This window comes from Neomonachus schauinslandi, chromosome 3, assembly GCF_002201575.2.
Source record: "Neomonachus schauinslandi chromosome 3, ASM220157v2, whole genome shotgun sequence".
Lineage (NCBI taxonomy): Eukaryota > Metazoa > Chordata > Mammalia > Carnivora > Phocidae > Neomonachus > Neomonachus schauinslandi.
In genome coordinates, this window is record NC_058405.1 from 65,148,007 (window position 1) to 65,220,095 (window position 72,089).

Below are 72,089 nucleotides of genomic sequence, written 5' to 3' on the forward strand. Positions count from 1 at the left end.
CATCAATTTGTGTGTAACCCGGCTGACATCCTCCTCCCCTGGGGGTGCCTGGCACCTATCATGACAGCAGGGGTTTATGTAGCACTTTTGTTGGGAGAAGTTTATATAAGATTTTTTATTTACTTATTTGACACAGCGAGAGAGAGAGGGCACAAGCCGGGGGAACAGCAGAGGGAGAGGGAGAAGCAGTCTCTCTACTGAGGAGGGAGCCTGATGCAGGGCTCCGTCCCAGGACCCTGAGATCGTGGCCTGAGCCAAAGGCAGACACTCAACTGACTGAGCCACCCAGGTGCCCTGGGAGAAGATTAGATAATTGTACTCAGGTACAAATTTCTGTCCAGGGAAGCAGAAGAGAAAATGATACTTACTGCATACTAAACAAGCCATCGTTAGAGATTTCGAGCTAGATTGATTCTAAAATACTAAAATGAGTTTGCTTGCTCTAAAATGTTACAAACAGGTACTTTAAACGCTAATAAGGTAGCTCGGTTTCCAAAATCTGGAAAGAGAGGGTTTTGTTTCAGCCAACTATTTCACAGAAGAAGAAGTTTAGAAGAATATATATAAGTGGTGAGATTATTAGTGTCCTAATTTTTTTTCTATTCCATTTATATATATTTGCCAACAGTGAAGATGGATTACTTGTACGGTTCTACCTCAGGAAATTTAAATGGGACTGTTGAATAACTGGGAAAGAATGTCTCCTTTGGATGACAGGGCGAAGAAGCATTCAACTGATTTTCAGGCAGAATAACAAGTGTGACAGCAATACTTTTTTGTGTACATGTTTATGTACCATGACTGTACACACAGAGAACTTCTAAAAAATACAGTTCTCAAACTTTTTGGTCTTATGACGCCTTTCTACTCTTAAGAATTACTGAGAACTTCAAAGAACCTTTGTTTATGCAGCTTAAATCTATCAATCTTTACCATTTTGGGAATTAAGACTGAGAAACTTAAAAATATTTATTGATTCATTAAAAGAGAATGATAAACCCATTGTATATTAACAAAACATTTTTATTTAAAAAACAGTATTTAAAAAGAATTATTGAAAAGACTGTTACAGTTTTATATCTCTGCAAATCTCTTTAATGCCTGGTTAAGAGATGACACTTGGATTCTCATATCTGTTTTTGCATATCATCTGTTGTGATAAATTTTTTTAAGTTGAAGAAAAGACAGGACCTTGGAGCCCCCAATGAGAACTCTCTGGTCCTTTGAAAACCACTGTCCTATAAAGTAGTTCAGAAGAATATATATAAGTGGTGAGATTATTAGTGTCCTCATTTTTTTTCTATTCCATTTATATATATTTGCCAACAGTGAAGATGGATTACTTGTACAAACTCTAATTGAGAAAGGAAGAAGCCTGAGCATGTTGAGGAAAGATTATAGAGACCCTCAAAATCCAGGCAGAGAAGTTTATACTCGGGAAATGAAGGAGCCTCTGTAATTTCTTAAATAGGAAGATGACTCGGTAAAAATTGTATTGGGGAGTAAATTGATTAGAATGGGAAGAGAAGAGCTACTTCAGAGGTTGTTGCAGTAATCCAGGAGCATGGTGAGGTGGGCTAGGCCTCACATATTGGTGGAAATGGAGAGGAAATTTCAAAACCTGAAAGACATTTTGAAAGCAGAATTACCAAGACTTGGTAAGGGGATGTAGAAAGGGAAGAGTCAAAGATGACTAAGAGTTTTTAAGTCTAAAACATTTGAAGAGTACTTTCTCCCTTATATCCAACCTTTAATTTTTTCTGAAAATTATCCCAATAAAGCTAATTAGGGTTTTGTCTTGCTTTTTTTTTTTTTTTTTTCCAGAGTTGGCCAGCCCCTTGTAGAGCCTAAGAGAAAGTCAACCCAGTTCCCAACTGCAATTGGTCAGTTACTTCCAGAAGAAAAGAAAGACCTATGACATCCCTGGAGAGTTCTTACCTATGACATCCCTGGAGTGTTACTTGCTGCAATCATCCCTCAGGCCCTGCATACAATAACGGGCTGTCTATCCAGTTCCTGTTTGCCCTGGACACCTGCAGTTCACCTCTTATGCACTCCAGCACCCCCATCAGCTCCCTCTTCTCCTTCACTAGCCCAGCAGTGAAGAGACTGCTAGGCTGGAAGCAAGGAGATGAAGAGGAAAAGTGGGCAGAGAAGGCGGTAGACTCATTAGTGAAGAAATTAAAGAAGAAGAAAGGAGCCATGGATGAGCTGGAGAGGGCCCTCAGCTGTCCAGGGCAGCCCAGCAAATGTGTGACAATTCCCCGGTCCCTGGACGGGCGGCTGCAGGTGTCCCACCGCAAGGGTTTGCCCCATGTCATTTATTGCCGAGTGTGGCGCTGGCCTGACCTCCAGTCTCACCACGAGTTGAAGCCGCTGGAGTGCTGTGAGTTCCCATTTGGCTCCAAGCAGAAAGAGGTGTGCATTAACCCCTATCACTACCGCCGGGTGGAGACTCCAGGTGAGTTTTCTTCCTGATAATCACGGTTTATTTTAAAAGTTGAGGAACTGTATCCCAGTTGATGAGGAGTGATGGGGCATCAGCAAGACAAAGACCCCCCCCACCACCACCACCAAAAGAAAAGGAAGAGGGGAAGGTTCAGTTTTGAGGAAGTAATCCAGACTTTTATAGTCAGAAAAATCTAGAAAGAAGATACTTTCAGTATACATGTAAGTTTTGTGTGATTTTGAAAAATGAAGTTTGGATGTATTTCAGAGTTATCATCGTCATGTTTTTCTAGTTCTTGGGGTCTTTGAAGGTCTTAATACGGCCTTGATATGATTAACTGTAAAAAATAAACATCCTCCTTCCCATCCTCTCTCCCTCAATGAAACCGGACTAAGCTAAAGAAGGGTTTTCGCTGCCACTCTCCGCGAGCTCAGGTACACGGAAGTATTTCTCCCTGGGTCTGCAAACAGCCGGTGCAAGAACTGCTGGAAATCCTCCTAGGAAGGAAAGCACCAGGGGCTAGGAGGGATTGGCAATCGTTCTTAAATGTGGCTTTAAATGTAAGAAGGTATCGTTCTGAAACTCTTCACACACCCGTGTGTGTGCGTGGGCACATATTTCCCCCCCTTTTTGAAGTCTGGTGTTACCTTTGTCCTTCACACTGGCTGTAAGAGTTTGACTCCATTTCTATTTGGATTGAGTGTTCTTGTGGCTACAGGGATGCAGTTTTTTTTTTTTTTCCTAAAGATTTTATTTATTTATTTGAGAGAGAGAGAATGAGAGACAGAGAGCGTGAGAGGGAGGAGGGTCAGAGGGAGAAGCAGGCTCCCCGCCGAGCAGGGAGCCCAATGCGGGACTCGATCCAGGGACTCCAGGATCATGACCTGAGCCGAAGGCAGTCGCTTAACCAACTGAGCCACCCAGGCGCCCCAGGGATGCAGTTTTAATAGGAGCTTCCTCTCCCTGATTGGCCACTTGCCTTGTTCCAGGAGACCAGAGGGCTGGCACACGAGCTCTGGGAAATGGCCCATGTCCATTGAAGATGGTTCTGTCTAGGCAGGCAGGCCGTGGTGGGAGTCCAGCCTGCCGCCTGGCTCCAGGGTTCAGTTAACCTTACAGCAATAATGGAGAAGTTGTGCCCAGCCGCCAGTGGTCTTAGCGAGGCGACCTTTCAGGCTCCCAGATCTTGCCGTCATGTTGTAAAACTGCCTTGGTGTGGATGCTTCTCACGGTCACTTCATCCCGGGATTGAGTCCCAGTATGAGACTGTTGAGAAAGTCCTGGTGAATCTGATGAGTTTTCACCAGATCATATGGGTCTTAGCCTTCTTCCTTTCTTTCCGCTTCTCTCTGGGCTCTCGGCATACTAAAAAAAGTCTTTCAGGTCCGAGTTAATGACAATGACTTGATACCTTTTTTGTTTCAAAGATTTGAGTTATATTAAACATTCAGAATATACCCAATGAAAAAAATGTTCATTAAGAAATCATTTCTGGGGCGCCTGGATGGCTCAGTCGGTTAAGTGTCTGCCTTCGGCTCAGGTCATGATCCCGGGGTCCTGGGATCCAGTCCTACATCGGGCTCCTTGCTCAGAGGAGAGCCTGCTTCTTCCTCTGCCTGCCGCTCCCCCTGCTTGTGCTCCCTCTCTCTCTCTCTCTCTCTGACAAATAAATAAATAAAAATCTTAAAAAAAAAAAAAAAAAGAAATCATTTCTCTCTTCCTGAGGAATGTAGTTGTAAAAGGTACATTGTGAGAAGTATCTTGTTAAAAGTCTCTGGTTTTCTTTTTGAATACTAGAAAATCTAATTTTATCTTAAATTTTTTTTAAAGATTTATTTATTTGAGAGAGAACATGAGAACAAGCGGGGAGGGGCAGAGGGAGAGAGAATCCCGAGCAGATTCCAAGCTGAGTGCAGGGCCCAACATGGGGCTTGATCTCATGACCCTGAGATCATGACCTGAGCTGAAAGCAAGAGTCTGACGCTTAACCAGCTGTGCCACCCAGGCACCCCTAGAACACCTAATTTTAAAGGCTTATTTGGTATTTTAGTTTATGTAAGTTTCTTTTAGAAATGATAATGTGAATATTTTTACATATGGCAGATAGATTTCATATCATTGTATTTTAGGTTTGAGGTTCCAAAATGAAAGATGGGTGGAGATTATATTAATTTTAAGGTAATATTTAAGCCATCCAGGATTTTTTTATTCCTAACTTTGACTTTTTTATTAGAAAAAGCAAATTTATATTTAACTTTCTGGCCGTGTTTAAAGTAAATATTTTGAGAATAGTGAGGATGCTAATGTTAAGTGAGTTTACTGGGTTCCTAGTTACCATAAAACTTAATTAAGTTTTCCATTTGAAATCCAAATATTTTGACACCCCCACCCCTCATTTTAGGAACATTGAAGGCTGCACTCTGATTTTCTTTTTACTCACACAACCATTTATATCATTTATTTAAGTTCTTTTCTAACTATCTGTAGTGAAGGACAAATTTTAATTTTTAAATTTTCAATCCTTTAAATATCAATACTTTTGTAATACAAACGAATTACTAGACAAATGAAATTTTAAGAAGACTTACAAATGCAAGTCTAGGTTTGTTTTGTTTTTTTACTATAACAATATATTTTATATCTGCATTTTAACAGATATAAAATTACTCTGTCAAGTTGCTATTAAAGTTTCTAAACGTTCACTCTCAATTTCAATACTGTATCTTCCTTGACTGGTACCTAGCATCTGGTTAAGTGTTACCAGTCCCCAAATCTCACTTTGCATGGCTTGTGTCTTGTAGCTTCTATGCAAAAAGTGTTTTTGTAGTGTGTGATGATTTTACTCTATGTAACTGGAGCTTATTTCAGGAGTATAATTTCTTCTTTACATAAAATACCCATATATAAAAACCACATGACTTTTGAAAGAGATACAAAAGCTTTTTCAGCTCTGCTTTGCACCCCATATGCGGAGTTAATTCCTGCCACTGTTCTCCCCCATGTAATGCTTAGTTGTTAAGATAGTGTTGTATTTAAAAGGTGGCATAAAATTGAAACCAATGTCTGTAATCTCACTATGTCATATTTGTAAGCAGCAGTTATGATCTAGAAATAGAATTTAATAATTAAGAATAGCTATTGCTATGGATTGAACGTTTATGCCCTCCCCTCCAAATTCATATGTTGAAAACCAAAAATGCTTAAGGTGATGGTACTAGGAAGTGGGGGGGCTTTAGGAGGTGATTCAGTCATGAGGACAGATCCTTACGAATGGGGTTAGTGCCTTTCTTAAAGAGGCCCCAGAGAGATCCCTCATCCCTTTCCACCATGTGAGGGCACAAAAGATCACAGTCTGCAGCCTGAAAGGGAGCTTTCCCCAGAACTCCAGCCTCTGGAACTGTGAGAAATACATTTCTATTGTTTATAAGCCACCCACTCTATGGTATTTCTATTATAACAGCCCAGATGGACTAAGACAGCTATGTTTGGAGTGGAAGTATTTAAAAATATGATCAGGACAGATCTAAGGTAAACTAGCCAGTCAAGCCAAATAACAACCAGGATGATACCATCGGTTTTCTTTACAGAAATCACTGCCTTTGGTTTTACGTGGATGGTAAAAATACGTTATGAAGACATTTGTTTCAAACAAAGAAAACTAACCCCCCTTTCTTTTTTCTTTTAATGTCTCAGATCTCCGGCCCATGAAGAAATAGAAGTCTCTGCATTCAGAGGGTGTGAGGCATTATGTTTAACAATGTTAGGAATACACTATAGATATTTTACGGTACAACTGAAGTCACAGAGATTATTCCAGTTCTTCTTCATCCAAAAAAGAAAAATGAGTGTTTGTTTGAATCATGTTAGCATTGTGATGAAGAAGTGTCATTGCAGAAGAAGCCATATACCATTTACTCTGTCGGGCCCTCCTTTTCAGACTATTCATGAAGCAGGTCGTCTTTTTACTCCTCCATATTCATGGAACACATAAAAGGAAATGTGATGGCTTATCATCCAGCTCATTTTTGGATGATGATGTTGAGTGTTCTGTAATGTCATATATTACACACGTAGATGCACATACTGGCTTTTAAAGGGGGAAGAAATCATTTGCTTCTCTGCCACCCTCAACTGTGGTCGTTAGTTTTAAAACTTGTCATTTACCTGTTTGAGTTTATTTTCTACCTGTAGAACGGAAAACTGTTGCTTGTTAAGAAAGAGGTAAATGTATGATAGCGGGGAAGTGGTAGGCTTTGTGACCGATGTTATTGTGATTTTGTCGCTGTCGTTGTCATCTGTTTATTCCAAAACATTTATTTTTTATGAAAGTTTTTACCAATACTTGCATGTGGTAACAAATCAGTAGTGTTGTTAAAAACAAGAGCTAGCCCATCCATCTCCAGAAACAACCTCTTTTAATCATTCTTGGCTAGTTCTTTTACATGTCCCCTCCATTATCACTAAAAATTACGGAGATAACTCTAGATAACATATTTATACACCTAGACAATATGTTTATACATTAATTACTAGAAATTATGGAGGTAATCCTTCATAATATGCTTATATATCTGTTTCTAAACTTTTCACCTTGAGATAATTTCACTGACTAATATAAAAGATTTAGCTAACTTATATTAACTTCTTCACTGTTTTTAAATCTCTGATATCTATATTTTAGTTTATGGTTTATGTTATTTTTTGGCTATTGTATTGGTTTCCATCATAGGAGCTGGGGTAAGAATTATTTTCCCTTAGAAGAGCTTTGCAATTGCCTTTGACCACTTCCTCCCTGTTTTCTCTGCTTCTCTTTCTGGAACTTACGTTGGTCACAGGTTGCACCACAAAATTTATTGATTATCTTCTTTCTGCCAGGCACTGTGACACTTTAAAAGTCAATAGGAACTAGGAATGCCTGGATAATACTTGCCATTGAGAATTGCATCCATTCCTAACTTTTTGTATATAGATTCAGGATCAAAAACACTTTTTTTTTTTTAAAGTATGGAACCCAGAAGAAACATACATAGGGCTTTATTTACAAGTTTTCTTATTGATGCTTATCTTTTATTTATTCATTTTTATTACGCTCTGTTTATATTTTACTTAATAATTTTTAGGTACCTTTAGATCTTTCTGGTAAAGACAAGTAGATGATTTTTTTTTTTTTTTTTTTTACTTTAGCAGCACTACTGAGCCTGAAATTTAGGCTGGCCGTCTGAATAATTCAACGTGTCTCTGAAAGAAAAATATTCTGGGCATCACTTAGAAACCAATTTTGCCTTAGAAAAAGAACAAACCACTTTATTGGCAGAATCAAAGGAGGACACAAACAATTAGGCCTGCAGAAGGCCAGATAATAGGGCAGCTCTGGTAATTTCTGTGGTAGGAATGAATAGGCAGTCCATTTAGAGTGCTGACATCAGAATGATTCTCCTCTAAACTTTTTACTGTGATACTCTGTTTAATATTCAGTTTGCAAGAAGAGTGTTTAAGAGCTAAACACTGGTGTTTAGCTTGCTTCACCAGCTCACTTTCTGGGAAATGATGGGACCTTAATTGGCAGTTTTACCGTAAGCACAAAGAATAGTGGATGGGCAGTTCCCAGAAAACAGAGTTTCATCATGAAAAAATGGACAGACACGAAGAGCAGGCACCCACTGGACTTTGTGCCAGCCGGCCCATGCGCAGTTCTAATCGCCTGGGTCCTTTCTCCTCCTAGTGCTGCCGCCTGTCCTCGTGCCAAGGCACAGTGAATATAACCCCCAGCTCAGCCTCCTGGCCAAGTTCCGCAGCGCCTCCCTCCACAGTGAGCCTCTCATGCCGCACAACGCCATCTATCCGGACTCTTTCCAGCAGCCTCCGTGCTCTGCCTTCCCTCCCTCGCCCGGGCCTGGGCACGTGTTCTCACAGTCCCCGTGCACCGCCGGCTGCCCTCACTCCCCAGGAAGCCCCTCGGAGCCAGAGAGCCCCTATCAGCACTCAGGTCAGTAAAAGCCATTGTCCGTCCACATGGGGTATGAGCCAACACGACCAATTACGGCGGGACCATCATAATTACAGTCACTCTTACATTCATACGGAGCTTTGCCGTTTACATGGCCGTGTCCTGTGGGCCTTCAGACCCTGCCCTCCTCTAAGATCAGGGCCATCTGGGAGCAGTTATTCTGGAGCTGCAACATATCTTTGCTCTGGTTTCTGGTTCTCATCCTCTGGAAGAAGCTTATTGGATTTGAACAGCATCTCTGGGAATTTCCAGGGATTTTTTTTTTTTTTTTTTTTTTTAAGGTAGCAGAAATAAGATTATAAAATACTTCTCTAACCCAAGCAAGAAGACTTGGCCTGAGGGCAAGCAAGGTGAGGGGTCTTTGCTTGGCCTTTTTTCTGGCTGTCTCTTTGAATAAACACAGGACGTCCCTACCTCCAAAAGAAGTATGCCTAACTTCACTGGGGCAGAGTCAGGGCTCCCCTAGCCAGTGCAGTCTCCTTTTGTGCTGTGTGAAGTCAGCACAGCATCCTGAAGACGGAGCTGTTCTGTAAACGCTTGCTGAGCTGAAAAAACCTATGGAAGGGAAATCCTGTGCCAAAGGGAGAACCAAGCACATTGTCACAGTTCCATGTGCTGCGACGCCTGTAAAGTGGGTCTAAGTTAGATCATGAAGAAGAGATTTATATGCACCTCAGGAATGTGAGCTAAATCGTATCCTGAGTGACAAATTCTCCGAGGCATGCATAAGCTCATTTGGTGCTAGATGTTACAATGTGCCTCCTCATTCATGTGTGCATATATTCCTTTATTTAACAGCTATTTATGGAACGTTTATTATATACAAGCATTTCCTTAGGGAGCTGAAAGGAGGATTAAAAGATTGGTAAAAATTGTTCCTGTCCTCACAGAACTTATAAAATGTGGGAAGACAGAAAAGGAGTTGCTGCCTCCTTTCTGAGTTAGTCAGTTCTTCCTTTTGCCCTCTCAGCGATACAGCTACTATATTCATACACATCTACTCTTGCATTTATCACACTACATTATATAATTCCTCATTGTATATCTCCCCCATTCGACTGCCAGTCATCTTCTCTTTTATATGTGTTGCACAGACCCTAAAACACAGTAGTTGCTCATCAGTTGATTGCCGAGTAAATGAATCCCCACACAGGCATTTGGAACTGGGCTAGAGCTCAGGCTTATAGCTGTTGATGTTACTGAGTCAGTGAGTAATGACTGAGCACCTGCTAAGTGTCAGGCACTGTGCTACTGCAAGGGGTACAATAATGATTGATTCTGACAATAGTCTCTGACCTTCAAGAGGTAATAACTGTTGAGAACAGTCATGTAAGTAAGCAACGAGGCTGTTGCGGTCCGGGCAGGTAACGATAAGGACGTGAGCTAAGGAAGGGATGTGGGGATGGAGAGAAGACAATGAATTTGAGGAGGTGGACTCAGCTTGATGCAGGGGTGAAGGCTGAGACTCTGGGAGGAAGCTCAGGAGTCATTCCACACGGGGAGAGGGGGAGATGGTTGCTGTCTTACAAGGGGCCGGATTCACCGAGAAAGGGACACAACAGGGAGAGAAGTCATTTGAAGACAGAGCCATGGCTAAGGGACAGGAGGATAATTATGTCACAGAATACATATTTACTTGAAACCTATCTGTGCTATAAAGATCACCTGTACTGAGCTTGTCTTCCTGCACTGGTGAAACTAACAGGTTGATATTGTTCCCTCTTCCCACCCATGAAGGATGGACCCTAACACCCCTGCAGAAGCTGGTTAGTTTTCATGGAGGGAATGGCTCTTTTAATTTCAAAGAAAATAATTCTTTTCTGAACGATTAACAGCAAAATGCAACCTAAATAACAGACCCTTAGATGAGTGAGACTAAAAGGAGATTCTGAAATTAATTGGTTCAGCCCCTTAATTTTTTTTTTTTACCAGCTTTATTGAGATATAATTCATACATCATACAGTCCACACACTTAAAGTGTGCAATGTAGTGGTTTTCATACATTAATTTTTAAAGTTGCAGTAAGATATATATCATATAAAATTTGCCGTTTTAACCGTTTTAAGTGTACAATCCAGTGGCATTAAGGACATTCACAGTTCTGTGCAACCATCCCCACCATCTATTTGCAAAATTTTTTCATCCACCTAAACAGAAACTCTGTACCCATTAGCAGTAGCTCCCAATTCTCCCTCTCCCCCCTCCTCCAGCCCCTGGCAACCTCCAGTCCGCTTATTGTCTCTATGAATTTGCTTATTCTAGGTACCTCAAAGTGGAATCATACAATATATGTCTTTTTGTGTCTGGCTCATTTCAGTTAGCATAGTGTTTTCATAGTTCAACTATGTTGTTAGCCTGTGTTATTTACTTCATTTTTGTGATTGAACAATATTCCATTATATAGATATACCACATTTAAAAAAAATCCATTCATTGGTTGATGGATATTTGGGTTATTTCCACCTTTTGGCTAGTGTGGATAATGCTGCTCTAAACACTGGCATGCAAGCATCTGCTTGAGTCCCTGCTTTCAGCTCCTTTGGGCATATGCCTAGGAGCAGATATGGTGATATGGTAACTCTGTGTTCAAACTCTGAGTTTTATAGATAGACGTACTCAAGGACCTGCAGAAGAGCCACCTTGCTCTATACCTGTTCCACTAGGCTCGTAGTTTATTTTCTCACAAGGAAATGCCTATCCATGGTCACACAATGTGATCTGTTTTAGAATTGCCAGCAGTGCCTGGCAAATGTACATGGCTACACCCAACAATTGATCTCCAGACTCAGAATTTCTGAGGGTGGGACCAGGAATTTGCATCTTTAACAAGTTTCACTGGTGATTTTTATGCACACTTAAGTGTGGGAACTACTTGGATGGACAAAATTCAGTTCAACAAAAGCAGACTGATTCAGCTTTTCATGTCACTGAACTCCACCCACTGCTAATGTAACAAGTCGATTCTGAACTGACATTAGGAATGTATACAGGAGGGCTCAGTTATTCTGAGGTTCTCACTAAAGAGTTTTCCCTCTCCTGCAGGAGTTTTTATTGTGTTGCGAATTACTTTCTGATATGAAATTATCTACTGAATGCACAGCATTTGCCTAACCATGATCACTGTCCAATTACAGGAACTGATATTTGGGGAGGGGAGCCCTTCTCCGCATGCTTTGGGCACAAGGTTATAATCAGGTTTCAGCTGTTGTGCATTTTGGCGGTGTATTTGGAACAATCTCAGAGACAGTACATCCCTGTGGCCATTGTACAATCCATGACAACAGAGGAATTTAAAAAACTAAGCTCAAAGAAGGTTTGGCTTTCTGTTTTGAAAGCCAGACAACAGACCCCTGCACTATTGAGAAAGCTAGGAGAATACCTCCTTGATTTGAAAATCTTATCATGCAGTCACTGGAACTTAAAACTCTTAGATAACTCCTAAGTCAGAGGGAAAACTAATCAACCGTTTAGTGAGGGTGTCAGGACAACCGATAGCTTCTGTGTGACACAATGTCACTGCGGAATAGCCTTATGACATGACTGGCCTCTCTCGAGCAATAACCCTATGCACCAAGCCCAGGAGTTTCACAGCAAGAAAGGTTGGATCTGACTGTCTTTGTGTAGTGTATCAGTTTGACATGCTTCTGTTTTACTGCTTTCTTTTAGTTGACACACCACCCCCGCCTTATCATGCCACAGGAGCCCCAGGGACCCAGAATGGCCGACCCGTAGATGCCACAGCTGATAGTCATTTAGTGCTGTCAGTGCCTAATGGAGGTAAATTTGTAGATGAACAGCTCAATGTAGCTGTTTTCCAAGAGCGCATTTCCTATTACCCCAAAACAAAACAAATTAAAAAAAAAAAATGTGCTAGCCTGCTATTTCACATGTCTTTGAAGGGGCAGATAGCATGGCTTTGCATTTTAACTTTGGCGTTCCTCAGCACCATAGAGTGAATGTTTGTTTATCATCCTGGTTTCTAGAATAAGTTAATTTTTTATTCTAACCTAACATTTAGACGTTTGTAGTTCTTGATGTTTAGTACAGAAATGGGTATTTGAGTTAGCAATTTTGTCCCAATTGTGTTTCTACTATAGTTTTGTAGTGGTGTCTTTGATTTAGCTTAGAGGGGTGCTCTTAGAAATATACATAAATATATAAATAGGGTTTTTACAGAATTGTATCTGTTTTTTAAAATAGGCTAGGTAAATAAATGTTGCTCAGTCTTAATGTTCATATAAACCACAGGGTGATCTTAGGCAAATGTAGATTTGGAGTCCTTAGATCTGGGGTGGGATCCAAGAATCTGCATTCCTCACAAGCTCCCAGGTGAGGCAGAGCCGTTCAGGAACCACACTGAGTAGAGAGGGTCTAACGGAGCTTACGATTTCAAGTCTGCCGGGGGTGAAGTCTTTTATAAGTAAAGATCCTTTTGTAAATCAAATAATAACCCCTAAATTTTTCATAAATTTATGTTTTAGTGCACATAGGAACACACTGTAGATACAAAAATTACTAGAATATTCAAAGAAAAGAGAGCTAATATAATCAGTCAAAAGACAGAGAAAGAATGTGGGTGGCAAAGAAAGAACTCTGAACTTTGGTTGGTTACTGGCAATTTACTTAGCGTTGAAAAATTTGACGTGAAAACATAACGTTCATGGATTTCCTAATGAAACGTAAAGCTGTCTTTAAAATATTTTATGACATAGAAGTACTCCATATGTATACAATGGAGAATGTGACTCTATGTGGAAGTTTTTTTTTCTTTCTTAAATAATTTAAAGTCCTGTCCAGTGTTTTTGATTTGGCTTTCATCATATCCAAACTATCGTTTTTCATCCTTTGTTAGAAAATGATACTCTTGTCACCGGGACTCCGTTTGGTCCAGTGACAGTAATACCCTCTCTTTCACATGTAGAGAGGAGGTGACCTGCCCCCTTCCTTGGAGCTGTCTCCTCTCGGGGTGATGGGATTTACATTGATCTGTTCATAGCGTTGTTTGTCACACCCTCCCGATACTAATACATATGAGTACAGATGCTCTAGCCATGGGAGAGTCACAGGGATCGGGGCCTCTGTGCCTCACGTGTGGTGACCAGATGAGCTCACCACACAGATCTTTCATCAAGTGACAGGTTTGGAAAGATCACGAAGAGCATCGTCGTCTGGCAGCCACCTCTCCTGGTTGACAGCACGAATGTAAGTGTCCAGGTGGGATCGTGAGATGGGAAGCCGGGCATGATGGGAGTGATGTGCTCTCTGGTTCTTTTTCTTCCAGACTTTCGGCCAGTTTGCTATGAGGAACCACAACACTGGTGCTCAGTCGCCTACTATGAACTCAACAACCGGGTTGGGGAGACGTTCCAGGCCTCCTCCCGAAGCGTGCTTATTGATGGATTCACAGACCCTTCAAATAACAGGAATCGATTCTGTCTTGGACTTCTTTCTAATGTAAACAGAAACTCAACAATAGAAAACACCAGGAGACACATAGGAAAGGGTAAAGGCAAATATGTCATTCCTTATGTGTTCTTCGGAGCTAAAACGTGGGGAGAGAAACAAGCCCCGTATTGCCCGCGTAACCTGGCAGGCTGGTGGCAGGGGGTGAGCTGGCAGAAGGTACAGAGGCTTGCAGCCTCGTGGTCTCTCTGCTTCTAGGGTCAGCGTAGCATCTTTTGGCGGGTGGCGTAGGATAAGTATTATGAAGACAAACAAGAGGATAAATATGAAAGCAGGATGAAATTATTAAATAGAAGTATCATGAATTAATGTTTGAATTGCCTTAAAGATGCTTAAATAAGAAAACTTCAGAAGAGGAATTCTGGCGGGGTGATTGTATATATCAGGTAAAGTACCTTTGGAGATTAGAAGCTAGGTAGTGAAAATCATGACTATTTATGTAGGGAAACCTTTGGTAGCGATTGGGGTTCTCCTGTGGTCAGGCATTGTTAGGAAGCCAGATGGACACAGGCCTCCCTGAGGTCTGGCCAATGAAGTTTTGAAGTCTGTCTCATCGGTGTGATCACGGTAGCAAATCCCAGCTGAGTGTGAGGTCTCCTTGTGTATCTTTAAATCATCTTCTTTGTATTAGAGTAACTGGTAGTGTTCGATACCTGGTTGTCCACTATTCTGTCAGACTACCGTGCAATCATAGTTATACAGAACGTTTAGCGTCATTCTATCTTTTCTCTCTCCATCCAGCCCTCAGGCCACCTCAGGAAGGTAGACACAAATCTTTTCTTTTAGATTTCCAGGGCAGATTCATTATTGTACTTGGTGATACATTCTAATATTCTTCCTAACATACCTCCTAAATGTCCCCTGTTGTAGAAAACCTATAAGCCATTGATTAGAAACAGGCTGAATTTATTCATTGATGTTCTAATGGTGATATTTATGTTTATTTATACCCTGTATTTTTCCATAGTGGCTTTGAGGTGGCTTATGGGAAACCTTTGCACTGAAATGATCAATGAAAAATAGAAAATCAGAAACTGGGGGCTGGGGGCAGCAGGGAAGGAGAACACAACTAAAGGTTAGCATTGTGGTTGTGATTAAAATTGTGCCCTAGGTTTCCTGACAGGGAGGACAAAAAGTGGAAACACAACTGTAGTGTAATTTTTATCCCAAAGAAGGAAACATAGCCATTCTTCAAAGGAAATACTTTCCCTTTGACTGAATTCTTAAATAAATTTCTCAGTTCCTACAGGTTTACTTTCAAATGATTTTTATAAGAATCTTCAGGTGAAATCTAAAGGCAGAACATTAAAACATAATATTGTGGGGCTGTGTGCTGAGGGGTTTTCCAGGTTGGTCTGTGTATGAGACTTTGGCTAATGCCACTTGGTCCAAAGATAGAATTCAAACGCGAAAGGAGTGTTGAGTGCCTTCTGCGAATCTTTCTGCAAGTATCTCGTTAAAGGTTCTGCTGATGCGGACATGGGAGTTGAGGTTCTGTGTGTTACTGGCTGAGAGCTAATCCCCGAGTTAAGAAACCATAGGAACAAGAGCTAGGACTGACGGCCTCTTATGAAAACCAGGACATCCACCTAAGTGCTCACTGGATGAAAGGGCACTCCACCCTCTTGTGGTCCCCACTGCGAAGTCCGTATTCTCAGAATGCTGTTTTAGAAGTGCTTTACTGAGAAAAAAATAAAGTTAGAGGAGCTCTAAGCCATGCCATAAAGCATGGGGAAAAATCAGCTTAGAATATTTTTAAAGGAAGAGCTATCAGTCTTTATGAGGTCAGGGGACTGTTTCTAGGGTGCTCCCTTGGATTATTTGGTTCTGAGCAGCATGGCTTCCTGAATAAGTTTGCAGCAAAATGCCTCCTAGATTAGTGAATAAGTTAACTTGTTCTTTGGAGTTAATTAATCAAGACGCTTAGATTTTGGAGATAGGCATTCATCTCACAAATCTTTGTTGAGCATCTATTCTTAGCCAGACTGTCCCACCATTAGGGATGAAACATTAGGGATGTTTCCTTGGAATCAAAGAAACAAAACAAAAACAAAAACAAAAAAATCTGGCTTTCATGGGTTACACATAAGTAAGGAAAGACAGAGAAGGAAAAATGTTATATATGTCTAAGGATTCGTCTAGAGGAAAACACAGGAGAGGAAGAGATTGGGGAGAGCTTGTTATAAAGTAGAATGGGATAGCCAGGGAAGGCTTTCCTAACAAGGTGACATTTGAGCAGAAAGAGAAAGAGGGAATTAGCCACATGGAGGGGGAGCTTTCGAAGCAGAGGGAGCAGCAGGTGCAAAGGCCCTGAAGCCTGCCTGGTATATACCTTGTAAGAAGAGCAGGGAAGCCAGGGTGAGTGGAATACAATGGGTAAGGAATTGGGGAAGTCGTAGAAGAGGGGATAGGACCAGGTCACAAGAGTTTACAGATCTGGATTTTCACTTTAAAAGGATTCCCTTTTAAAGCTAGTACAGTAAAATTAAACTGTTTAGTGGGGGAAGGGTGAGAGGTTTAAAAACACGCACGAAAGAGAAAACTGAAAGGTTCTATAACAAATGTTAGCTTTGATTATTTCTGGGCTGTGCCTTTGTGGCTGAGTTTTATTCTCTGCATCTCTGTATTTTCTCAGTCGTCTCTCGTGGGCTTTCTTGCTCATGAGAGGATGGGCGGGGTGTGGGCCGTGACCTGTCAGGGCAGGCCTGGATAGCTGCAGCAGTGCTGAGAAGCATCTCCGTGCAGCCCAGCCTAGCAGAGCAGCTGAGTGTGAGTACTGAGGTGGGCCATTCCGTGGAGTTCAGTTGGGCCCCAGTCTGTTTGCTCATCATATTGTACAAAGAGATTTAAAGTTTTCAGGTTCAGATTTGGGGGACTGACCTTGCCTCCAGCCTAGCGATGGCTTTGTATGGCTTTGTACGAGGAGCCTCTTTCTCTAGAGAAGCTACTGCCATCTTCTGGAGAAGCTTTATAATGATGACATAAATCCTGGAAGGCTATGAGGCACACCCTTGGAGTTGTGCAGTGCACAACAACGGGCATCGTTCTCCTGAGGGCCTGTCCTCTGAACCAAAGCCCTGGCATGGATCTGGAAATCTGTGCTTTTATATTATTACTTTTCTCATCATACATTAAAACATTATTTATTTTGGAAAATGTCAAACATATACAGAAGTGGACAGAATCGTGTAATGAATATTCGTATCACCCTCTCCAGCTTCAGTAATGATTCACAGTCTGTGCATTCTTATCCTCTATCTCTCCACAGTATTTTTGTGAGAGTATTTTAAAGTAAATCTCAGACTTCATATCCTTTCTTCATAGATTTGAGTATTTATATATTTATATAAGGGATTTCTAAATAAAAGTACCATTATTACACCAAGAAATGGGCACTTCCTTAAAGCTCTGAATGATCCTGATATTCAGCCGTGTTTTTAAAATGGTATGCAGAAGACAGGGCAACAAAGGCAAGGGGGAGATCGATTACAAACTCATGATAAGGTGTTGAGTTTGTGCCAGGAAGTTTGGGATTATTCTAAGGGGAATGATGAGGCACCAGAGTCTGAGCAGGGCGATGGGGTAATGAGACTTACATTCTGTGCTGGTATTTGTCCCTTCCTCCCAGTCAGCATTCCTTCCACTCTGGGACTCTGACTTTATCTTTCTTCTGTTAGAGTCCAGAGCCTCAGAACCGTCTCACCAACCGAAGCAACCCACCTTCCTCCCAGTCTTTCCTGTCATTTCTCTGTCTCATTCAAGACTATGGAAGAGGACCCAAAGGGAACACACTTGCAGTCTGACTTAGCAGACCCAAATGAAAACCACAGTGTCTCTGGCCCTAAGTAACCACAATACAGGACTCCACACTCCCTCATCTTATAGAACGCAGGCGGCAGTCACACACAAATGGGAAGCCTGGGTAGAGAGGGATGCAGCCCAAGAGATGTTGGAAGAGCTTGCCTGAGGACCACACTGCCCAGGTCCTCTTTGGCATCTCAGGAAGGGCATTATCCTGTTGCTCCCTGTTCTCTATGGAGATTTTGAATCTAAAATACAAGTCGTTTAAAGCCACTGTTTTGGCTTATCAAGTGGATGCAAATAAAATATCTGCCTACTTGACTTTTTTATTTTAAGATTTTATTTATTTATTTGAGAGAGAGAGCACAAGAGGGGGTAGGGTCAGGGGGAGGAGGAGACTCCCTGCTGATCAGGGAGCCCAACATGAGACTCGATCTTGGGACTCCAGGATCGTGACCTGAGCTGAAGGCAGTCGCTTAACCGACTGAGCCAGCCAGGCACCCTTGACTTTTATTTAGATGCCACTGTCTCTAGCCAAAGCCCAGCCTCCTTCACAATGGGGTTGAATTCCACCTTTGTCCTGCCCTTCAGAGCCGACTCAGGCCTCCATGTGCTCATCCCATTGACTCTGCCCACTCTTTTTGCTCAGGGCACTAAATTCCTGCCTGTCTGCCCAGGCTCTTCTCTGCTTTCCTTATTCTGCCTGTGGTTGCAGATAATACTTTCACAGGGTTGAAAATCATCCCCTAAATAAAGACCAGAGTCAGATAACAAAAATCCTATCGATTCAACTTAGGTTCTGGGAGGATTATAAATTTGAAGGTCCTTCAATTCAAATACATCCTGAACACTGGGTCATCTCATTCTCTGGCTCTTTCCACCCTGGCTCACCCTCTTTTTGAACAACCATAACCACCGCAGGGGCAGACCTTTCCCCCCGGGAGCTCGTGGGGACTGGGAAAGGAAGTCTGCTTGTATTTGCCCCAGCCTCCCCTCCAACGGGTCAGTGCAGCCGGGTAGCCATGTCCCAGCCGGTGAGGAGCATCCCGCCTGGACTGAGCATCCAGTGCCGTGCTTCAGCTCTGTGACTCCTGACCAGTCTCCTCAGTGACGTGGCTGGAATACGCAGCGCTGAAAACCATTCTTTTCTAAAATTCTATTAAGGGAAAGGAGATGGGAAACGGAAACAATAAATATGCTGGGAGGCAGTCACAGCTAATGCACTGTCGCCTCGGGTGCTCCTGAGAACCTGACAGGGGCAGCCGGTGGCTGGTGCTCTCAGTGAGGTTTTCTAAATGCACGGCTATGCAGAAGCCCCCAGAGGTCTGTGAATTCTATTATTTAAAAATGGGTATTTTCAGTTTGAGGGGACCCAAAATCTATCCATCTGCGTGTATTCTGGATCCTTTCTGTGAACCCCTTGTGACCGCATGGCGATTATATTTGCAATCACGTTGACCCCTAATGCTGGAGAATTTGGTTTCTGCTGAAAGGCTGGAGGAAAACTGCTGGGATTTAATGTTCACTAGACTAGAACATCTTCATTTCATCTAACCCCAGTCCCTTAAGGCTATAAATGTATGTTAAGTCTTAAACCCAAACACTTGGGGGAGAGAGTCAGCTCAGGTTTAATCTGGAGTGAAAATTAGTGTGGGCAGCACCAATCTCAGGGTGGTGTTTTGCTTTTTAGTCCAAAAATGTGAGGTAAAGTTAAAATAAGTGACATTTTGATGATGAGTCTTTATATCTGAAAAGGTGGCAAGAATTTCGTTGTTCCTAAGTAAAATACAGGCATTATTTCTGTGATCTATAATAGCAGGTGACAAGTTCTAAAATGAAATAGATCTCTTTGAGGTATTTATTAAGACAAATGGATCCGTAATTGTTGTTGGAATAAAATGTAAACTTCATTTATTGTTTCCTCTGAAGTGGGTTTAGTGTATGCACGTCAGTGACATTTCCACGATACTATCTGTGCCCAATTTCTCTTTTTTTGTTGATACATGGACCCAAAGGACTCTGTGATGTTTTCTGCATTGTGTATTTACTTTGCCTCTAATATTGTGAGCCCTTACTCTTGGAGTGAATAAGCGTGAGATTGAGAGTGACAGAAGGAGCAGTACAAGAGAGCCTCAGTAATCATTGTAAACATGGGGTGCAATCCACTTTTAAATGGATTCATGGAAAAAAAACCCACAGAGTATCATCAGAACAAGTGGGCATTCGATCACACTTTTTTTTTTTTTTAAAGATTTTATTTACTTATTTGAGAGAGAGAGAGAGCATGAGAGGGGGACGGTCAGAGGGAGAAGCAGACTCCCTGCCGAGCAGGGAGCCCTATGCGGGACTCGATCCCGGGACTCCAGGATCATGACCTGAGCCGAAGGCAGTCACTCAACCAACTGAGCCACCCAGGCGCCCTCGATCACACTTCTTACTACGGCTGGTGATACTAAAATTAATTCATAATTCATAATTATAAAGTTATAAAGGCATAAACAAATTGGGATAGAAATTAATTTCACAATAGATCGTCACAGACCTTGAGGTTGCAATGAGAAGGGAATGGTGTGAATCCTAAACTAAATAGGCTGCTGGTGCTTGAGGCATGCTGTGTTTACCTCGTAGGTGTGCATTTATACTACGTCGGGGGCGAGGTGTACGCGGAGTGTGTGAGCGACAGCAGCATCTTTGTACAGAGTCGGAACTGCAACTATCAGCACGGCTTCCACCCGGCCACCGTCTGCAAGATCCCCAGCGGCTGCAGTCTCAAGATCTTCAACAACCAGCTCTTTGCTCAGCTGCTGGCTCAGTCAGTTCACCACGGATTTGAAGTCGTCTATGAGTTGACTAAGATGTGCACTATCCGCATGAGCTTTGTTAAGGTGAGGCATGCTTGCTTTCAGATAGTAAGCTGGAAGGTGAAAAACAAAATAAAACAACCCCCAAAGCATTCTTTGGGTGCTGTGGCAGCTATTCCACCCATTCAAGTAGGCAACCGGGTTTTTGTTGTTGTTGTTTTGGGGGCTTTCTCTTGGAACTTGGCTCCATTGTTTCCAAGAAGAGCTCCTCCAGGAGTATCAACTCTCTTGTTTAGCAGTTACAAGGAAATTCTTAAGCGTTTTACTTTTGAAGGAAGAACAAGTTAAGGTAGTAATCGGATTATTTTTCATGCACAAGATGAAGTGACAATGATAATTTTAGAGGATTTGATGCCGCAGAGGGTTTTTTTTTTCCATCTCTCAAATTCCTGAGCACTGCTATCTCTCAATAAATGTTGAATGTATCTGAATTGAATACAACATTGCCCTTACTCTTAGCATACAGACCAACAGAGGAGATCATATTTATAAATAAGCTACAAAATAGACAGTGGTGGCTCTAAGACAAGCTAGTGTACATTAAGTGCTGTTATAAAGGCATAAACAAATTGGGATAGAAATATTATGTTGTGTATGATTAATTCTGAGTGAGTAGTAGATGTTCTGTTTATGAATATTTATTGAATTTCTCAAATTAGATCTTACTAACGTTGATGTGAAGGTTTCGGAGAACTGAGGAAGTTAGTGGGAAGGAAAACCAACTGGATTTGCACGCTGAAGTCTTTGGCTGTTCCTTCTCTTGCAAAGCACTTGCAAAAAGTTCTGATATTTCCGATCTGAGCTTGTTTATCAAACTCTGGGTCTGTTTGACAGTTTTCACACTGCTGCATATCCATCCAAGAAATCAGTATGGCTTGTTCCAGGTTTTTTTCAAAGTAAAATTTATTAATTCTTTAAGATTACCATGAAAAAGAATTGTCCTATTTTTCTATACTCTAATTTTTATTGTATTTATAATTTTAGTAAATATTTTAAAAATAACATCAAGAATATAGTTTCCAATTAAGAAAATGGCTTTTTGAAACCATTTCTTTCATGATGACAAAGCAAATTTACTGCTAAGCTTTAAAAGCATTTTTATATTGTAAAGCTATTAGCAATTACCTGGAAATCTTTCCAAATGTTCTGATGCTTTGGAGCCAGCAGAGGGCATTAAATTGCCATTAACGAAAAATCATCTGACTCACAGTTATTTTTTCCAGGTCCATGTTTTTAAATTAGGATGAAATGCCAGTACGTCAGAGGTAATTATTTCACTCACATAAGCTTGCATAGACAGCTGATTGTCCTAAGATCAGCTCGATCTATTTCATAAAGCTATACAATTCACAGAAAACAATAATACTGCAAATATCACAACAGACAATCAGTTTAAAAGAAATTTAAAAGTTCTCATCATGGGGAAGAAATGTGTAAATATATGAGGGGATAGATGTTAACTAAATGTATAGTGGTGATCATCTTGCATATATCCAATCATTACGTGTACACCTAATACTAACACAGTATACATCAATTATAGCTCAACAAAACCGGGGCGGGGGGGGAAGAGAGTACATATAAAAATAATGTAAAATATCTCATTAGTAATTTCATATCAATTATGTATTGATAGGATAATATTTTAGATAGATCGAATTGAATAAAACACATTATTAAAATTTAAAAAAAAGAAATTATAGGACTAAAGACTGGTGGCTACCACTGAGATATGATGGACTAGATCATCTTTGAGGCATCTTTTATCTTTGATTTTTACTGATTCCAGGACTCAGTCGGTCAGTCAATAAGATATTATTGAGCGCCTACCATGGACCACACCAAGTGCCATTCTAGGCATTGGGATACATCACTGATTCCTCAAGATCTCTGCCCTCATGGACTCAGTATTCCATAGGCAGAGACAGGCACTAAACAACAGCTATAATAAAGAATGTGAATGGAAAGAGAAACATAGAGCAGGATATGGGGAATTGGAGTGCTGGGGTAGGGGTGGGTTGCAAGTTTTAAAAAGATGGGCATGGTGGGCCTCCGTGGGGACTTGAAGGAGACAGGGGAGTTAAGTCATAAGGGTATGTGGAGGGGAAGCAGTAGACACAGAGGAAGGGCAAACCACACTGCAAGAGCTTACCCCCTGACATTTGTAGGAGCGGGGAGGCCAGGGTGCCGGAGTCAGGAGCATGAGTCAGGGAGCCAGGGGTGGGGCTGGGGGGGTGAGATCCACCGCAAGGATTTCAGCTTTTACTCTAACAAGATGGGGAGCCCCTGAAAGGATTTGAGCCGAGAATTTCATAATCGGACTTATATTTTTAAAGGATCACTATAGCTGCTATGTGGGTTGTAGATACTATGCAGGCAAGGATGGAAGCCGAGAGACCAGCTTGGAGGCCATTGCAGTATTCAAATGAGAGTTGAAGTTTGCGTCCACTAGGAGGAGCATTCTCAGAAGGTGTAAGAAGGGGAAGGATTCTGAGTTGCACAGGTGATTCCATGGGGGTGAGGGGGTAAGTGAAAGGAGGAGTTAGAGAGATGAAGTTGCCTCCACCCAGGAGGGAGAAGATGCAGGTGGGTCAGGTGTAGATTGAAGATTAAGATTTCAGTTTTAGTGAGAATAACTCCGTGATGTTTGACACGCATCCACGCGGAGATGCTGAGTAGACAGTTAGATGTACGAGTCTGGATTTAGGGAGAGAGGGCTGGGCTGGAGATGTCAATTGGGGAATTGTAAGCGTTTGCACAGTATTATCCATGAGCCTGGATGGAATTGCCAACAGTGTGAGTTTAACAGAGAAGATCAGGGCTTCTAGGACGGAGCCCTAGGACGCTTCAACCTTAAAAGATAGGGGAAAAGAGAAAGAACCAGAAAAGAAAACTGAGAAAGAGTAACCAATGTAGTAGTAAAACTAAGTAAAAGTAAGGCGCTCTTTAAACCAAAAGAAGAAAGTATGTTGAGGAGGAGAGGGGACGAACTAGATCACGTACTGCCCAAGGAACAGGAAGACTGAGAGCTGATCATTAATTTTAGCATGTGGAGGTCCTTTTTGATCTTAGCAGGAATAGTTTCATTGAAGGCTGGGGTTTAAATGCTCATCAGAATGGAGTTAAGAGAGAATGGAAGGAGAGGAATTGTCCATACAGCCAGTATGGACAACTCGTTTGAGGGTTTTTGCTAGAAAGGGGGTCAAAAATTTGGGCAGTAAGTGGTGGGAGTGTTAGGGCCAAGAGAAGTGTTTTGAAGATGGGAGATATTTCAGCATGTTCCTATGTTGATGGGAATGATCCAGCAGAAAACAAAATATTGCAGGAGACAATGGGGAGATTTGCTGGAATGATGTCCTTGGGAAGGCAGTGGAGCCTTATGCACAACTGGATGGACCGGCTTATTTAGAAGATGGATAATTAATCTGTGGTGAGAAGTAGAAAGGCTGAGTATGTTGGCGCCGGTGCTGTGGAAACTCTTCTGATCGCTTCATGTCTCATTAAAATAAGATGAAAATTGAGAGGAAGGCAAACCATAAGTGATGCTGAACTCTGAAGAAACAAACTGCTGAGGGTTGCTGGAGGGGAGGTGGGTGGGGGATAAGGTAACTGGGTGGTGGGCATTAAGGAGGGCACTTGATGGAATGAGCACTGGGTGTTATATGCAACTGATGATGAATCACTAAATTTTAGTGATGAATCACTGAATTCGAAACTAATAATACAGTATATGTTAACTAAATTGAATTTAAATAAATATTTTTTTTAAAAAAGGTTATCATTCACAAACAGACTGGGGAGTAGGTGTTAGACGTTTTAGGGAACAGAAGCAGGAGTGAGCAGTCATTTGGCGTGGGGGGGGGAGTGGGAGAGCACAGAGACTGGAGGAGTGTCATTCATTGCAGGTGGCATCAGAGATACACTTGAGGCTTGTGGTCACGAATGTAAAGTGTGACCAGGCAGCATGGTTGTGTTGAAATCCAATTTTTTAAGAACTACAGATAATCACTGTTCCCAATAACAGTGATGTGTTATGTCTCTTCATTTTTAAAATTACTTGTCACTGATGTATAACATACAGAGAAAAAAGATAGACCAATTTATTTTTTATTTATTTTTACTGTCTCTCCCACGAATGGTAATAAATTAGAAATTGCCAAAAGTGAGCCAAAAAGAGAGAGAGGAGAAACACGCTTTGTTAGCCAACCCTGAATAATCAAGAGCGCCCTCACTTCTGTCTTTACACCTTTCACATCCACTCACTGGTCTGTAGTGAGCATCTGTTTTGTGCAAAACACTGTCTTCAGCAGGAAGGGATTGAACGTAAAGTCAGGCTCCTTCCCTTGTGGAAGAGAAAATGATTTGCCAGTGTTTCCAATGTGCCTAGAGACCAGACCACTGTAGGTCCGTGTATTGAGCTGTGAGCTCAGAGGGAATCCTTTGATTTGGACTCATCTTCGGGTGTCTGGGTGATGCAAAAATGGTCCTGTACTTACAGGAAGGTGGAGCACACGCTCTCCCGGCTCTCAGGAGCTGCTCTGGGGTGTGGGCTCTGTGTGCACCCACACCTGTCTCACACGTCTAGAGGCTGACCCGGAAGTCTGGCCCCATCACTCTTGGCTCTGTTCTTGCTTTCCAGGGCTGGGGAGCTGAGTATCATCGCCAGGATGTCACGAGCACCCCCTGCTGGATTGAGATTCATCTTCATGGACCACTGCAGTGGTTGGACAAAGTTCTGACTCAGATGGGCTCTCCACATAACCCGATTTCTTCAGTGTCTTAACAGCCAGTCATGTCTTAAGCTACATTTCTATAGAATAGATGCTATTGCAGGCAGTGGCTTATATAGCATTTCAGATCTGCAATTAACTGAAGTTTCTAAGTACATAATGTAAATACATATAATATATACTGTTCGTATTTTTTATCACCGGTTGTTTTGTGCTAGAATTTCTAGTTAACCTGATGCCAGTACAACGTGATTAGAAAAGCAGGTTTTTCATGCCTATGCTATAAGAAGAAGCGGCTTCTTTTGTGGGAGGAAATAAATGAAAGGCAATTGCGTCAATAGAATTTGAAAAATGTTGGCAGGAAAAAAAGGCAGCATTAGTCAGCCGTGTCATTATAAGGCATGTTGTGTGGCCTACCAGAAAAATATCAAAACTGTTTATATCTTACAAATCAGGGTACTAGCAGCACTAGAGAAAGTGACACTTTCAGACAAAAGAAAGCAGTCAAACCCGTAACATTTAAACAATCTCACTTTTAGTGCTATTGGCAAGAAGAAAAAAAAAAAAAAACCAAGCTTGTAAAATTAATTATATAAGATAAGTCACGTAAATTATTTTATTTCCCAAGTTGAAATACCTATAACTGGACTGTTGTGCTGATATTAATGGTACATTTGAAACAGATTTAAACTGTGATTGGAAAAGAGACTGTGAAGCTGGGAGTCATGTTGCCTCATGATCTACCACTGTAAAAATAAAAATAATGAGTCTAATACATGGGAAGATTCATCTGAAAATAGCATGAAATGAGCTGTATCCCCAAATTGCAAAATAAAACCAGAACTTAGTCCGAGAATCACCCAGGGAGACCTCCACATCGGAAATCGGGCCCCTGTTTTCCTGGTTATTCCAGTCAAGCAATCTGGCTGATGTCCGAGTCTGCATAGTGAGCTAAAGGACCGTGTGTGTAAATCCTAGGTGGAGAAAAAGCAGTAAAGTAAGAGGGTTGGACAAAAGCATCGTATGTTTAATCACACCTTCTCACATTCCCATTGGAAGACTTCGTGGCGAGGGCATTCCTTTTGCCTTATTTCCCCTACATGTTGGCACATACTGTTTACAGATGACTAAAACAGTGGTGAAGCCTTTGGGAAAATCTGGACACATTGCTGGGGTCAAATTTATGAGTTATATAACTTAGTGTCTCGATCTGCTGGTCACAGCTGGTAGCCTCTTATAAAGCTGAAGCCTCATACCTGGAAATAACTTCCCAAATAAAATAATAATTTCGTAACCCCTGTAATTTCTGGGGAACAGTGGTACTGAAGAGTGGGACATTTAAAATATATATGTACGGTATTAAAAACCTGTTCTTATTTACTCTTGGATGATAAAGAGAGGAGAGGATAATTCCCCACATTTCTAGGTACTTTCATATATAAGTATATATATATATATGTATATATATATATATATATATAGTTCTCACCCACTGAACACTGCATTGCTTCGAAAAATATTTCACACCCTCTTAAAAATGTATAATTTAAGAAGGTAATTATGCTTGTAACGGACGGTACTTCGATAATCCAAGAGGTTTCTTCATTTATGCATTCTATCTCAACTCTTTTTAGCATTAGTGCACACAATAGTTGCTTCTCATTAAATTGTATTCAAGGTAGACATGACCCTGTGAAAAAGATATATACGAGTGAGCTCCTACTGTCACCTTTTGTAAGGACTAGTGTTATCTAATAGAAACTTTCATATATGCAATAGAAAATAGTACATTCTACGTTAAAACTAGGTGGTCCATTTAGTGTTTAGAAAACCCCGTAGTTCATTGGTTCAACTATGTATTGTGCCCCTATACAGGCCGGATACAGTGTTAGGTACTGTGGACTCAAATGTAAACCAGAAGACAGCCCCAGACTCTGGAGCTGAGAGTCTTGTTAGGAAGCCTGTGTAGACATCTTCATGTTTCAGAACTTTTAAAACAAAACAAAACTTAACGATCTTTCTTCCGCTCAAAAAAATGTAACTGATTTCTTAATTATCTCTATTTTGAAACTTATTTCCCTTCTCTTCTGAGCAATCAGGTAAGAGATGAAGTCTTCCTTGGAGAAATTCTACTTTTCTTCAGCGCCCCAAAGTTGTTTGTTTTCTCCCCTTACTTCCCTATTTTCCAGTTTTTTTCCCATTTCCTCTTTTCTTGGAAAAGGCATTAATACGGTGAGTCTTCCTCACATGAGTACAGCTCCATGAGAGCATAAGTACACATGGTTTTTGCTCTGGAAACCTAACATAGCTTTCTTGATCTCTTCACAAATGCTCAAACTCATCCTCTGATAACCTTATACCTTTACAGAATTAATCATAACTGGTCACTTATAAATTACATTTAAAAAAATTAACAAACCTGGATGTTCATGCAGGTTTGGTAAAACCAGGACAAAATATTCCAGCGAGCCTGTGTTAATCCTTTGAAAAACAAATGATTAAAGTGGTACATTTGCATCATCACCGGTCCTCTCTCACCAAAAGTCCGAATTAGGATACGAGTGAAATTCAGAAAAGTTAACCCTCCGGTCACTGTAACTAGTCACGTTCTCATCAGGCTTTTAACATTTTTGCTGGCAGGAATTGTCCAAAGTTGTAATGTAGCATTTTCTTTCAGACTTCCACGTTTGCTCATGTAGCATTCATTCCTTTAGATGGACAATCCTCCAAAAATGTAATAGCATTCCTTTATAGGATAACTAGCAAAGTGGACATGCTAAGCCATTTAAAGGCACCAACAATGCCAAACATTTTTAAGGTTGCCATGGACAAGGGTCGTGCAATACAGAACAACGTTTTGGCCTGCTCTGAAGACCCAGAACATTTGTTGTGTTGTTCAAGCCTGTTTTCTGTTCTTTTCCTGTTTAAAAATTGAGATGTGAGAAGTTTGCTTTAGTTAGATGATATTTTACTATCTGCCAGTGCTTTGGAACTATAAAGATGTCACTTTTCAACACATTTACCTTATTTTTTTTTTTTTTTACATCCAGTATAAATCAGGAAAAGTTGAACAACAACATAGCACTAGCACTTAGAATCAATCCCCTTTTCATTGTCTTCTAAGGGATTAGAAGCAACAACAAAAGCATTTTCTAAATATCACCTGCTAGACTTTAAGCATCTGCCTAACTTTGAATGTGTCCTGAATATTTGGTATGTATATTCAACAACTAAAGCAAACTATAATGTGCATTCCAAATTTGTCTTCCCCTGTTATGATTTAGCAGTTGAACTGTATGACAAGACTAGGGGATCCTGACATGTTCAAATTAATGTAACACAAACCAACAAGAAAAGAAACCATTTCTATTTAAGTAATGCTTTTGATGATCATATCTAGGCTTCAATTATCCTTCAAATGCACACTTATACTGTTATGTGATTGTTTATAATAAACAATACTGTACCTATATGGTTCTGGCTCATTTTTCCCTACAAACATCATAGAAAGGTCACTGTATATGGGTCTTTAAAGTGATTTAAACCATCTTATTTTGAAAATGAGATGCTTTTAAAATCCAACATGCTATAGAGAAATTAGGTAATGGTTTTGAATTAAACATCTTGGTATCCCTGGCATTAAGTATAGAATCTTGGAGATATTTTGTGGTAATTTTAGAGAGGATATGCATAGAGGCTTTTTTTCTGGATAGTGGTAAATATTAGGTGATATTGCGACATATAAGAAGGAACAATTTTATTATTGTAAACATCTGTTCATTGTACATATATATTAAGTATCAGGAAAAGTGCTAAAGATGACTAGTGAGGAAAAAGTAAGATAAAATCCAGGAGGAAGTTCTCAGTTCCCTCCATTTCCTTTTAGTCTTAAAATGGAGGGGGAAAATATGTAAATATTTCAGGAAAGCTTAGCCTTCTCATTAACTTGATCAAGGTTTTCCTTTTTAATTTTTTTAAGAAATGCTCCCTTTATTCAAAAGAGGTATTTGTCGACTTCCAAACTATAAACAAGTGAAAGGCTATTCTGGTTCAGTTGTAGGCGGCGGTTGTGAGACCTCCCGTTCAAGCTGTGAGTTTATGGAGAACAGTGATTATGTCTTGTCTGCTTTTGCATCTTCATGGTTCCCGATCCTGTTCCTGCCTCTGATATTTGGTATTGGCATTTCAAACACTCACTAGTACAGATTTTTTTAATATAGCGTGGCATAGACATACAAGAGAGTCTTTAAAACAGTAACCTATCTTAGAGAAGAGATATTTTCATCCTAGAAACCTGTGCATATTCATTTATCAGATTGTTCTTACGCATCAGCCACTGTAGATAATACAGCAGGCACTGAAGATGAAATGGCACATAACACCGTTTCTGCCTTTAAAGGAATTTGCAGGTTTGTGGAGGAAGATGAATGAGTACGCCAGTCAAGGGCAGTGCATCATTGGTTGTGGCAGGTTGCGCTCCATCAGGCCCTAGGGGGCTACCTGGGAAGGCTTCTGGGCCAATCCCGCTTGTCTTCCTTCCCATCAGTTCCCTGAGCAAGTCACCCAAGACCTTCCTGAGCCAGGCTGGGTGCCTGCTCTCTGTGCTGCCATCATACTTGTGCTCCTCAGTGGTCAGTTATTAATTCCTGCACCGCACTGTTTACTTGTCCAACTGTCTGCCAGACTGGGAGCTCTTTAAGGGACAGGATTATATCTATTCATGTTCATCGTTTTCCGGCTATTGTTTAGAAAGGCATTTGGGGTTCGTATTGTAAAAGCAGAAATGATATTTGTTTCCAATTCCCCTTTTTAAAAAATCAGCGTGTAGTTCATTTCTCTTTTTTTTTAAAGATTTTATTTATTGGAGAGACAGAGCAAGCACAAGCAGGGGGAAGAGGCAGAGGGAGAAGCAGGACTCCCGCTGAGCAGGGAGCCTGACCTGGGGCTTGATCCCGGGACCCCGGGACCATAATCTGAGCCACCCAGGCGCCCCTCATTTCTCCTCTTTGAAATAAAATAATTGCAAGCCTCCAATTGCATGCTGTAGCTGGTGGGGTTAGAGAAACCTGCTTATGATTTGGTTTGGGAATAGGTTCTCAGCTGCACTGCTGTAGCAAAGAAAGGTAGCTTTGACGGTTAAACAGTTACAGTTGTGTTTATGCCAAGCGCTTATTTTCAAAATGTAAATTTCGGTAAAGATTAGGAGGAAGCCTGAGGAATTCTGATGTGGCTCTAGCACTGCGGTGCCAAAGCAGCTGTAAACAGTGTGCAAACAGTGAGCGGGGCCGGGCTCCAGTACAATGTTATGGACACCGAAATTTGAATCTCACTATTTTTCACATGTCATGAAATGTTTTCCTTTAGATTTTCTTCCACCATTTAAAAATGTAAAAACTATTCTTAGCCTGCGGCAGAACAGAAACAGGCTGTGCTTCGGATTTGGCCCGGGGCAGGGTGTCATAGTTTGCCAAGTCTTGCTTGGAGGACTGAGAGGCCACCCTGAGTGTTCCAACCCCAGCTGTGCTCCCCTCTGTAAGCAGCCTCATGAGACACCCCAAGCCCGACCAGCAGAACCCCTCAGCTGAGCTTAGCCAGCCCACAGCGTGTGGGCAACGACAACAACAAAAAGGTGCCTATTTTAAGCCATCATGCTTTGAGGTGGTGTGCGTGGTGTGTTGGATAACGGAAACGGTGCTCCTCACCGTCGTTCTTATGTTTGGAATGTTGATGAGACCTTGTCTTTGATTCATCAGGAGGCCTCAGGTGAGAGTTGCTTCTTCTCACAAAGTGCAGGCATGCCTATTTGGGAGCACCTCCCATGTATTATTGTATGGTTGCTCCTCTGGTTCTGATCAGTATCCTGGCTCGAGATGATTTGCCAGTACATCAGCTATGTAGGAGATGTTCAGAATACTTGCATCTCTCTCCTAGACTACGTGGGAAGGCTTGCTGTTTTGGTTGCTCGAAATAGATCAATCCCTGCTTCCAATTATTAATAGCAGAGGTGAGCTATTCCATTTCCCAGCGAGGGTACAGTGTAGACAGGAAGGCAGCACTGGCTTCTGAGGACCCTGCTGTCCCTTTGCTGATGTGTTGGTGACCCCAGCATCTGACCTTCCACTTGCATCTAGGAGAGTTCAGGGCCAGGTGCTTGTTGGTCAGAAAGCACCCAGCCTTCCTCTCCAAAGTGAGCACCTGAGAGTTGCTCCCTGAGTCTCAGTTTTAAGTTCTCGTACTGGTTTAGAATAGGCAATGCCCATCCTGGGCAGGGGCTGTAGTCATTTTCCAATTGCAGACAAAGCCGAAAGTGTTCGAGAAATAAGATATTGGATGGACTTTGTGCCCTATTTACAGGCAGCAAATGTCTGGGACTAGTGAGTATAGGACAGTTTCAACTGTTGCTGTTCACTGGTGTGAAGGAGAAATAGAAAAGACACGGGAAACAGGAACATATCGTTTCAATGTAAGGCAGAGAAAAGGGTACCTCAATATGAGAGGAATGCTTGGCTTTTTCTCACTTTCCTGGACACACGGGTCCACTCACTAGCACAAAAGGCAGGGTGTTCATGCCATGAAGTCTATTTTTATTTTTTAAAGATTTTATTTATTTGAGAGTGAGCACATGAGGGGGGAGGGTCAGAGGGAGAAGCAGACTGCCTGCTGAGCAGGGAGCCCGATGTTGGACTCAATCCTGGGACTCCAGGATCATGACCTGAGCCGAAGGCAGACGCTTAACCGACTGAGCCACCCAGGCAACCCTTATTTTATTAAAAAAAAAAAATTATTTAGAGAGCGGGAGTGCGAGCAGAGGGAAGAACAGAGGGAGAGGGAGAAGGAGGGGGAAGAATCTCAAGCCGACTCCATGCTGAGTGCAGAGCCCGACACCGGCTGGATCTCATGACCCTGAGATCATGATCTGAACTGAAACCAAGAGTAGGTCACTTAACTGACTGAGCCACCCAGGCACCCCCCATGAAGTCTCTTTTAGAAAGAAAAGGCCAGCTTTGTAAGTATAATAGGAGCCTGGAAAAAACGGTCTCTGAGCACTACCCTGCTAAAAACAAACCTGAGTTTTCATAGTAGCAGACAACTTTTGATGATCTTAGAAAAATACTGATTTCTGTAAGACTCCGATTCCCTCACTTTCTGAAGGAAATGATGTTGTTCCAGTTACAATCCCCCCACAGATTATTCTAATCAACATGATGGGGAAGTTCAGGTATGTACGTGTATTTTTATATAATTATAATAAGTAGTAATACATTTTTGTGCAAATGCTTAATATTAATATAATACTATTAATATATCCTGTTTGTTACTAGATCTTCAAAGGCAACTGGTATAAAATCTTATTAGTGCTGGCTGTGGTCTCCAATTTGAGGACAGTAAATGATACAAGGTGCAGTTATAAGAGAGGAAAACAAAATCTCACTAGTCATAACTTCTCTTCTGGTTGTTTTTCACATCTTAAGAAAGACACAGGGAGCAACTCTCAGGTGCTCACTTTGGAGAGGAAGGCTGGGTGCTTTCTGACCAACAAGCACACATCTTACGCGTTTCTATATCACTAGGCTAAAGCTATGAAGAGGGAAGATTTGTTTATTTTGCTGCAGTATACAATAACAAAAAACCATTAATCTCTAATGCTTTAGAATAATACAAATGATTATTTGGAGGGTAAGTAATAAATGTTAGGATAATACAGGAAAGTAGTCCGTGTCCTGAGAAGGAGATGAGATTAACTCATCTAATTATTAAACAGTTCAAATATCTTCACTAAGATAGTTTTAAAAACATTTGTTAACTTTAAAACTCAATAAAAGCAGCATTTTAATCAGATCTTTTTCTATAGTGGGGCAGTTCAGCCCATTTTAAAATAAATCACTATCTTTTTTTTTTAATAAATTGCTATCTGAAAACAGGTGAATGTATGTGTCATTCAACAGCATCTGTTGTCATGATTATAATACTCATTTTCATAGCTAAAGAAAATGAGCTGAAGGAGTCACAATGATAAAAGAATACTAAATTTTCCATGTCAAATACACAAAAGAAATTAGGACAGTTTGACAATACCTGTACTAATTATGTTTTCTAATTCTAGAAAAAGAAACAGGAAATTATAAAGCAACAATCATTTGAAAGATCCCAAATTGGATCTTTTAAACCAACCCTGGAAACCCAAAAGCCACAAAATAAATATCAGATATGTTAAAATATATAAAAACTAAAACCTTGTATGGCAAAATACCACAAAAGAAGTAAGTAGGCAAATTTTAGATTTGGGAAGCATTGGGCTTCCTGCTCAGCAAAGAGTGTGCTTCTTTCTTTCCCTCTGCTCCTCCCCCCCCACCCACTCGTGCACACACTCTCTCTCTCTCTCTCTCTCAAAAAAAAAATCTTTTGAAAAAATTACAGGGTTAATTTTTTCAAAAGATTTTATTTGTTTGACAGAGGGAGACACAGCGAGAGAGGGAACACAAGCAGGGGGAGCGGGAGAGGGAGAAGCAGGCTTCCCGCCGAGCAGGGAGCCCGATGCGGGGCTCGATCCCAGGACCCCGGGATCATGACCTGAGCCGAAGGCAGACGCTTAACGACTGAGCCACCCAGGCGCCCCAGACAGGGTTAATTTTTATAATATTCACCAGACTTTTGCATACTGAGTAGAAAAAGGAGGCCTAAATATATGACTAGTTGATTCACAGAAGAACAAATCTAAATAATGAACAAGCATATATGAAGAGGTACTCAAATTTTCCACTATTGAGAGAAATGTTAATAAATGTAACAATTAGCAGTACATATCTATCAAGGAAGAGTTAACAAAGAACAGTAATTCCTGCTGGCAAAGATAGGAGGGAAAGAAATTCTTCCTTGTTGCTAGTAGACATTTGCAGTGCTAGAGCCTTTTTGGGGGGAAAGATATATATCTAAAGAAAACACCTATCTATATATTTCCCTCCACCCAACAATTCCAAGAATCTATTCCAAGGCCATTGAACCACCAGGACCTACCAGTACATAAGGATACACTACAGGGAGGCGGCATTGTTCATAGTGGCAGAAAACTGGACACCAAGTGAACGCCATCAACAGTGGAATGATTGAATGTGATGACACATTCCTATCATGAGATGCTCTAGAGCCATCTGAAGGAATGAATCAGAGCTATAGAAGTGACTTGGGGGGACTTCTATCTACACAGTACTGGAGCACAAAAAAGTAATATGCTGACGTGTAAATATGCCCACATTTTTATGTAACTGACAGCTGCTATATGTGTGCCTATGTGTGTTTAAGATTTGCAAAACAGAAAAAAATAAGGAAGAATACATGCTAGGTTGTTGACATACTGGAAGGTGGGCAGTACGTGGAAGACTGAGGGTGGGAAGCCAAAAAATGAAACAAAAGGGAGAACCTAAACCAGAAATCCTCAGTATACACAATATGATGACATTGATGTATTTATATAAAATTATATGTGTGCGTACAGAAACTTGAAAAAATTAGCATATATTGAAGTGCCTACCGTGTTTGAAACTAGGCACTTAGAAGTGTTAGCTCCTACTTTAGCAACAACATTCTACTGTGGGCAGAGCATCATTTCTGGAGACAAAATTTAATTCAAGTCTTGGCTCTGCATCCAACAGACCTGTTTTACAAGTCACTTCTCTGAGTTTCTTTCCTCATCCAAAAACAGGGACAATACTTACCATGTTTTGAGGTTCAAATGAATTAGCATATGGAAGTACTTTCTAAAGTAGTATAATTAAGGTGTAAATAATATTTGTCTTTTTTTAACATGTTCCCAAACTCAAGGGTTAGTGTACAAAGGCTTTATTTATTTATGATAGTGCATCTACTGTCAAATGTGAAGTCCATATTAAAACTGCACTGGCCTCACCATGATTACATACACGGCTCACACAACTTACAACAGTGTGCAGTAAGTAACTTAGAGTCAGAAGTCCTGGATTTGAATACAGCTAATTGTGCAATCTTGAGCAAGTGACAACCTCTGCAAGCTTGCTTCCGCATCTACAAAATAACTGTTGTGCATACACTGTGGGATTGTCGGAAGAGTAAGTAGCTGGAATTGTTTTTGAAAATTATAAAATGCTAGAAAATCATTGTCATGCGGTCTTTAGATTATAATGTATTTCTTTATGCACCTCCTGGAGGGAAGTTTACATTTGGGCCTCAGAATGGATGGTAGGAAACTACAGGGGGAAACTGCACTACAAATAAGTGCTAAATATATGGAAATGAAGATTTATTAGTAAAAACATTTCTTCCTGTAAACTGAAATAGAAAGCAAAGGAAAAAGCATAAACAGAGTACTCTTCTTAATTTGTAATAAGATTTCAGTTTGCAATAAAAACATTTTCGAAAAAGTTATCCATGCACTGGTAAAAATTCAGGCAGTACAAAAGATTATTTTGATAAACGATGGTCTCCTAACCACTGAACTCCCCCATTCTGCTACTCTATATCATCAGTGCCCCAATTTTGCCTTATGGAAGCAACTCCCGGTTTTGTATACAAGCTTGTATGTGTGTATAAATATATCTTTATATATAATTTCTGGTAAGATTGTTAGAACCTTTCACATTTGCCTATTCATAATTAAGTCTTTGACTATAGCCCACTTAAAATTTTTGGCCAATATTGCCTTTGACTATTCTTTTGAGGGCCATCTGGTTGGTCGTCTTCTTTTTCTCCACAGTAGTTTGGATTAACTACTTCTGAAGCAAAAGATCTATTTTTTAGTTTTCTTTCGTTATCACTTTTTAGCAAGTTTTTGCAATACTCTAGAGCTGATGAGCTGATGAGCTGAAGTAAATCACTGGGTTTCTCCCTGAAGTGAGCCCTCCTGGAGTGATGTTTCTGTCATTAAATCCTGCAGGCTTGTTTACCCACCCCTCTGAATCACACTCAAGTAGAAGCCTGGGAATGGTCTTACAAGATTTCAAAGAGCTTGATTTACTGAAACATATGTTATTACGGAGTGTTAATAACATTGGGGCCATCGTTAACCCATTGTGATGAGTACTGCTAGTGTCCTAGCTTAGATATCTCATGCTCGCTCATTCTTCTGACACTTGATTGGCAGTCTCATAGAAAACCCCATTCCTTGTTGGCCTCGTTTCTCCTCTGCTCAGCCTGAACTCTGTTACTGAAAGTACTCTCTCAAAAGCATCCTAATCTCGTCCTCTTCTTCCACTAAATGAACCTGAGATCAAGCCTGCAATACATCTTTCCTACTACAACAGCTGGTTGAGCCCCACAAAATAGTGTCACGTAACTGCAGAATGCAGAATTATAGAGTCCTGGCTTCCAGTATGCCAAATCTTTAATGCCATTCGGCAGTATTATTTAGGCTATAGTTTCACCTGCAGTATTATTTAGGCTATAGTTTGGCTGCATGTAACGAAGACATAATAATCAGGGCAGACACAGGATATTCCATTTCTCTTGCAGGTAATCGGTTTCTGGCTAGGATGGTAGCTCTGCTCCTTGAGGCCATCCAAGGACACAGGTTCCTTCTCTCTTGTTCCCTCATCCTCAGTGAATTACCCACATTTGGCCTACAGGTGATCTGCTGCTTGGTCCACATTCTAAGGAGCTAGATAGAGGGAGGGGGAAAGTGGGCTGCCTGCTTTCTTTTAGAGGGCACTAGCTGGAAGTTGCACACATCATTTCTGCTTCTACCCTACTGGCCATTAACTTACTCACGAGGTCTCACTGAGCTGCAAGGGCAGCCAACAAATAGTCTCAAAAAAAAAAAAAAATTGACATACAAAATATTGAAAAATGTAAAAATCACATGTATATGATGTATAAAATGTTTAGTTTGCTGAACTTTCATTAACAGAATACACATGCATACCCGGCATATAGGACAAGAAGAGTAATACCAAAACCCCAGAAGCATCCTCATGTCTCCTCCTGGACTCTGCCCCCTACCAAGGCTAACCACGTCCGAATTTTAACAGTAAGCTTCACCTGCATTTGTACTTTGTATAAATGGAATCATCCACACATTGTGTCTGGATTCTTTGGCATGGTATTATATGAGAATCAGCTACGTTGTTGTGTGGCTATGTTCCCAACACAAAATTCTATTACTATGAAAGAAGGGAAAAACAGATTATCAGGGGATTATTGACAGGCTACTAGCTATTAGCCATCTCACTGACTTCATTTAATGTATCTTCCTAACTTCTCCCCTTTTCCTAAAGCTTTTTATCAACTCTCCCACTCCACCTTGGCAGTTGACTTCTGACTTTGTTGGAAAATGTGAATTCCTTTATGCTGTTATTACTACGAATATACCACATCTATATTTATTATATCTCCTTTCCTCTAGCCTCAAACAAACTGGCCCAGCATTACTTCTGCCATATTCTGTTAAAGCAGTCACAGGGCCTGCCCAGATTCAAGGGGGTAGAAAAATAAAATCCCGTTCTTTTTTTTTTTTTAAAGATTTTATTTATTTATTTGACAGAGAGACACAGCGAGAGAGGGAACACAAGCAGGGGGAGTGGGAGAGGGAGAAGCAGGCCTCCTGCCGAGCAGGGAGCCCGATGCGGGGCTCGATCCCAGGACCCTGGGATCATGACCTGAGCCGAAGGCAGACGCTCAACGACTGAGCCACCCAGGCACCCCAAAATCCCGTTCTTAATGGGCCACATCACATAAGAGCATGTGGAGTGGGAGACCCTGTAGTAGCCATCTTTGGAAAGTACAGTCTAGCACACCTAGCTTGAAAGCATTTGTACAGCTACTAAAAACTATAGTAACCATATCCAGAACTGTGAGATAATAAAAAATTAATAAACCACTAAATTTGGGGGGTCACTTGTTAAGCAGCAATAATTATATAGCTAGGTGTATCAGTTACCCGCTCTCAAGAATGCTGCATAACAAATGACCCCAAAACACTGTGGCTTACTATCATAAACAGTTATTATTGCTCACAAGTCTACAGGTCAGCTGGCTCATTCTGCAAATCTGGGCTAGGTTTGGTTGATTTGGGCTGGGGTCAAATGCATCTGCAGTCAGCTAGCAGGGTGGCTGGGGGAGAGCTAGTCTAGCACGGCCTCACTCACACGTCTGGCTGTTCACCACAGCAGCTGAGTAGGGTTCTAAAAGATCAAGTGGAAGTGTTCAAAATCTTTGGAAATCTACTCGAAGCTGGCATATATTATTTATTCTGCATTCTATTGGCTAACACAAGTCACAAGGCCAGTCCTTCAGATTTAAGGGGTAGGTGAATAAAGTCAACTTCCTGGTGGGAGAAGCAGAAAAGTCATATTGCACAAGTCTGGAGTACATGAAGGGATATACAAGTGGGGATACACTGCAATAAATCTACCCAAAATAAGTAAAAACCGTACTGTTTTAATGAGCTGTCTGTAAGCATAAACTGAGATATTTATATTTACATATTCAATCCCTCTTATTTTAATTCAGCACTCCCTGGCTTATTACTTTCCCTCTTTTCCTATCCCTCCTATTACATTTGAAAGATAATCTGATTTTTTTCTTTTTTCTTTTTTTTAAAGATTTTATTTATTTATTTGCCAGAGAGAGGGAGTGAGAGAGAGCCCAAGCAGGGGGAGCCACAGGCAGGAGATGCAGACTCCCCACAGAGCAGCGAGCCTAATGCGGGCTCGATCCCAGGACCCTGAGATCATGACTTGAGCTGAAGGCAGATGCTTAACTGACTGAGCCACCCCAGCGCCCCTGATTTTTTTTACTATAAAAATTAACTTATACTGTAGGGATTCGATAAAGCTCCAACACCATGAGTAAGAGAACTAATAGTTAATAACAAGTGTAAATGAATTCCTTTGCATCCAGCATGAAAAAACTAAACAGAGTAAGTGAATCAGACAACTGAAAGGTCTACAACTGGACTTTAATGAATAATTTTGGTAAAATCTGTGGTTTTGCACAGATACACAGATACAAAACACACATAAAAGATGAACAAAAAGATTCTCTCTCCTTAAGTACTTCTTAGAACAGCCTTGACTAAGTTTAACTTGATATAAATTTCAGGGCTTAAAACCCAAGAAATGAACACATTTTTGCACAGTTAAAGAGACATAAATTTATTATCTAACATTGGAAATACTCTCTTGACATTTGATTTGTTACTCTTATTGGAAGGTATGTCTTTTCAAAGTTTTCCTAGGAGACAATACAAGAAAAAAGTATCCATCCAGATTATCTATCATCATTCTTTGAACATTACTTTAAGAATAACACGATCTTAAATTTGCTCAATTTTTAAAAACATTGACAAAATGTTGGAGCGTTATTGTTACTTTCAGAATCTCTTTTTGAAAAGGAAATTCGTATTAAAAAATTGTTTTTGTCCTGACATTGGTGGAATGAGATACATCTATACTGCTCACAAATTCAACACACAAGTCTGCTTTAAAAGAGAGAACACTAATAGGTAACATGAAATGAGAGGCCAATTTTAGGAGATGCTTTCATTCCAGTGTACTTAGTTAACCCCTCTCCTAGGTTTTACCAGCACATCTCTGAAAAGAAATGCACATCCTAATTTCACAGATAATTAACAATGATCATTTTCCTTATACATTTAAAATTCGCTTACCTCTTTGACAGCTCCAGTCTTAACTGTAAAGAAAAAGTTATTTCAAGAACCCAATTTTAGGTGCCCCAACTACATTTTACCATCACAACTATCAGTGTTTCTTAAGAGGAGGATTATTGACACTGTGGGTGAGATAATTATTAGTTGTGAAAGGCCATTCCAGACACTGTAGAACATTTAGGATTCCTGACCCACTCACTAAAAACCAGGAGTTTTCAAGATCACTGTGACAACCAAAAACATGTTCATCCATTTCTGACTGCCCCTTGATAAGAACCACTGAACTAAATGATCAAAAATTAATATCTATTAACTTTGTGACTTCCACAGAAAGTAACTGCTTCATTACCTTCAGTAACGATGACTGAAGAGGAATACTTTGTTTAAAAAAACAACTGTAATTAAATGTTATTTTGGAAAGGTAACCTGTTTCTTCAAATTCATAGTAATGCACAAAGTGCAATACTTATTTATCCCCAAATGCACAAATACATTTACAGGAAAATGACTGTTCATGTTTTACTGGCATATCTAACCCCATTTATCTTTAGTATAAAAATATGTCCATCTTCTATAACAAAATAAAAAACATGTGGATCTTCTTGATAAATTCCTTCACACTGATGTTCCTGGAAACTGCTGCTGTCTTTGCTCCAAAACTTGCTGATTTAATAGTTGTTGCTGTTTCTGTAAAAATTGCACCACTTCTGGACTTCTTAGTAATGACTTGAAAAGAAAAAAGAAAAAATATATTTATTAACATTATTCTTACGGGATTAGATTGTCTTCATGCTATAAAATTACTCTGATATGTCTCTATACAAGGCACAATATGCTTACAAAACAAAACACACCTGAATTGAATTCACACTTGCACCTGATGCACTGTGTTAAAGTGCAAACTAATAATAATAAAATTTGATGTCATACATCAAAATACTAAGACCTAAAGTAATGGGTGAAGCTTAATCTTATCGGTGACTTTGTACACAAAGAAAATGCTTTACGTTACACCAGCATATATACTATCTCTGAAACATAAGAGCAAACAGCCAAGAATAGCACTGGCCCAGGATGACAGCAAGAAAAACAAGGATATGAAAACGGGCCACATGTGAAAATAGCAGTTGGATGCCAGTTTGGAAATCCATGTAAGGATTCAATTTCTCCCACTAGCCTATTAAGTCTTTCTGAAGAAATTAAAAAGAATGTGTGTGTGTGTGTGTGTGTGTGTGTATACATATATAGGTATTCATAAAAGTAGTATTAGCACATTACAAAAATTTCAGAAAAGACAGAATATGATCTAAAAAAAAAACCAATAGTTTTGTACACGTACCATTTCTAAATACAGTCATATAACAAATATAACAGACTATAGTTAATATGCTTTTACTTTAATAAAATACTTCTATAAATTGATGAGGGGAAAAAAAACCTTGGTCCCCCAAAATTGAAAAAGATAAACCAAGCGAGGTGGAAATACTATCATTAAACACTGATTTTAAAACTTAACATTAGAGCAGGGTACATTTTCTAGTTATTTGTTTAAAACTTATTTATTGTCAACTATACTTCAATAAAAAATTATTTGAAAAGATGTACCAATATTCTATTAAGTGAATGCACAATAATCTACTCAGCTTTTATAAAACTGTTGAACATTTAGGTTGTTTTAACTACTATTTTACTATTTGTGATAATTACATTTCTGGCAACATCTTTATGCTTAACTTTATCCATATATAGGGTTTATTTCCTGCTGAGCTAAAGGAATGACCATTTTATTTTATTTTTTATTTATTCATTTTTTTAAGATTTTATTTATTTATTTGACAGAGAAAGCGAGAGAGGGAACACAAGCAGGGGGAGCAGGAGAGGGAGAAGCAGGCTTCCGGAGGAACAGGGAGCCCGATGCGGGGCTCAATCCCAGGACCGAGATCCTGACCTGAGCCGAAGGCAGTTGCTTAACCGACTGAGCCACCCAGGCGCTCCAAAAGGGATGACCATTTTAGAGACTCCTGATACCACTGCCCAACTGCTTTCTAGAAGTCTGATACATATACGATACCACCAACAGAATGAGAGTGCCCATTTCATGAAACCCCCAACATCACTGTGATGTCTTTTAAATAATTTTCATTTGTTGTATTGTTTATTGTGATTTTTACTGATATTGAATACCTTTTCACATCATTTAATGGTAGCATTTCTGCTTTTATTCCTGTTTATATTTTTTGCAATGTACTTGAAGCCAACATTTTTTCCTCATCAATTTATATGAATATTTTGTAAACTAAAAATGTCAACCACATTAACTATTAGTGTCTTATATGTGTTGCAAATATTTTTCCTATGTTAGTTTGAAGTTTGCATTTTTACCACCATTTTTGACTACAGTATTCATTTCTTTGTAATTCTATTTCTTTTAAGCTAGAAAAAGATTTTTAAGTCTCAATTCTATTTTTTTTATTTTAATTTTAAATATCTTTGTCAGGAATTTAGTTTGATGTGTAGTGATATGATGAGCTAAATTCTCTTTGTCTTAAAATTATTACCCAATTATTTCCTTATTTATTGAAAAATCTCTCCTTTTCTGACCGAAATCTGATGACTTCTAGCAGATTTAGAATAGAGATCCTTATTAAATGTTGGTCTCATTCTACTTCCATACCACTAACGCGTTTGTCCATAAACCACAGAATTCAGTACAAAGTCTGTTTTAAAACTCCATTTTGCTCAGATATTCAAGGTTTAGTCAGGGATAAAGGTTTGTCTTGGGAGAGCATTATGAGATTCCAGTGTGTACCGGCAGAGGAACAATCAATTCTGATGACCAGCTGAGCAAATTTTAAAATCTCAAAAATCTAAATAATTTTAACAACTTCTGATAATGCATTTGTAAGTACTTTACAGATACTTACCAGTCTTTTTTGATTTAACACTTGTTCTAAAAGAGTAGGTCTTGCAGGACGATCCCCAAAGGTTCCTGTTCTTTGTTTAACAATGGAGAGTATATTATCTGTACTTTCCTGGGATAAATGATAAAAATGCAAACAGGGTTAACAATTAACATAATATAATAATCCGTTATTGCACGCTTTCAATGATGTAATGAATGGGTCCTCAGCTTCTCTTCCTTCTTGCCCAGTCCCTGTGAAACTCTGGGAAAATCCCTCATAGATAAAATGTTGGCACTTAATTTTATAGAACACTCCTCACTCCCTCCCCCTCCAGTTTCCAACCTCAGATCTCCAGTCTCTTGAAGGTCTCAAAATCAATAGTGAGGCAGAGGTGGGAGGAGCAAAGAGTTACTTGGGAGGTATTTTCAATATTACAAAAAGTGCCAAGTGGAAATTGAACATTCTCTTTAGATGCAGCTATCCAGGCCAAAACAAAGTTTGCTTGCCTTTGGATGGAATACATAAACTCAAAGGCAATTTACATATTGCTAGAGACACTTCGATAGTTTTTTGTCCAGTTAACAGCAACAATTAAACAGGGGGGTAGACAGTAAAATATTAAAGAAGCAACTGATAGACAAAGTTTCCAAAATTTGGAAGTCACTAGGGAAAAAATGACAAACTGGCTTTGAAAAGACTGGAAAGCACTGGTATAAATAATCTCCTGCCACTGGTATAGACAAAATAGCTAAGTCCTAAAAAGAAAACCATACTCTGAGACATCCTTACCCAAATAAACTCAGCAGCCCTAACTACCAAATATGTATCTCCAATTCCTTGACAGAATCTTAAATATTCACAATTTTCCTGGCATAACCAAATACTGTAGTTAACTGAGATATTCTGACTCTTATAAAACCACGATACAATCCTGATCACATCCAAAAATGCTAAGCAAATATAAAACTATAGATGTTTTACCATAAAGCCATGTCATATGTAAATTTACTCTTCTCCCTTTGCTCTTCATTTAGATGATTAGAAGCTGTTTTCTTCTCTCGACCTCTCTCTCTACTGGCCTCTGAGTTCTCTTAGAATATCCACTTTCTCTCTTTCATTATGGGAAGTTTATCAGCCCAACGTGACAAAAATGTTCAATCCCTAAACATTTTAGGCCATGAAATGTAAAAACAAAAACAAAAAAACAAAAACAAACAAAACCGTAAAAAGAGCATTCTGATACCTAAAGGAAACAAAAATAATTTCTTCCTCTCTCCCCATAGGATTAACTATGTGTGGCACTGTTTCATTTTTATTTGCACAAGAAATGGAACCATGAAACTGACTTGATGGCAGAGTACCCTATATTCTCACAACCCCAAATAAAGCACTATGCGGATTCACAATGTTAATGTCACAAAATCACAGAAACTTGTAGTAGAAATAACCTTGAGTCAGCTAGTCCAAACTTCTATAATTTTGGGATTCCCTTTTCAAAAATTTTCAACACCTTTTGCCCTAAGGAGTTTACCAACTTTTGAGGCATCCCATTTAGTTTTAAATAAATCCAACATTTAGGTAAGCTTTTATTTCGACTGAGCTGAAATATATATCTCTTGTGATTTTTACTTAAAAGTCCTAGTTACATAGAACTATGCAAAATAAACCTACTGCTTCTTCCAAATGATAGCCTTTTAGATATTTAAGGATAATGATCACTCCCATAAGTCTATTCTTTTATCCCTAGTTCCTTTATGTCTCTCCTGTAGCATATTTTTTAGATGCATGGACTAAATGTCATATACATTTGTTCCGTATTTAACTTGATTTATGTAAATGATTTTAAATACCTTAATTTCTAATCTTGCTTTTCACACTACAGAAGACCCCTATCACCACTTATCAGTCCTACTATAATGATCTCCTAAAGAATCTCTAAATCTATAGGCCTCAGCTGTAATCCACCCCATTAGAGTATAGCCCCTGTTACTTCCTAATTAGAAACTTCGTTTGAAGACTCCAAACCCAAGTCCTATAGTTTGGCATTCAATACCATACAAGAACTGGCTACAAATTCTCTTTCCGAATTTATTTTCCATGAATTTTCCACCTAAATATTCTGCTTTAGTTAGAATGGTCCCCTTGCTTCTTCCCAAAAGTGTCTTCTGTATTCCCACTTCCTTTTCTTTACTAAGATGTGTTTCTCTTTCTTTTATCTACCAAAATTTTAAGGAAGCAGTATAATATGGGGATAGAGTGAAGGCTCTAGAATCAGACTGCCTGGGTTTGAATACTTGCTGGCTATATGACGTAGGCCAAGTTACTTAACCTCTCTGTGCCTTAGTTTCCATGCATGTAAAATATAGCATCTATGTACCATTGCTGAAGGGTGCGAGACTCCATTTACAGCTTAGCACAGTGCCTGGCATATAAGAAACTTAGCTGATTGGGCGCCTGGGTGGCTCAGTTGGTTAAGCGACTGCCTTCGGCTCAGGTCAGCAGGGGGTCTGCTTCTCCCTCTGCCCTCTTCCCTCTCGTGCTCTCTGTCTCTCATTCTCTCTCTCTCAAATAAATAAATAAAATCTTTAAAAAAAAAAAAAAAGAAACTTAGCTGATTAAGCTTAAACTATTAGCCACCCTTTCTGGCATATACTGAGTTATATTTTCTCTGCAAAACCTTTCCAGAGTATCTCAGCCTATAATGATCTATCCTCCTCTCCACTATTAAAGTAATATTATACAGTGGCCCTTATTATATCCTGATGGTAACTGCTGGTTGTTTTCTTTACACTCAGTTCGACAAAGACAAAGACAACTCTTGAAATCTCCTCAGAACTGGTCAAGTGTCCCATAACATAAGACAAATGGTATAGCAGGGTATTAATTTTTGCTTATAGCAGTTACTTCTCTTTCCTAAAAAAGTCATGCAAATTATTTTAGAATAAGCAAATTATTTTAGAATAGGAAAATCCTTTCTGTGGGAGGGGGAAGGGGAGACTTAATTCAGTATCTATTTGCCTTTTATACATGTTCCTCAAACTGTAGATGTAAAACTGGACAGTTAAAAGAAGGTAGCTATAGATAAAGTACTTCTTTTCTTGAAAAGAAGTATATTCTCCCTCTGTGAAGAATTCTGAAGTGAATTTGGAATGTACAGAGAACAATGACCCTTACTTTCATTCTGTAATAAGTGAGATGATTATTTCCATAATTACTTGTAATTCAAGATTTGATAAAATATATTTTACAAGGATGTGGATACAGGTCTTAAACCTAAGATCCACAGGGGTCCTGAACTCTATAATGTGTATGCAAAATTAAATACCTACCTACCTATGTGTATTTTTCTGGGAAAAGAGTTCATTAGGTTTTATCAGATTCTCAGATAAGTCATTTTACCCTAAACAGATTAAGACTCAATGGGATAAAAGCAGACCCTAATCAGTGTGAATGAAGTGTGACATGCTGATGACTATAAATTTTAAAAATTTAGAACATCACATTTTAACAATTCTAAAGTCTAAAATTTTAGCAATGAGGCAGCTGTTCAAATCCAGCAAAAACTAAGAAATTTAAAGAGTTTTATAATACATCCTAGGATAGCTTTCAGTTTAAAAAATTTTCTGGATCATTTTTAACAAGATTCAATTTTTCAATGAAAATGTACTGAGGGATTATAGCCTTTATTAAAAGGAGGAAAGCGCACAGGATGAAACATCTGCTTATCTATAACAACTTCAAAGTATACCACTGATAATGACAATAGTGGCTAAGATTTCCTGACTTTTACTATCTGCTAGACACTGTGTGAACACTCAATATGGAATATCTCACATATTCACTGCAACATTATGAACCAGGTACCATTTTTTTTTTTAAGATTTTTTATTTATTTATCTGAGAGAGAGAATGAGAGACAGAGAGCACGAGAGGGAAGGGGATCAGAGGGAGAAGCAGACCCCCCACTGAGCAGGGAGCCCGATGCGGGACTCGATCCCGGGACTCCAGGATCATGACCTGAGCCGAAGGCAGTCGCTTAACCAACTGAGCCACCCAGGCGCCCCGAACCAGGTACCATTTTAATACCTATTTTACAGATGAAGAAGCTGAGCTTAAGAGTTTAATAACCTGTTCAAGGCCACACAGCCAGCAAATGATGGAATGAAGATTTGTAGCCAGAAGCCCAACACCAAAGCACTGGCTTTACTCTTCAACACAGTTCAAATCAAACACTCCAAAAATCTTCCTGAGACTTACACCCCATTATTATTCCATTTTCTTTTCTAGGGGCACTAAGAAAAGGGCTAGTGAGAACAGGGTACTAAGAACAGAGATACTGAGAACAAGGTATTAAAAGTACAGGGTACTAAGCATGAGAGTACTCAGAACAGGTCTACTAAGTATGAGGCTACTGAGAATAGAATTACTGACAACAGAGTACAAAGAATAAGATTAACCAAGAACAGGACACTAAGAACACTGTACTAAGCATGGGGTACTAATAACAGTTTACTAAGAATAGGGATACTGATTAACAGTATGCTGTGAATACGGTAATGAAATCAGGAAGAGATTACCTTCTCCAAATTACAATTTCATGTAGGTTCCTAAGTCTCTTTGCCTCCTCCTTTGGCGATGAACCAGCTCCATCACCTACTATCTGTCCTTCCAGCCCATATCCCAGGTCTTTGAAATGACAGATCTGCTGATGTATATCACATCATTTCCACTGACATTTACTCATCTATTACAAGGGTGCAACAGAACTGTTAAGGATTTGAACATGTGTTTATAAACTTTAATTTAGGACAAGCACTCACTCTCAACCACAAGTCCAGCCCCAGCATCCTGGCCCATATGGTTCGCGGTAAGAGTGGAGTTTCTTCTAACCACCTCCCACTCCCCAAGACCCCAGCTAAGGTCTGATACCTCCAGTCTGACGTTTCCCGCGCTGCCAGGCTGGGCGGACCCACTGCAGTTCAGGGCCTGGTCACTTTTCTTCTTTTTGTACTTGTCCTTGTACATCTTGTTGCGGTGTTTCTTGCACATCCAAGGCTTCCGCTGCTTGGCCACCTGGCTCGTGGTCTCGCTGCAGCCCTCGAAGGTGCAGGTCTTGCTCATGCTGCCCCCGCCGCTGCCCCGTCTCCGGGCTCCTCCGCTGCCACCCTCGCCCCCAGAGTGGGTCTCCTCGTCCTCCAGATCCTCCAAACTAGCGGTGCTCTCGCCTCCCCCCGGGGCGTCGGAAGTGTCCAGCAGGTCGGCTTCGTCCTCTCCTGCCTCCTCCTCGCCAGCCCCCGCCACTTCGCACAGGTACCTAATGGGCTTGCCTGCACCGGCGCCGTCCCCCAGGGCCGGAGCCTGCCTCAGGACGCCCTCGGCCGCAGAGTCGTCCTGCCCTCCGCAGGGGTGCATCACCAGCAGGGTAAACTGCGAGCCCGGGGCCGGGACGGGAGCTGGAGCCGGGGCCTGGCCCAGAGCAGGGGCGGGGGCCCCGGGGCGGAGCGCGCCGCTGGCAGCGCCCGGCCCCGCACCCTCGACAACACCCTGCACCTCCGTGCTGCTGACACCTTATGGGGCTCCACGACCCCAGCCCTTCAGCACCTGTAGGGCCCAACGGCACTTCGCAAACCAAAGACCCAGGACACGCGACAGGAAAAAAATCTCCGGCTCCGCGAAGGCAGCGCGACTGCGCCTGCGCGCGAGCTTTTCCACGCCGGGTGCCTTTCAGGGAACTCGGCGTCTCTGAGGGGCGGGGCTGAGCCTCCAGCGGAGGAACTGACTGCGCATGCGCGTGTGCGGCTCTGGCGCTGTCGGGAGGCGTAGCGCTTCGCTAGCGCCGCCGCTGCTGCGGAGGCTGTGTGTGAAGTTGAAGCGGCCGGGGCGCTCGGTAAGGCGGAGCTTTTTTGCTGAAACCTACTGTGTTTAAAACGTTTGAAAACACTTGTGAACTGGAACTCCACAGGGTAAATTAGGATTGTTCCTGAGCGATTTTGTGACCTGTGGCGTTCGAACGCTAATTATCATAATATTTTGTCCCTAACTGCCTGAAGTGGGACATGTGACGCTGGGATGTGGTGATGTCACAGCCTGGGACCGCTAGTTAGCAGTCAGGGATGGCAGAGGCGGCCTATTTGAAAATAATGTAGTGGAGAAGGAGTGGGCCAGACTTGGGCCAAAGTTCTGTTTGTGTTGAGAGCTAAGTGATTTGTTCTTGATAAATTTGTCTTTCTCTCCTGGAAACTTATTTATTTGATTTTTAATATTTGTCCTTTGCTATGACCGCTGAGGTAAGTCTTTAATAACGTTTTCATTAAATACAGTGAAAATGTGTGAAAAGCAACAATGAATGACAAACAGAAAAAAAAAACAATAAATGATCTATCATTTTTACCAGTTGTTGCACAGTTGCTGGTTGCTAAATCTTAAATTAGCCGAATCTCATGGGGGAACCGATCATGCCAGGTCTTGAACGAAACCGTCAAGTAGTTGTGCTCTTTCCGTGTTTTCCTGCCTCCTTGCCTAGTCGGGTTTTGCATTCCACCTGTTGCTAAGGAAAGCAATGACTATCCAACAAATGATAAATCCACTCACATTAAGGTGTTTGGGTGTTGATGTGTGAGTAGATCGCCAACTACATTCAAAGAGAGGCACAGTGGATGGGAGAAAGTTTGGAATTCGACAGACCTGGGTGGCATGTCCCGTGTGACCAGGCCTAGTTAGTGACAGCCTGTCTGAGCTTTGGCTTTCTCAGTGGTAAAAGGGGCAGTCAGTGGTGTGCTAGACCAGGTCGATGAGAGCCAGTTGTTAAAGTATCAGGAGTTTGGGGCGCCTGGGTGGCTCAGTCGTTAAGCGTCTGCCTTCGGCTCAGGTCATGATCCCAGGCTCCTGGGATCGAGCCCCGCATCGGGCTCCCTGCTCGGCGGGGAGCCTGCTTCTCCCTCTCCCGCTCCCCCTGCTTGTGTTCCCTCTCTCGCTGTCTCTCTCTCTGTCAAATAAATAAATAAAATCTTTAAAAAAAAATATCAGGAGTTTAATGAGCTGGAGGTTAAACACTTTCATTATTAAAAATTAAATTATATCAATTAAATTATTTTAAAAACAGAAGTTAAAAACCTCAAAACTCATCACTTTCTAATTGTTTTCCAATGTTTTACTATTAGCCACGCTTGTAAGAATATTTATGTCTATTGTATCTGTATGTGGAAATATATGGAGATCTTGATGTGATACTGCACATCTCAACTCTGCGTTCGGTGATGTCACATTGGTTGCTTGAAACTAGCCATGGTGAAAGTATTTACACTATGGAAATTGTCAAATGAAACAAAGCAGAGCTTGATTTACTGTCAGTTGTCTTCAGACTTAAAGTGATAGTAAAAGTGTTAATGAAGATTAAACTTAAAATGTTTGATCTGTGGCTGTCACATCATCAATAGCTTCCCAAAATTGAGGAAATATTCTTTCAGTATTTGAAAACCATCATGATTTCAGCAAAGTAGCTGCTTACATCACTTACTTCACTTACAAGTGAAGTCCTGGCATACATCTCATTGTTTCACTTTTATCTTACTCATTAATATAAACAAAAAGATCAGCCAACATTCATGCCAGAACTACACTGTCAGTAATGTGACTAACTTCTTTGCTGATTTGGATAAAAATCAAGCATTTATTTATAGTTTGAATTCATGACACTGCTGTTGGTAAAAACTGACAGTGGATTTTGCAAGTAGCAAGTCACACTGAAGTGTGGGTGTATGGAATTTACAATAAAGAGTCTTGTGATTTTTATCATTATTTGTAAATCATGTGCTAAGCATTTTTTCTATCAGTTAACTCTTTTTTAAAAGTTTACCAGCATATCACTGAGGGCAGTGCTCTTTAAATCCTAGTACAAATTCCTCTTATGGTATTCAATAAATGACAGCAGGATTTTTTTTTTTAATTTTATTGAGAGATAATTTACATATCATGAAGCCCACCCATGGTAAGCATACAACGTAATGATATAGGCCAGCAGGGACCAATTGACACCTGTAGTACTGCTTTAATATTCCATTTTTCAATGTTAATGTAATTTAACTCTGACTTAGGCTTCTTCCTTTGCTTAAGAAAATGATGTATGGAGATGGGTATTAAGGAGGGCACTTGTGATGAGCACTGGGTGTTATATGTAAGTGATGAATCACCAAATTTTACACCTGAAACCAATATTACCCTATTTGTTAGCCACCTAGAATTTAAATAAAAACTTGAAATAAAAAAAAGAACTTGATGTATGGTTAATTTTTATGTGATTTGTAATTTAAATAAATTATTTTACACCTAGAACCAGAGTTCCACATCTGTTTTCCTCTATTTCAAACTCTGTAGACTAGTTCACCTTCTCTAGCTTATTTTTTCTTCCTTTCTTGCTTTTAGACAACAGTTTTATGCTTTCCTGAGAAGTAATATATGCTGTGTGTTTGGAGCTTAGGAAAGGAACCATTCTCATTTCCTTTTTTCAGTCACCCTAGGTGTTCTTTCAAACTATGAAACTTGGTGTTCACAGAGTACCAATTTTCACCAGAAGAGAACTTTATCATTGTTATTACAGCATAGTAGAGTGGTCTTAAAAGCAATTATAACCCTCATTTTTATCTAAGAAGACTTGTATGGAAATAAATCTTTAGGTCTTGGATTTTATTTTATTATTTCAGAGGAAAATAAGTACTTAACTGTACTGTACATCATGTTTGTGATATTGATTGAATGAATATTATGATCATTACAAAATGATAATTTTCAACTCTACCACTTCCTCTGTATTTATGAGTTGGCATTTTACTGTAAGGAAAAGCCTTCCCTTTTACTTTATATATTTATTGTTTATATACTATCAGTATGGGCTCATGGATTAATGTTTTCTTTAATAGATTGTAATCTCTTACTTACCTTATTGATGTTGCTACTCAAATTGTTCTGGATTTGGCTGGACTTCCTAGATTTGGCTGGTAGTAGTCCTTCAAGCTGCCTCCTATATCCTTTTGAGCACTCCCTTGCTCTCTGGCACTAGAAGATATTCCAGACGTGTCTTGTACCTTCCCAGCTCCAGTCCATTTCTCCTTTCTCTTAGGATCTCTGGTTCCTTTTCATAGGGGATGATGATATCTAGACACCAAGATCTGGGTGCTAGATGTGCTCCTTGTTCCTAGGCACTTTTAGCAGATAGAGATAAAGGGAAAAAATCCAAATATGTATATATTTATATGTATATATCTATATCTAATCATGAATTCATGCTGATTACTGATAACTCCAATTCAGATACTAGCCCCGGTAGTCTTTCTTGCCTTCCCCCATTCCACATTAGTATCTTCTTTCTTCCCAATGAGAACTCTGTTGATGACACGAGTCATCATGACATGAGAAATTTGTTCATGACAATCTATATTTCATGTTATATTTTATATTACTTTTTTATTTAATGAGTTTTTAAAAAAATAATTTATCCTTTACTTCCAGAAAGGTAAAAGGCATAGTAAGAAAATAAAAATGAGCCCATATTTGTATTTCTTGCATCTACCAGTCCATACATAATGCATGACTATAGCAAAAAACAGACTATGCTTAGACTTCCAGATATATTGTTTGCATTTTGTTTAGGAGAGCCAGGAGATAACCTCCTTTGAAAGATGATTTCAGAGAGTTGCTGGGTACATAATACTTTGATAATAACATTATCAGTGTAAGAGTAGAGGACCTTTAAAGGAGGAAATATTCCTGGATATTAGTGGCTGACGTTTTGACTTTAGTCAGAGGTTAAATACCTATGTATTTGATCTTTCATACCCCAAATCACCCTTGAATCTAGTCTAACATAAATGTCACCAAATGTTTTACTTAAATATTAATAAAATACAGAACAGCAGGGAAATATCTACAAGATGACCTCCTCTGGTTCCTTTACAACAATGAGAGTTCCTCTATCCCCTGTGATATGTACTCATAACACTTGTGATGTTATCAGATACACTACCAAGCTGAGTCCTCATTTGAACATATGCAGGGAAACATTTTTAAAATTATTTCTAAGTAATTCAGGTAAGTTTGGTGTCGTGCAAATTGTGTGACTGGAAGAACAATGAGAGGCAGGATTTGATCTATATGAACATAGAGCTAGCAACTGGACCCATATGCTATGGCAGTAAAAGTCTGGATTCCATTGAGAAACAGGCTATCTTCTCATCCTTCATGAGCTATGTGTGGAGATGGGGAGGATATAAAAAACTCCTGGAGGTTTCATGATTTAATTTAAATTATACAACTAAGTTGTTTTTCTAATTCGGATTTTTTAAGATTAACTGAAATAAGGCATTGCACCCCATCAATTTATAGAAACATTACTTTTTCCAGAGATGAGAGATCTTCAGAAGTATGGGTAGGTTACTTTATCAAAGGTCCATTCTGGTAGATAATTTTTAGACAAAACAAACAAACAGCATTCTAATGACAGATTAAAGAGGCTAACTCTGGTAGCACATGTATGAAGTAATGTTTGTTCTGAGACACCTCAATCTGGTGGCATTAAGCTCTATTTTGGAATAAGTCTTAGCATGACAGCTTCATCAAGGGAGTCTGAGGTGATTTGAAAGGACACATGATATATAATAGGGAACTGGGGAAAGAGTCACAGTCATATGATACCTGAAACATGCATTTCACCTGTTGATGTAATTACTGTTGGTAGTACCGCTAGGTTTATGCCTAAAAACACAGCATTCTGGTAAATTCTGTCTTACACAATTCCCATCAAAAAAGGGAAAAAATACATGTTATGTTTATAATTGCATATGCCATATTCGTAACAGGAGAGAACTTCTATTTGACTAGCTATTGATGGAAACCAAATCTGTGCTTATGATTTGACACATTTGATAACTAGAATAATTTTCCACAGATTGGTTTCTGGCTCCATACCTTTCAAACCATTTTTCTCCTTCAGTGTCTCATGTTAAGAGCCATAGGATGATGTCCACCAGTATGTTGTGAGAAAGCCCCTAAACAAAGAAGGTAAGAAACCTAGAACCAAAGCGCCTAAGATTCAGCGTCTTGTTACTCCACGTGTCCTCTAGCACAAACGTCGGCGTATTGCTTTGAAGAAGCAGCGCACTAAGAAAAATAAGGAAGAGGCTGCAGAATATGCTAAACTTTTGGCCAAGAGAATGAAGGAGGCCAAAGAAAAATGCCAGGAACATATTGCCAAGAGACGGAGGCTGTCCTCTCTGAGAGCTTCTACCTCTGAGTCCAGTCAAAAATGAGATTTTCTATGAGTGACAAATAAATAAGATCAGACATCAAAAAAAAAAAAAAGAGCCATAGGACACATTTGTCACATTTATATTGTACTTCAACCTCTGATCGTACAGGACTTTCTTGATGCCCAGTGAGTCAGTACAGTATAGGCAGTAGGAACATTCCTAAAAACCTCTGCTACATGGGAGAGTGGGAGAGAGAATGAGTTAGCAGTCCCTTGACTATGAACCACACAAATATATCCCACTAAACCCAAACTAATTGTATCACAACTCAACTTCCCCCACATGTCTAGAACCTCTTCAACACCACCCAGCACAAGAAGAAATGTGACAGGAGGAAGGTCCAAGTAGAAAGAAACAGGGGTCTCAATTAAGATTAAACCAGTTACTTTCTTTTGCAAATTTTACAAAAACATATGCCCATGTCAATACATTGCTACCTGCCCTCCCAGCCTTACAGGAAGAAAGGGAAAGACTTGGAGCTTAGCCATCATCATTTGCGTGTAAATCCACCTCGATTCATAAGTACTTTGTCCAGATAAGTACTTTGCCTCTCAGAGAAGAAATCTTCTGAGTTTAAGGGTCCACTTAGGAGGATTGGGTTTGGAATTACCTTAGAGAAAGGATTACCTATTATCCAAGCATTTGAAAACATGATTGTGCTGGCTTCTCATCATTGGAGCTCATCTTTACATTTTCTTTCTTTATGAAATCACTTTAAGATTTCTTTTTAATAAGCTCCAAAAGAATATTATTCCTAAATAAGCAGGAGACTGTGAGGACTGTCTTGTCTCATAGATTTACTCTAAGTATTAAATGACATGAGATTCTAGCACTTAGTAAGTGCTCAATTAAGGATAACATCAGGATAAGCAGTTTGTTAAATGAGCTGAATTGGTAGGGTTTGGAAAGTACTAACATGTTCTCTTGCTACTGTCCTTAAACCTGATGTATTTGCTCTTTCCCACCCCTGGACAATGTTTTGGGAATATCCCATTGTTTTTCTGTTCACTAATAAACGGTCTCATTTTCAGATTTTAACAACCCCAGGAAAGTTTAATATCAAAATTTCATTTTTGGGGCATCTGGGTGGCTCAGTCATTAAGCGTCTGCCTTCGGCTCAGATCATGATCCCAGGGTCCTGGGATCGAGCCCCGCATCAGGCTCCCTGCTCCGCCAGAAGCCTGCTTCTCCCTCTCCCCCTGCTTGTGTTCCCTCTCTCGCTGTGTCTCTCTCTGTCAAATAAATAAATAAAATCTTTTAAAAAAATTTTCATTTTTTTCGGGCACCTGGGTGGCTCAGTTGGTTAAGCGACTGCCTTCAGCTCAGGTCATGATCCTGGAGTCTCTGGATCGAGTCCCGCATCGGGCTCCCTGCTCAGCGGGGAGTCTGCTTCTCCCTCTGACCCTCCCGACCCTCCCCCCTCTCATGTGCTCTCTCTCTCTCAAATAAATAGATAAAATCTTAAAAAAAAAATTTCATTTTTTCCCCATTTAAAGTTTCTCACCTCCTCCATAACTAAAGGTTGACTGAAGTTTGAAACTGATTGGGGGGGGGGGGGAGGTGGGCAGAAGTGTGCTTGGTTTCTTTATTTTCCCACCCTCCACTTTCTCCCCCATTTACAATTGCTATTTCTGACCCCTCCAAGTCAGGCATAGGGATAAGGGGAACTTTTGAAGAACAAAAGGTTATGTGGCAGGTGTTACTGTAATCCACAGTTATAGCCCTTCACATAGCAGATGCCCTAATGCTGGCTTTATTTCTGGTGGGTTCTTCAGTGAGTTCTTTTCTCCTGATTTTGGTGATACCATTTTCATTTCTGCTGGTGGATCAGTATACTTCAGCACACAGGACACAGTCCTTTCAGGATAACTCAAGGCCAGCCACCTTGCCCCATCATGGATAGAAGAGTGGCTGGTTTCTGTTGCTCCTAGCTTTTCACTGTGTTAGGAAGGCAGCTTCAGCCATTTTTAAGGAAGAGTCAGTTAACAATCCCTGTCACCCCCTAATCTCTAGGGTATATGTGCAATTTCTCTGAAATGTTCTTTTTAAGCTCAGCACATTCATCTTGAAAGACGCAATGAGGGAAACACATAGTTCACCAGCAACTCTCTTCAAAAAAGTCCTCTTCAATCTTTTTCATTCTTGCCACACTCTTAACTTCTCTTATATGTAAAGTGGGAGGGATGGGTTTCAGGTTACAGAACCAGTTTGGAACCACATTGGTGTCCTGGCCCCTATGTGGGCACTTACCACCTGTTGTTCTCATCTTTGGGGGCTCACTGGGAACTGTGAGACAACAGGAAGGAAAGTAGTTGTAATTTTGGAAGTTGCAGCTTGTGCCACTTAGATTGTCCGTATATTTTTTTCATGGTCTACTGTTGTTTTCTCATTCATCCCTGCCATTTTTCATTCAGGAGGGCTCTAATGCTAAGTCATCCCTTCATCAACCCAGTTTGTTGTACCATTCACCACCAGCAATCCCAGTCCCTTCAGTTTATGCTACTATCATCATTATCGTCAAATCTGTGCAGACAGTTTTGCATGAATTGCACTAAAGGAGGGAGGTAATAGTTTGAGATAATACTGAATTTGAAAGTAATAAAAAGATAATAAAAATATTTTAGGCCCCTCATTGCCCTCAGAGAGTCCCTACCTGCTGAGCCTAGAAACCATACCATAAGAGGACTAATTTCTTCATTAGTTACGTATTAGAGGACTTTAGCAAAGGGACCTTCATCTCTGAGAAGGAAGATACTACCTCTTAGGAAGACACAAAAGCAGTAGGCAATGAATACAATGATTCCAAGAGGAAAGCTGAGAATATGAAGCTAGATTGGAGACACAGCTAGAACAAATTAAACTGGGAATAGGGACCTTCTGACTAAAAATAATGGACTCCCTATGGAAGTAGTGTGACCAAGGAAAAGTTTGAAATGCAATACTCTGAAGGCTCCCAGGAGGTCTGAGCACTAGAGAATAATCTTGTATAGATGAAGGTGATCAAAGGTCAATTACAGAAATATGTCAGGGAGCTGAGAACATACAAATGGTGACCTGGAAAGTATGCAACACATGTAATTTTTACTCCGGAAGACAGAGCAGGGTGGAATCAACCCCTTGAGAGAAATGTCTCTCTGGAGACTGAACTGAAGAGGAGAGTTTTCTGGAATCCATCAAACACATAAAATGAATTGGTCTTACAACACCCAAGCCAAAACACTGACTCCATACCACCCACAGACCTGGTTTCAGTCAAAATACAACTCGAATGTTCCTGCAAGGTCAGAGAAACCCCTTTATCCTGTAGATCAAAAGGTCTGCCTCCAAAATTATAGGGGACTTTCTGTGAAAAGTAGAGTACTGAAAACCAATCTTGCCTTCTTTTTAAACTTCAGCAGTACAGTATACTGATTCATCAATTCTATACATTACTCAGTGCTCGTCATAATAAGTGTACTCTTAATCCCCGTCACTTATTTCACCTATTCCCCCCCTTCCACCTTCCCTTTGGTCTCCATCAGGTTGTTCTTTATTTTTAAGGGTCTGTGTTTTGGTTTGTTTCTTTTTTATTTTGTTCATTATTTTGTTTATTAAATTCCACATATGAGTGAAATCATATATTTGTCTTTCTCTGTCTTATTTCACTTAGCATTATACTCTCTAGATCCATCCATGTTGTTGCAAATGGCCAGATTCCATTCTTTTTATGGCTAAGTAATATTCCATTGTGTGCCACCTATTCTTTATCTATTCATCTATTGATGGACACCTGGGTTGCTTCCATAATTTGGCTATTGTAAATAGTGCTGCAATAAACATAAGATGCATATATCTTTTCCAATTAGTGTTTTTATATTTTTTGGGTAAATACCCGATAGGGTACTGGATCATATGGTAGTTCTATTTTTAATTTTTTGAGGAACCTCCATACTGTTTTCCACAGTGACTGTCCCAGTTTGCATTCTCACCAACAGTGCAAGAGGGTTCTTTTTTCTCCACATCCTTGTTAACACTTATTCTTTCTTGTGTTTTTGATTTTAGCCATTCTGACTGGTATGAGGTAATATCTCACTGTGGTTTTGATTTGCATTTCCCTGATGCTGAGTGATATTGAGCATCTTTTCATGTGTCTATTGGCCATCTGTGTTATCTTCTTTGGAGAAATGTCTGTTCATGTCTTCTGCCAATTTTTTAATTGGATTATTTGGTTTTTTGGTGTTTATATATTCATTATTTTGTTTTTTATGTATTTTGGATACTAGTCTTTTTTCAGATATGTCATTTGCAAATATCTTCTCCAATTCAGCAGGTTGTCTTTTATTTTTCTTGACTGTTTCCTTTGCTGTGAAGAAGCTTTTCATTTTGATGTAGTCTCAATAGTTTATTTATTTATTTTTTATTTCCCTTGCCTCAGGAAACATATCTAGAAAAATGATGCTCTGGCCAATGTCAGAGAAATTACTACCTGTGTTCTCTTCTAGGATTTTTATGGTTTCAGATCTTACATTTAGGTTTTTAATCCATTTTGAGTCTATTTTTGTGTGTGGTGTAAGGAAATGGTCCAGTTTCATTCTTCTGCATGTGGCTGTCCAATTTTCCCAACACCATTTGTTGAAGAGACTGTCTTTTTCTCATTGCGTATTCTTGCCTCCTTTGTTGCAGATTAATTGACCATATAATTGTGGGTTTATTTCTGGGCTTTCTGTTCTGTTGATCTGTAGGTCTGTTTTTGTGCCAGTATCATACTGTTTTGATTCCTACAGCTTTGTAGTATATCTTGAAATTACTACAGCTTTATAGTATATCTTGAAATTGAGGTATTATCAGTTTAGTTCTTTTTCAAGATTGCTTTGGCTATTCGAGATCTTTTTGGTTCCATACAAACTTTAGGATTATTTTTTTCTAGTTTTGTGAAAAATGCTGTTGGTATTTTGATAGGGATTGCATTAAATCTGTAGATTGCTTTGAGTAGTATGGACATTTTATCAATATTGCTGCAGTCCATGAGCATGGGATATCTTTCCATTTGTTTGTGTCATCTTTAATTTCTTTCATCAGTGGTTTATAGTTTTCAGAGTCAGGTCTTTCACCTCTTTGCTTAAGTTTATTCCTAGATACTTTATTTTTGGTGCAATTATAAATGGGAATATTTTCTTAATTTCTCTTCCTCCTACTTCATTATTAGTGTATAGAAATGAAATGGATTTCAGTATATTGATTTTGTATCCTGTGAGCTTACTGAATTCATTTATCAGTTCTAGTAGTTTTTTGGTGAAGTCTTAGGGTTTTCTATATATAGTATCGTGTCATCTGCAAATAGTCAAAGTTTGACTTCTTCCTTACCAATTCGGCTGCGTTTTATTTCTTTTTGTTATCTGATTCCTGTAACCAGGACTTCTAGTACTATACTGAATAAAAGTGGTGAGAGTGGACATCCATGTGTTGCTCCTGATCTTAGAGAAAAAGTTCTTAGTTTTTTTTTTCACCATTGAGTATGATGTTAGCTGTGGGTTTTTCATATATGGCCTTAATTATTTTGAGGTGTAATTCCTCTAAACCTACTTTGTTGAGAGTTTTTATCAATGAATTGATGTTGTACTTTGTCAAATGCTTTTTATGCGTATATTGAAATGATCATATGGTTTTTATCCTTTCTCTTATTGATGTGATATCACATTGATTGATTTGCAAATATTGAGCCACCTTTGCATCCCAGGAATAAATCCTACTTGATTGTGGTAAGTGATTTTTTTAATGTATTGTTCATTTATTTTGCTAATATTTTATTGAGGGTTTTTGCATCTATGTTCATCAGAGATATAGACCTATAGTTCTCTTTTTTTGTAGTGTCTTTATCTGATGTTAATATCAGGATAATGCTGGTTTTATAGAATGAATTTGGAAGCTTTCGTTCCTCCTCTGTTTTTTGGAATAGTTGGAGAATAGGTATTAACTCTTCTTTAACTGTTTGGTATGATTCACCTGTGAAACCATCTGGTTCGGGACTTATTTGTTGGGAGTCTTTTGATTGCTAATTCAATTTCATTTCTGGTAATTGTGTCTTTTCAAATCTTCTATTTCTTCCTGCTTCAGTTTTGGTAGATTATATGTTTCTAGGAATGTATCCATTTCTTCTAGGTTGTCCAATGTGTTGGCATATAATTTTTCATATTTTCTTATAATCCTTTGTATTTCTTTGGTGTCAGTTATTTCTTCTCTTTTGTTTCTGATTTTGTTTATTCGAGTCCTCTCTCTCATTTTTCTTTTTCTTTCTTTCCTTTTTTTTTTTTATGAGTCTGGCTGAAGACTGTATTGCTGTACATTTCTCTCTTAGGACAGCTTTTGCTGCATTCCAAAGGTTTGGAACTGTTCTGTTTTCATTTGTCTCAATGTGTGTTTTGATTTCCTCTTTAATTTCTGGGTTGACCCATTCATTGATTAGTAGCATGTTATTTAACCTCCCAGATACTGGGAGAGGGATCCAACCAAGGCCCTTGGGCTATGGGGCTTTAAATTGCAAGTACAGGGCACCGGCTCCTCCCCTGGCATGGTAAGGAACTAAAATCCAATGTAAATGTGACTCAGCAGAATCTTGGCTCCAGCTCAGCTGGGGACACACCCAACTCTCCCAAGGTGATATCAGAGGCAAGGATTTAATCCTTGTGACTGGCCAGTGTTTATTCCTTATGCACTTAGCTATAACAGATTTCTGTGGAGCTCTACCTGCAAGGCATCCACCTTGGACAAGTTATTCCTTACTTCTTTTTTTTTTTTTAAAGATTTTATTTATTTATTTGAGAGAGAGAGAATGAGAGACAGAGAGCAGGAGAGGGAGGAGGGTCAGAGGGAGAAGCAGACTCCCCGCTGAGCGGGGAGCCTGATGTGGGACTCGATCCCGGGACTCCAGGATCATGACCTGAGCCGAAGGCAGTCGCTTAACCAACTGAGCCACCCAGGCGCCCCAGTTATTCCTTACTTCTTAAGTATAGTTTTCTTGTTTGAGCTTCATGTAAGTTATTGATATAGGAGGAAAGGACTCCATATTTCCTTTCTCTAGAATGTACACTATGCTGCTGAGTTGGTGCATTGAATAAAGTTTATTCCTAATGGTTAAGTAAAATAAAATTGTAATTTATATTTTGCTTTGGATATAAAATGTATTTGTATATCTTATAATCTGAGAATACCTAACATTTCAAATGAAATTATAAAATCATAATTGGCCAGACTTTGATAAAGTCCTAGATGACTTGTCAAGGATGGGAACTACAAGTTATACAGTTTATTCAATCAGTCAGAAATTCTTTTTTTAAAAAACTTTGAGATACAATTTACATACCATAAAGTTCACCCATTTTAAGTATACATTTCAACTTTTTTTTAAGTATGTTTAGAGTTATGTAGGCATCCCCATAATCTAATTTTAGAACATTTTTGTCAATTTGAAAAGAAACCTAGTATCTGTTAGTAGTCACTCCCCATTCTTTCTCTTCTCTTCCCTCTCCCAGGCCCAGGTAACCACTAATCAAATTTTTTATTGATTTTCATATTCTAAACATTTCATTACTTGGTATCATACAAAGTGTGATGTTTTGTGATTGGTTTCTTTCACTTAGCATATAAAAAATTAGTTTTTTCAATAAAATTGTTAAATAAAAATTCAACTGATTAAATTTTAAAGCTCTAATTGGCTTTATTAATTGAGTCATGAATTGGGCAGCATCCTATCTAGCAAGTAGAGGGAAGTTCTAAGGGGCTACAGAAGAGGAAAGGTTTTTAATGATAGGGAGTGGAAATAAAGAAATTATTCGCGAAACAAACAAACAAACAAACAACCCATTGTTTTAGGCAAAGTCACCCTCCTAAGGGGAATCAAAGGGGTCGGTCAGTAAATTTCCTAGTGCTGACCAGGAAATCCCCATGTTGACTGGTTAAAGGTTATATTTCTGGTAGGTTGAAACTACACTTAGATATTAAGTCTTAGATTACTGACTTGGGACCTTGTGATGTCTATCTTTAACCTAAGTGATTCTGTTCAGAGTGTGTGGTTTTGTTTTTAACAACATTTATTGAACTTGTATTATTTACACAGTGCTATAAGCCTTGGAAATACCAAGATAAATAAGACACTCTTCCTTCAAATAGCTTAGAGTAGTGGTCCTTGACCCTCTGTATTAGAGTTCTCGAGATTTATTATAGAAATGGCTCACACAGTTATGGAGGTTGAGAAGTCCCATGATCTCCTTTCTGCCAGCTGGAGAACTGGGCAGGCTGGTGGTGTAATTCCATCTAGGTTCTAAGACCTGAGAACCAGGAGCATCAATGTCCTAGAGCAGGAAAAGATGGATGTCCCAGCTCAACAGAGAGCAAATTCACCTTTCCTCAGCCTTTTTTTTATCTGTTCAGGCCCTCAGTGGATTGGATGGTGCCCACCCACATTGGTGAGGGCAATATTCTTTACCTAGTCTACTGATTCAAATGCTAATCTTTTCCAGAAACACCCTCACAGACACACTCAGAAATAATGTTTTACCTACTATCTGGGTTATCCTTTAGCCCAGCCAACTTGATACATAAAATTAACCATCACACCCTGTAAGACCCAAGGTTGGTCTTTCTTTCTTCCATTTTTTTCTTTGTTTGTTTGTTTGTTTGTTTGTTTCCTTCCTTCCTTCCTTAAAAAAAAATAGTTTGTAAAATTCATTCTCTCCCCCAAAAAGGAATTTTAATTTAATTTAATTAACATTTAACATAATTTACTTATGCACATAGTTTAAAAATCAACATTGTCCTCAGGGGCTGGGACAGGGAGGAATGGGGAGATGTTTAAAGGGTATAGAGTTTCAGTTTTGCAAGATCAAAATGTTCTGGAGATTGGTTGGACAACAATATAAATATATTTAATACTATTAAAATGTATGTTTAAAACAGTTAAGATGGAAAATTTATGTTATATACATTTTACGACAATTTTAAAAGAATCAACATTGTCCTAAATCTAATATAAAAGAGACATAAAAAGAAAGTAATATATAATCAAATAATGTGTGTATCCAACATTTTAATTTTCAGGCACAATTAGGCTGGAAAATATAATGATGTAGTCAGATGCTTTCATCTACTAAAATGAAGGTTAGAAGTCTTCCCCTACAAAGGGTACAGCACAAAAAAGAGCAGAGGCATGGGTGGCCCCCAGAATAGGAATAGTTTAGGATAAGCTAAAACAAACCAATTGTTTGTATGTGATAGGAAAGAGGGAGAAACATTTAAATGAAGTGGGGAAAACATGTGAAGAGAAATTATAGGCTGTCAAGCTGTCAAAGGAAGAAGATGACAAAAAATGAGTTGGCATTATTTATAAATGAATGGTGAAATAATTGTCTATATTATGACATGGAGTACTAGTAAGAGTATCTCAGAGAAAAGATTCCATAATTTATTAAGTTATATGCCTAGCTTCTAGAAATTAAAAATATATTGAAGACTATTTTTTAATAAGCAATGAATAAAAATAGACTGGTAAAAGAAGTAGTCATACAGAGGCTATGGAGAGATTATGCCTCTCTCTGGGGCCTCGATATCAGAGTTAAATAGAAACAAAACAAGTAACCAAAAAATAAACACATAGTTTCAAAATGTAAGTTTATAACATGTATGTCTTATAAGAGTACTTAAAATTTTTTTAACATATGTAAATATGAAATATTTGAAAACTTTCATTGAAATTCAGTGAGATGTCTATGTTTTAATATTTTGTTTACTGAGTCTATTAAAGTTAGCCTAAAATGTCCTGTCACATCTTTGCAGTTGGTTTTCATGACTTGCAGTGAGCATACTGACTGAAACCACTCTCAACTATATAGATAGCAGGAAATGCTGTCATCATTTGGGTTATTTTCAAATAGGTGGGTGTGAAAGTCTTAGCTGGATCCTAAACCTTTTTAATTAGATGATTAAATCATGGTTTGTCCTCAAGTCCTTTTGAAGATCAATTAATTTCTTTTGAAAATGCTAGCTGACATATTTCACATCTGTTTAAAACCACCCAATCTGCTATTGTAAAATGTTAACTGTCTTTGAGTCTAATTATCATTGCATCCAAATGAGAGCAATATATTTCTGAGTCAAGTATCTTTTAATCTGTCTTCATGTTAGATTATACTGCAAAGCTGAAAACTAAAAATCCCCAGTAAGCAAGGTTATTTTTAAGTATTTCATTTGTTGAAAAAGCCACCAGAATTCCTTCAATTTTAATGAGATTGGTCCCCTTTCCTTAAGGTTTAAGAAGGAGCTCACTGATGTTATAAATGTACCTTTCCAATGGGGAGATCTGACTGTTCCTCTTTACCCATGAGATAGCATTAGTTTAATAGGGTAAGAATTGCTCTTTCCTACCTCCTATGTGAGTGAATATGAAGGATAAGCATCACATATGATGTGTTCTGTTAAAAATGTTTAACATGAATCCAATTAAACCTATAGAATGAGTTTCCTATTTACAGGGGAGAGAGGGAGGAATAAGTTAAACCACATCATAAGGAGACAATCAGAAGCATCCAGAATGTGGAATTGTAAAACACAAGTGGCCTAGTGGAAAAAACTCAATGTTATTTATTTTTTTTTAAAGATAGGTTCAAGAAATTTTCTAGATTAAAAGAGACTGGAAGAGTTGTATAACAAACAAATGCAAACTGTGAAACTTGATTAGATCCCTGTTAAAAACAACAAAAAAGTAATTATAAAAGGTATTTTGGGGACAATTGGAGACATTTGAAAATGACATTAGATAATTATTCCAAATTGTTGTATATGTGATAATGCTGTTGTGGCCATGTAAGAGAATATCCTTATATGTAGGAGATTTATGCTTGAGAATTTAAGCATAAAGTGGCATGATATCTACATTTTACTTTGAAATGTTTTAGCCAAAATATACATACATACATACATATATATAGGACCCAATTATGGCAAAATACTTAAAATTGTTGAATCTGCGTAGTGGGGATATAGGTGTTTATTGTCCTGGCCTTTCAGCTTTTCTGTATATTTAAAAAATATACATATTAAAAAATAAAATGTAAATTAAAATAATTATAAATTGAATAAAGAGAAGGACCTTTTCAAATATGGCTTGGAAGATATACCTCACTCTTTTGCATTATTTCAAATTTGATATTTATTTTTTCATTTATTATATCAAAAATTCCACAGAACTCCATAATGTGAGCCAAATCTTTTTTTATTTTTAATTTGTTAGAGAACCATCTTATTTGGATAAGACATTCAGATTCTTCAGTGACATTTGATAGATTTTTGGGTAATCTATCATTGAAGGGATTATTTTTGAACATTCATTGATCCGTGGACTTTATCTCAATAACTCTCAGTAATTAAATATTGCTGATGAGTAACAAAATGACTTTTTTTTTTAAGATTTTATTTATTTATTTGACAGAAAGAGACACAGCGAGAGAAGGAACACAAGCAAGGGGAGTGAGAGAGGGAGAAGCAGGCTTCCCGCTGAGGAGGGACCCTGATGCAGGGCTTGATCCCAGGACCCTGGGATCATGACCTGAGCTGAAGGCAGAGACTTAACAACTGAGTCACCCAGGCACCCCACAAAATGACTTTTTAAAAACATTTGGTGCTTCTTTCTTCCTGATTTCCTTTAATATTCAGACTTGCAAATATAGTTATCATTTAGTATAAGGTATATATACAAAAAGCATACTTTTATTCTTCTATTTAGGACATACATTTTGTGAAAAATCAGTTCTTCAGTTTAAGTATTAGGTATATATGATGCACCTCAGTTATTTGCAAACTGTGATATTTATAGGGAATACTAATGACACATAATAACTCAGATCAGAACACATTAGAAAGTAGAAATATATTTATGAAATGAATTATTTCTACATGCATTTGTGATACATATATATTTTTTATAGAATTATATATATAATTTAAAAATCTGACATATAATTGCCCTACTAAGTTAAGAATTTTACTATAGTTATATGAGCAGAAATAAGGAACATTTATAAGAAAAACTGTTTAGTTTTATAGAAAGCTATATTTCAGGGGCGCCTGGGTGGCTCAGTTGGTTAAGCGACTGCCTTCAGCTCAGGTCATGATCCTGGAGTCCCGGGATCGAGTCCCACATCGGGCTCCCTGCTCGGCAGGGAGTCTGCTTCTCCCTCTGACCCTCCTCCCTCTCATGCTCTCTGTCTCTCATTCTCTCTCTCTCAAATAAATAAATAAAATCTTTAAAAAAAAAAAAAAAAAAAGAAAGCTATATTTCAATATATATAGTTTTACTTTTTAATTATGCTGATGATGACATTCAAAATTGGCATTTATTTTAATGTGAATTTACTAGAAAAATGAACAAACTTATAAAACTGTAATTACCCAAAGTAATATGTCATTTATTTATCATTTCAATCAGTTGGGGTTTTTTTAACCTATATAAGTTTTTTATTTCACTTTATTTTTTTTAAATTTTATTTTATTATGTTATGTTAATCACCATACAATACATCATTAGTTTTCGATGTGGTGATCCACGATTCATTGTTTCCATATAACACCCAGTGCTCCATGCAGTACATGCCCTCCTTAATACCCATCACCGGGCTAACCCATCCCCCCACCCCCTCCTCTCTAAAACCCATAGTTTGTTTCTCAGAGCCCATAGTCTCTCATGGTTCATCTCTCCCTCCGATTTCCCCCCCTTCATTTTTCCCTTCCTTCTCCTAACGTCCTCCATGCTATTCCTTATGTTCCAGAAGTAAGTGAAACCATATGATGATTGACTTTCTCTGCTTGATTTATTTCACTTAGCATAATCTCCCCCAGTCCCACCCATGTTGATATAAAAGTCGGGGATTCATCCTTTCTGATGGCTAAGTAATATTCCATTATATATGTGGACCACATCTTCTTTATCCATTCATCTGTTGAAGGGCATCTCGGCTCTTTCCACAGTTTGGCTATTGTGGACATTGCTGCTATGAACATTGGGGTGCATATGGCCTTTCTTTTCACTACATCTGTGTCTTTGGGGTAAATACCCAGGAGTGCAATTGCTGGCTCATAGGGTAGCTCTATTTTTAATTTTTTGAGGCACGTCCACACTGTTTTCCAAAGTGGCTGTACCAACTTGCATTCCCACTAACAGTGTAAGAGAGTTCCCCTTTCTCCACAACCTCTCCAACATTTGTTGTTTCTTTCCCTGTCCATTTTGGCCATTCTAACTGGTGTAAGGTAGTATCTCAGTGTGGTTTTGATTTGAATTTCCCTGATGGCTAATGATGATGAACATTTTTTCATGTGTCTGTTAGCCATTTGTATGTCTTCTTTGGAGAAGTGTCTATTCCTGTCTTCTGCCCATTTTCTGATTTGATTATTTGTTTTTTGGGTGTTGAGTTTGAGAAGTTCTTTATAGATCTTGGATACCAGCCCATTATCTGTAGTGTCATTTGCAAGTATCTTCTCCCATTCTGTGGGTTGCCTCTTTGTTTTGTTGACTGTTTCCTTTGCTGTATAGAAGCTTTTTATCTTGATGAAGTCCCAAAAGATCATTTTTGCTTTTGTTTCACTAGGTTTTGGAGATGTATCTTGAAAGAAGTTGCTGTGGCCGATGTCAAAGAGGTTACTACCTATGTTCTCCTCTAGGATTTTGATGGATTCCTGTCTCACATTGAGGTCTTTCATCCATTTTGAGTTTATCTTTGTGTATGGTGTTAGAAAATGGTCGAGTTTCATTCTTCTGCATGTGGCTGTCCAATATTTCCAGCACTATTTATTGAAGAGACTGTCTTTTTTCTATTGCATTTTTTTCCCTGCTTTGTCGAAGATTATTTGACCATAGAGTTGAGGGTCCATATCTGGGCTCTCTATTCTGTTCCATTGGTCTATATGTCTGTTTTTGTGCCAGTACCATGTTGTCTTGGTGATCACTGCTTTGTAATTTATTTTACTTTAATACTAATAGTTTTATTTTGATGAGTAATACAGGTGTAGCACATCAAGTTCATGATCTTATGACTATTGCATTTAACATAAATGCTGAGTTAAACATGAGTGGAATTTAAAAATACTTCCAGGTGGTAGCCCAAGAAGGTATATTGTGGTAGTGTATGAGAATGACTGAAGATGAGGAAATACCTCAGATATTAAAATCATTTTCAGTTGTATTCCTGACAGGTAGGCAAAGTTCAGCACCATGTTGAGGAAAGTAAGAGTAACAGAACACTTTTTCATATATCATTTTATTTACTCCCAAAGTAAGCACACTGTTTTGTGTTGTTAAGCTCATTTTCTGAACTCATCTTCTCTACAGATACAGGTTTAATATAATCATACCTTTTGTTAAGGGTTAAATGTGTGGAGATGGAAAGTAGTACTGTTTTCTAATGAACTAAACGCACACTATTTTAAAACCAATGTCATTATAAAGTTTTAGAAGCAAAAGGAAACTTAGGACTGTCTCTGCTATATATTTTTTCCTGTTTTATTGAGAAATAATTGACATACATCACTGTATAAAGTTTAAGACATATAGCATAATGGCTTATTTTGCATATATTGTGAAATGATTACCACAAGAGGTTCAGCTAACATTCCTCTTCTCATATAAATACAATAAAAGGGAAAGAAAGAAGAAAAGAATAAAGGAAAGAAATTTTCTCCTTGTGATAAGAACTTATATGATTTATTGTCTTAATAACTTTCTTATGTATCATACAGCAGTGTTAGCTGTTGACACATGTTGTACTCACATTCCTAGTACTTATTTTTTTTTAAAGATTTTATTTATTTATTTGAGAGAGAGAGAGTGAGAGAGAGAGAGAGAGAAGGAGTGGGGGAGGAGCAGAGCGAGAGGGAGAAGCAGGGAGCAGAGAGCCTGATCTGGAGCTCCGTCCCAGGACTCCGGGATCATGACCTGAGCCGAAGGCAGACACTTAACTGACTGAGCCACCCAGGCGCCCCCCTAGTACTTATTTTTTATGATTGAAGTATAGTTGACATACAATGTTATATTAGTTTCAGATGTACAACACAGTAATTTGACAATTCTGTGCATTAATGCTCACCATGATAAGTGTCATCTGTCTGTAATGTTATTACATTATATGTTACCATCTGTCACCATATAATGTTATTACAGTGTTACTTATTGACTATATTTCCTATGCTGTAATTTTCATCTCTGTAATTTATTTATTTTATAACTGGAAGTTTGTATTTCTCAGTACCTTTCACCTAATTTACCCATTCCCCCATCACCTCCCCTCTGGCAACCACCAGTATCTTCTCTGTATTTAAGAGTCTGTTTGTTTGTTTTGTTTTTTAGATTCTATCTATAAATGAAATCATATGGTATTTGTCTTTCTCTGTCTGCCTTATTTCACTTAGTATAATACCCTCTAGGCCTATCCATGTTGTCACAAATGGCAAGATTTCATTTTTTTTTTATGGCTGCGTGTATGTAGATATAGATATATATCTCTATATAAAAATATATAGATATGTATACTGCCTCTTCTTTATCCATTCATCTATTGATGGACACTTGAGTTGCTTCCATATCTTGGCTATTGTAAATAATGCCATAATAAACAAAGGGGTGCATGCATCTTTTTAAATTAGTGGTTTTGTTTTCTGGTAAATTTCTAGTAGTGGAATTACTGGATCATATGGTATTTCTATTTTTAATTTTTTGAGGAACCTCCATACTGTTTTCCACAGTGGCTGCACCAATTTATATTCCCACCAACACTGCACAAGCGTTCCCTTTTCTCCACATCAGTGCCAGCACTTGTTATTTCTTGTCTTTGTGATACTAGCCATTCTGACAGGTGTAAGGCGATATCTCGTTGTGATTTTGCATTTCCCTGATGATGAATGATATTGAGCATCATTTCATGTGTTTGTTGGCCATCTGTATATCTTTTTTGGAAAAATGTCTATTCAGGTTGCCTGCCCATTTTTGATTGTTGATTTTTTTGTTGTTGTTGAGTTGTGTAAAGTTTTTTTTGTTTTGTTTTGTTTTGTTTTGTTTTTAAAGATTTTATTTATTTATTTGACAGAGAGATACACAGCGAGAGAGGGAACACAAGCAGGGGGAGTGGGAGAGGGAGAAGCAGGCTTCCCGCGGAGCAGGGAGCCCGATGCGGGGCTTGACCCCAGGACCCTGGGATCAGGACCTGAGCCGAAGGCAGACGCCCAACGGCTGAGCCACCCAGGCGCCCCAAGTTGTGTAAGTTTTTTATATATTTTGGATGTTAACCCCTTATTGGATCTATCAGTTGCAGATATTTTCTCACATTCAGTAGGTTGCTGTTTCATTTGGCTGATGATTTCCTTTGCTGTGCAAAAGCTTTTTATTTTGGTATAGTCCCAATAGTTTATTTTTGCTTTTGTTTGTTTTGCCTGAGGAGACATACACATAAATATGTTGCTAAGGCCCATGTCCAAGAGATTACTGCCTGTGTTTTCTTTTAGATCCCTAGTACGTATTTATCTTATAACTAGAAGTTCGTACCTCTGACCACCTTCCTCCAGTTACCCCTCCTCTCATCCCCTGCCTCTGGTAATCACAAGTCCTGATCTTTTCTTCCATGAGGTTTTTGTGTGTATGTGTGTGCTTCTTTTTAAAATTGGCTCTAAACTATCATTACTACTGCTCTATCTGTTTAAGCAATGATGTTGGAAAAGTGTTTTTTTCTTTTAAGTAATTTTGAGGGTTTCAAAATTGACAATTCTTTTTTATTCACTGTCAGTAATTTTGAAAATAACACTTTCTCTACAAATTCTTCTGTCGTTACAAATTGACATATGCAAATGGTAAAGCCTCTGTGAGACAGGATGCTTTCATCTACTTGTAAAAAAGATTTATTATTCAGTTGGTTTCAACTTTTGTAAACTTCTTAAGGCAACAGTGCCCTAGAATAGAGGAAATCATTTAATATGTATTTTTATCGTCTTTGTAGTAGTCTTTTACACAGCTGTTAAGATTAATTTTTCTGGAATATTGTGTAGCATACCATATTTTGTGATCATTTACTTTGCTCTGAAGGAAACAATGAGACCTATCTTCTTTTGCATAGAACATTGTCAAACATTCCAGTGATGGTATTGCAGTTTTCAGTATTTTTCAATATATATATGTATGAAATATATACGTATCTTTTCCAGTTAGATCAACATGTTCCTTTGTAAAATATTCACTTAATCTTGATGGGTTCGTTAGCTTGATTAGGAAAATGAGTTGGCAAAGAAGGCCCATTGGTGACTATTCATTTGTTCAAATAGCTGTAAAACCCAATTTCAAATATTTAACTGAATATTTGCCCATATTTTAAATTTATGTTTGACATTTGAAATAAGATCCAAACAAGAAAATTTGTAAATTTACTTAGAATCACCATGATTCTATAGCTACAAATAAGGACTGATCTAGTTGTATTGTTTTGGTGACTCAAATACCCTCATAGTGCTACTGTCAGTGACCTGACTTTCTGAAACTTGGTAAAGTTCTGAACAAAACCCAAGTACATTTTTTTCCTCAATTTATATAGTAGTTATATTCCTGTGAATTCATTATATAACAGCATGCAATCATATTTTTGGTGATATATAAACCAGAGTTTGAATCTCAGCTCAGATCGTTATAAATAAATTTTTCACCTACATGAAAATCTAAAAGAACATTCAAAAGTTGGACATGATGCCTTTTTTTAAATAGAGGACTGTCTGAATACTGCAAGGTGTTTAGCATCCCTGGCACAGCCTATTGTATGTTTATAGTGCTCCTCCAACCTCCCCAATCTTGTGATAACCAAAAATGGCCCTTATAGGAACCTTCTTGTACTGTGGGTGGGAATGCAAACTGGTGCAGCCACTTTGGAGAACAGTATGGAGGTTCC

General features: G+C 39.1%; 2 protein-coding genes across 3 annotated transcripts; one reads left to right on the plus strand and one right to left on the minus strand.

Moving 5' to 3' along the window:
• The first annotated feature begins 2,049 nt into the window (after positions 1–2,049).
• On the plus strand, positions 2,050–25,456 carry SMAD9 (SMAD family member 9). 2 transcript variants are annotated; one of them, XM_021678299.1, is made up of 6 exons: positions 2,050–2,461; positions 8,172–8,435; positions 12,124–12,234; positions 13,739–13,960; positions 20,350–20,606; positions 25,222–25,456. In XM_021678299.1, the coding sequence occupies exons 1-6, from the start codon at positions 2,050–2,052 to the stop codon at positions 25,363–25,365; spliced, it is 1,410 nt and encodes a 469-aa protein (XP_021533974.1). In that variant the 3' UTR covers positions 25,366–25,456. The 2 variants fall into 2 exon arrangements, with proteins under 2 accessions (XP_021533974.1, XP_044769130.1); XM_044913195.1 differs by lacking the exon at positions 12,124–12,234.
• A 13,773-nt stretch (positions 25,457–39,229) lies between these two features.
• On the minus strand, positions 39,230–48,637 carry LOC110570217 (regulatory factor X associated protein). Its single transcript, XM_021678196.1, has 4 exons — positions 48,631–48,637; positions 47,780–48,417; positions 42,872–42,979; positions 39,230–40,673 (listed from the first exon to the last, which is right to left on the minus strand). Exons 1-4 carry the CDS (start codon positions 48,635–48,637, stop codon positions 40,563–40,565), a joined length of 864 nt encoding a protein of 287 aa, XP_021533871.1. The 3' UTR covers positions 39,230–40,562.
• Between the last annotated feature and the right edge of the window lie 23,452 nt (positions 48,638–72,089).

Coding starts and splice junctions, on each gene's coding strand:
- SMAD9 (XM_021678299.1), top strand. CDS start 2,050: ATGCACTCCAGCACCCCCATCAGCTCCCTCTTCTCCTTCACTAGCCCA. Junction 2,462..8,171: donor CCGCCGGGTGGAGACTCCAG/GTGAGTTTTCTT, acceptor TTCTCCTCCTAG/TGCTGCCGCCTGTCCTCGTG. Junction 8,436..12,123: donor GAGCCCCTATCAGCACTCAG/GTCAGTAAAAGC, acceptor GCTTTCTTTTAG/TTGACACACCACCCCCGCCT.
- LOC110570217 (XM_021678196.1), bottom strand. Junction 42,980..47,779: donor CGGGAAACGTCAGACTGGAG/GTATCAGACCTT, acceptor CATTTATCCCAG/GAAAGTACAGATAATATACT. Junction 40,674..42,871: donor TGTTAAATCAAAAAAGACTG/GTAAGTATCTGT, acceptor TTTCTTTTCAAG/TCATTACTAAGAAGTCCAGA.